The sequence below is a fragment of the Drosophila santomea genome, chromosome 2R (assembly GCF_016746245.2).
Source record: "Drosophila santomea strain STO CAGO 1482 chromosome 2R, Prin_Dsan_1.1, whole genome shotgun sequence".
NCBI classification, from domain to species: Eukaryota; Metazoa; Arthropoda; class Insecta; order Diptera; family Drosophilidae; genus Drosophila; species Drosophila santomea.
The window spans coordinates 2,762,485-2,814,072 of NC_053017.2; the positions used below are offsets into that span (position 1 = coordinate 2,762,485).

Sequence of the window (51,588 nt, forward strand, 5' to 3'; positions counted from 1 at the left end):
CGCCGAAGGGTTTGCCTTATCTTGGTTTGAATATCCTTCTGACCAAAGTTTTGTAACAGAGTTTATACGAGAAAAAAAAACCCGATATCTTTCAGAGCCCTATCTCATTGATTCACTTTTCCCATCCGCTATATGTTTAGACTCAAAATTCACATTGCTTGAATTAGAAAATTTAGTAGCAAAAGCAATAGAAAAAAGACTTGGGCCGACAGAGTATCATACCTTGTGCTCAAAAACCCATCTCCCCTCCTAAAAACAAAACATTTAAATATATTTTTTTAAATACTAAACACTGGAAATTACAAACATACATGAAGATCGGCTAACATTATCCCTATCTCAAAACCTAACCTCCTCCTTCTCAATTTAACAGCTCACGTCCTATTTTCCTGTTATCCTGTCTAGGAAAAATAAGAATACAATGACTTCTCTGGCTCATAAAACGCCACAATCTAATTTCCCATAATCAAGTTGCATTCAAAAGAAATCGCAGCACGATGGACACTTCGCGTTGAACGCTCTTTCGACCAAAAATTACATCTCTATCTTGGCGAAGGATTTTGAAAGAGCTTTCGATCGCGTGGGGACTCATGCCGTACTTTGCAGACTCGAGCGCTGGGGCTAATTAAAGCCTTTATGTCCAATCGGTCCTTCAGGGGTCGAATAAACAATGGCAGATCGAACTCCCACATTTTACACAATGGAATTCCGCAAGACTCGCCAATTGAATAAAAAAATAGCATTGTAACTCGGCATAAAGATATTTACATCTCACTATATGCAGACGACGCCATTATCTCTACAAAAATTAAAAATATTACTTAAGTCAGAAAAAAATTTTGGGAAATACTGCAAGAAAATAACATTTGGGGAACAACCTCTGGGGCCTCTCTTGCCATTGAGAAATGCCAACTATAACATATTTCCAATAGCACTGTCAGATTCTAAGAAAACCACTTGAAACTATATTTAACATTATTACATTTCTATCATCTAAATATTCTTGCATACAAGTTTACGTAGCCGAACAGTGGACGAAAGAGAAGGGGATTGTTCTCTCACGAGATAGCACAAGCGAGTATAAAGAATAAGAAACTAAATATGTACTCAGTTCGAAGCGCAGACTCAAACGAGTTAGTCGTATAATAAAGAGCTCAGTAACTAAATTGTTAATTTACACATTAAGACTCTCATAGATATTACGCGCGCTTTAATGCTCGCTAAAATTGACTATGGTCTTTCAATCTACGGTTGGTATGCTAAATTGCAGTTAAAAAAGCTACAAGCCCCATATCCCGCAGCGGTTCGTCACGCCATTCACGCATTTCCCACATCTCCAATAGCATGTACATTGGCAGAATCCGATCTACCGAGTATCCAATCACGCGTAGAAGAAACTACAATGATGCTTATCCCGAAGCTGAACACCACGTCGAACTGCCAAAGACTTCGAAGCATATCCACTCTAAGACGTTGCGCCAACTACATATATCAATCAACTTGACCTCCCATGCTTAAGCCCAGCAGGTTCTTGAAATCGCCAGCACATTCGGGTTCCAAACAGCCAAACATAAACCTTCAAATCTACAATGCTGCTAAAGGGCATACATGCCGCCTAGAATACCAAAAACATTTTTGAGTGAACAAGATCTTGGTAAGAAAACCTGGATTTACACCGATGGTTCTAAAGTCACCGACTCAACCACGTTTGCGGTCCTTAGCTGCAACCGTAAAATAATTGCAGGAGATAGGCTCCATATTTACAACTGAAGCTTTCGCCATTCTCAAAGTTTGCCTCCAAAAACGCTGGTAAAATTGTTATCTGCACAGACAGCCTCTCCTCTCTCTCCGCTATACGCAACTGGAATCACAATGACCCCACATCACAAAAAAATAGGCGCATTCTAAGTTATCATCCAACAAAAATCACCTTACTCTGGGTTCCCAGTCATTAAGGAATCCATAGAAATAAACTCGCTAACAAAGTCACCCAAAAGAGACTTACACCATCAATCTTTTTCACTATGTTTAACTGCAAGGATATACAAAGTCCAATTCAGCTATACCTTAAAGAAAATAAACTGTGCGAATAGGCACTCTTCATGCACAGGTAGGTACCAGTTTATAAACCCAAATTGCATCATGTCAAGTCACCACCAAACGTAGATAAATGGGAATGCGCGACCTTCATTCGCCTACGCATCGGGCACTGACGATCCACACATCAACACATATTGACGGGAACGGCGCGACCAACATGCCAACTTTGCGGGGACGAGCTCACCGTTGACCATATTCCGGACTGCACTCATTTAGATCTCTACTATTTGGTACACACTCTTTTAAGTTTTTTAAGTATCCCCTCTTTTGAACATATCATAAAAACAAGAGAGAACGCTATAGTCGAGTTCCCCGACTATCTGATACCCGTTACTCAGCTAGTGGAAGGGAGAAGGAGAGTCTTAAACACAGTTTTTGGCGGTTTGTAGGCGTTATACGGGGCGTGGCAGAAAGTTTTTTGGCAAATCGATAGAAATTTACAAGACCAATACGAAAATGAAAAAATATCAAAACATTTTTCAAAAGTGTGGGCGTAGCAGCTTTGGGCGGTTTGTGGGCGTTACAGTGGGCGTGGCAAAATGTTTTTTGGTAAATCGATAGAAAATTACAAGACTAATACAAAAATGAAAAAATATCAAAACATTTTTCAAAAGTGTGGGCGTGGCGGTTTGTGGGCGTTAGAGTGCGCGTGGCAACATGAATCGACAAACCTGCGCTGCGTCTATGTCTCTGGAGTCTGTATGCTTAATCTGAACTTTCTAGCTTTTGTAGTTCCTGAGATCACAGCGTTCATACGGACGGACAGACAGACGGACAGACGGACATTGTCATATCGACTCGGCTATTGGTCCTGATCAAGAATATATATACTTTATATGGTCGGAGACGCTTCCTTTTGCCTGTTACATACTTTTCAACGAATCTAGTATACCCGTTACTCGTAGAGTAAAATTTGCCCTGAAAGCTCATTTTATTATATAAAGTAATGTCACACAAGATTCGAGTCGAAGGTCCCCGTAGCTAGTATTCATTAAATTTATTAGGTTTAGTATTGTATACTAGATTTGTTAAATAAATAAATAAAATTGGTAATTTGCGCCCTCTGTGTCGGGGCGGGGTTTGCTATAGTGGGAAGGATTGGGTCTCGTTGTCTTGGGCTGACCAAACAATTTAGTGTATCGTGCCGTAATTTTCTTTGACACTTCTATTAGGGGACAAATCATGCTCAAAATTATAGGAAGGATGCCCAGACAAATGGATGGATCTATGTATGAAGTCCTCGACGGGCGGATTATACACTTCCAGGGCTGATTTGCATAAAGCCAAACGCCAGAATGAAGAATCGCAATTGACAAACGTCGACCATTTGCTGGCAGAGCCGTCAATAGATTCGTCCACCGCATCTTATTCTCTTTGGTTTTTTTTGTGGTTTGTGAATGATCCAATTTAATTTTCTAAATGACAGCCACAAACCTCCACCACTCCAGTCCGGTGGCAGAGATTTGTAGCACAATAGTGGCCCGCAAGTAACTAAACATGTTTTGTGTAAATCTTCCCTGTGTAAATCTTTGACTGAATGAATATGTATATTATATACTCGCGTATTAAACACGTGTGTACCCATCTGCGCGAATGTGTTATACATATGTGAATTGACCGCTCACTGTCAATAAAAGTATATCCATTTATTCAAAGATTTTTTTTCCAACACCAACAAATAAAATTTACAAGACTAACAGAATTATGAAAAACAAGAGAGAACGCTATAGTCGAGTTCCCCGACTATCTGATACCCGTTACTCAGCTAGTGGAAGGGAGAAGGAGAGTCTTAAACACAGTTTTTGGCGGTTTGTAGGCGTTATAGTGGGCGTGGCAGAAAGTTTTTTGGCAAATCGATAGAAATTTACAAGACTAATACAAAAATGAAAAAATATCAAAACATTTTTCAAAAGTGTGGGCGTGGCAGCTTTGGGCGGCTTGTGGGCCTTACAGTGGGCGTGGCAACATGGGTAAAAAACTTGAACTGCGTCTATGTCTCTAGAATCTGATCAGGAATACATACATATATGTACTTTATATGGTCGGAAAAGCATCCTTCTGCCTGTTACATATTTTTCATGGCATCTATTATACTCTTTTACTCTACGAGTAACGGGTCCTAAAAACGCACCTGCTACATTTCAGCGTTGTATGTTGCCATTGTTTAGTATATTTGGACGACATTTTTATATTACAAGATCACATTAAATATCTTTAAAAATATATCTTCGAAAGTCTTCAGAGATCAAATATTAAATTACAGTTAGATAAATTTTCATTTATGTATGGAGAAATTGATTTCCAAATATAGTATATCCAAAGGAAAATAAAAGGAAAAGCAATTAACGGAATTTCATAGACAATGCTATATTTGAGTTCCCCGACTATTTAATACCCGTTACTAGCTAGTAAAACTGCAAAGGAGAAATTTCAGCACTGACAGTTTTTGACGGTTTGTGGGCGTTAGAGTGGGCGTGGCAAAAAGACTTTTGTCAATCGAGAGAAATTAACAAGACTAAGAAAAATATGAAAAAATATCAAATCATTGTTCAAAAGTGTGGGCGTTGCAGTTTTGGACGGTTTGTGGGCGCGGCAACATGAATCGATTAACTTTTGCTGCGTCTGTCACTGGAGTCTGCATGCTGATTCTACCTTTTATAGTTCCTGAGATGTCGACGTTCATACGGACGGACAGACAGACAGGCAGACGGACGGACATGGCCAGATCGACTCGGCTATTGATCCTAATCAAGAATATTTTTACTTTATATGGTTGGAAACGCTTTCTTCTACCTGTTACATACTTTTTAACGAATCTACCCTTTTACTCTACGAGTAACGTTTTTAAACGGATTATGTACTGAAAATAAAAGTTAAAAAAGTATAATATCTTGAAACATAAAAGAATTATGTTCCGTTTAAATTTTGTTGATACAATTTTTAGTTCAGCTTTTACAGACCGTTGAAGTTTCAGATAGACGCTGGTTGAAATAAGCTGTGAGCCACTGTATATAAGCATTTGAAGATGGCTCTGCCAAAAGACTGCTTTCAGATTAAGAACATTAATGAATTTGCTTCCTTATTTCAGCATAAAATAGTTATAAGTCGTTTCTAAACTGGAAACATTCTGAAAACAATTTGTTTTCAAATTAAACCATTTATGTTACTGATCCAGTACAGAAATGGACACATTTTGACTACACTATGTTGCAGAAGCGTTTAACATTCATTCACAATCTTAATTTGTTTTCAAAACATCCCATATATGTTACTAATTTAGTACATAAATGTTGTTAAAATAAAATCCATTCCTGCCTAATTTATCTTAAAAAATAGCAACGTTTTCTCTTTTTTATTTATATGAGAACTATTTATATGTTTTAAAATCTTAACACTAGTTTATTTTGTCAACAGTTTATTTAAACTGTCCTTTGATGAGACGTTCCTAAAAAGTTTGTTCGCTGGGCAGGTAGTGCTTTGCGGCGGAGACGGGATTGACTGCTAAAATGCGTGTCCTCTCGCTAGGTGGTTCGGGTGCGATATAAGCTTGACGTAGTATTTCTTCTTGATTTCGGCTATTGCTTTTGTGACTGGAGGGATGTTCAAGTCTTGTTGAATGTTTACGTTTCGAACATACCACAACGCCCCGGTGATAGTTCTGAGAATCTTTGATTGAACTCGTTGGATGAGGTTGGACCTCAGTACAGAGTTGTAGAGTACTACTACCTTGTGGGCCCACTTAGCCGGGAGTGTGCGTTTATCAGCCTGTGCAGGGTGTTGGCTTCGAGTTTTAAGTGGGTTTTTATGGCTGCAATATGCAATTGAGACGTCTGTCGAGGTGTATTCCCAGTTATGTTACCTCTTGTGCTTTCGGTATCATTGTTTAGCGAAAGTGATGGAAATTCCTGCCTGTTTAAAGTAAAGGTGAAGTAATTGTTTTTTTGATCATTTAAATTTATTCTCCAATTTGAGAGCCAGGCGAAGAGCTAGTTGGGCTGATGCTTGGATCGGGCATCTGGAACGGCTAAGAATGGCTTGTTGGTAGGTCAGCTGTGTATAAGAGGTATAGAGTTGGCCAAGAACGCTGCCTTGGTGGACCCCTGCTCCAATTTGATGGTCATTGGATGTAGCAGTATTGCTTCTCAATGCAAACTTCCTTTCGCAGAGGTATGACTTAAGTAGTTTGGGCGTGTATTTGGGTAGTTATACCCGTTACTCGTAGAGTAAAAGGGTATACTAGATTCGTTGAAAAGTATGTAACAGGCAGAAGGAAGCGTTTCCGACCATATAAAGTATATATATTCTTGATCAGGATCAATAGCCAAGTCGATCTGGCCATGTCCGTCTGTCCGTCCGTCTGTCCGTCCGTATGAACGCTGAGATCTCAGGAACTACAAAAGCTAGAAAGATAAGGCATACAGACTCCAGAGACATAGAAGCAGCGCAAGTTTGTCGATTCATGTTGCCACGCCCACTCTAACGCCCACAAACCGCCCAAAACTGCCACGCCCACACTTTTGAAAAATGTTTTGATATTTTTTCATTTTTGTATTAGTCTTGTAAATTTTTATCGATTTGCTAAAAAACTTTTTGCCACGCCCACTCTAACGCCCACAAACCGCCCATAGCTGCCACGCCCACACTTTTGAAAAATGTTTTGATATTTTTTCATTTTTGTATTAGTCTTGTAAATTTCGATCAATTTGCAAAAAAACTTTTTGCCACGCCCACTCTAACGCCCACAAACCGCCAAAAACTGTCAGTGTTGAAATTTCTTCTTCGCACATCCACTAGCTGAGTAACGGGTATCAGATAGTCGGGGAACTCGACTATAGCGTTCTCTCTTGTTTTAGCTTGATCTTGTGCATAAGTCCGTCTAGCCAAACTCTGACCCAGTGAGTGTGGCTGCTGCTGTTGACGAAATTAGGTGACCTGTCGTTACCTTTCCCGTTGTTGTTGTAACTGCCGTTGCGGAAGTTATTGAGGTCACTGAACTTGTTACTGTCGGTAAGCGAAGTGCAATTTGGGGAATGTTTAGAGAAGTTGTTGTAGTAGATTTGAGTTGCTGTGAATGGTAATGTTGGTGGAAGTGCATTTGTTGGGTTTAGGTTCAATGACCGCTCGCTTACTGCATTTGTAATAGTTGCAGGCTGTATTGATATACATAAATGTGAAGTAAGCGTTATTCTATTGAAGAGATGGCCGACGTTCGTCTTGCTCTCGCTGGCTGTGAGAGCGAATATCGCTTCGACTCATTGTTATTTTAAGTGTTTTTTTATTTATATTTTCATGTAATGAACGGACAGTTCTTGAAGTAATAATATCTGTGCTTACGCACTTATTGTTAACAAATGTGATTGCTTTGATACTGAAAAATCCCGATTTTTCCATTTTTTCTGGGTGTAACAGCATATCACTTGCGCATGGTGGAGAACGTGGGGTAAAAGCAACACAGTTTAATACCTGCTTATTGCCGATAAGTTTTGCGAATCGAATCGAATGAAGATTTTCCACGTCGATGCCACCAGGGTGACTAGAGGCCACTCTTCAATTATCTGCCACAGTTAATCGCGAAAAAATTATTTGTAGTAGCTTGAAAATTGTTCATGCTTGCTGCTGTCAACGTCAACTGTCAGACGTCTTGGACTTGTAGCGGCAACTGATTGCTATTTAGTTTGGCTCGATGTATAAGTTAAAGCCGAACTTTTTAACTATATTAGATATTATAAATTCTAAAAGGTCAGAAATATCGAAATCAGCTGTACCTTTTGCCGATGTATGTACATGCAAATATTTTTCTTCCCCATTCACAAAATTTTAATTAGTAATGGTGTTTGGAAAAAGATAAGATAAGGCACAAGTATTTTGGTTTTTGACGGGTGCTAAATCCTTACTCTCCATATCTCAGGAGGGGAAAGCTAAACTCATAAGCTTATTTCGAAAAATATTGATTTTTGTTAGCCTAAATATTCTTGCGAAGTGTAAAGTATAAAACTACTATGCTCCAAATCGATTAGTTAGGCCCATACAGGCTCGACCGCTGCAGCCTCCTTGCATTAATGCTAGCAATGAATTATGAACGTGTGTTTCACCTCTACGTGGAAAGAATATTGAACACACCTGCAAGTGAATTCCAATCGAGATATTATTGGGAAGAGCGCTCGCCAACTCCTAAAGTGTCTATTTGTAACAATTATACTTCCCAGTTGAAAAACCGGGATCCATGTGGTTACGTTATTTCGATCAGGCGCATTACCTCTGCATACACTCTCGCGACTTTTACCTCAGCAATCGTCTTTTATCGGCTAACCACAACCAAAATATGGGAACATAGAGTGAAATAAATTTTTAAGTTATGAATCCTAAAATAAAATGAAGGTTTTGTATCAATTTTTCGGAGTGTTTAGCGGGAATAATTAATTACTTAGTCGGAGCAGCTGATAAATATCTATTCGGCTCATTAATTGAATATGACAAAAAAATAGTTAGAAGATAAACTACAAAACTTAGAGGATTTAAACATAGAATTAAATGAAATATTTAAAATAATAAATAAACGAGAGAGAACGCTTTAGTCGAGTTCCCCAATTATCTGATACCCGTTACTCAGCTAGTGGAAACGCGAAGAAATTTCAGCACTAATATCTTTTGGTTTGTGAGCGTTAGGTTGGGCGTGGCAAAACGATCTGGCTAATCGAGAGAAATTTACGAGACTAACAAATATGTGAAAACATATATCAAAACATTTTTCAAAAGTGTTGGCGTGGCACTTTAATGCGAAGATAAAAACAGACTCGTATGAAGAAGTATAATATGCTTTGAACATTTTGAGATATTTATTAAACATTTTTCTTTAATATATTGAAGATTTACACATAATCATACAATTAACCAGAGTAGGAATATTTAATCTCAAAATATTAAAACACGTAGTTGGAAAACATAAAAGAAGAAAAGTAATTATCAATCAAAACTTTAGTTAACTTGGTTAAGCAGCCAGACTAAAGACACTTTTTTTCTAACATATACACACTTCATTTAAGAAAACACAAAAATATAGAATTATAAAAGACCCAGATAACATAGGCTGTCCAATTGACACAAACCATAAATAAAAATAAAAAATATAAATAATGAAAAGAACTTCTGACCAAAGTCATTTATTGCTGCCCGCGTCGCTGTCACTGATAAAAGACATTTTTTCAAATTTTTTATTGATAAAAAAGCACTTTTTCAATAAAACTACTTTCAAAAATCCTTGTTTTTATCTTAATGTATTAAGATATTAAAATCTTTTTTTTTGACTCTGGAGACTAAGCTGGCCATCACATAGTATTTTTTCCTTGCTTTCTAAGCAATTCCTTGATGTAGCATTTTATTTCCCCAGAATACTAAGAAAGACGGTGTGATCCGAGAGTTTCCCATGCCTTTTATGTTACAACTTGGTGCAGTGCAACGTCATAATGTTAATATATAACCGGTCATTCAAACTAAACACGTTTCAGTTGGAATAAACGCGTGTCTGTATCAGAATACGGGCATTGCCTACTTTAGATGGGCATTTTTAATCAGGGAATGACTTATGGGGTTTTTTCTACTTCCGCTCTAATAACGTTTAATTAAGTTTATACATATGTGTTTGTGTGTGAAACTTTTCAACTGTTTACATTTTTTTGTGTAACCGTTGTCATCTAAACTTTACACTTAATTTGCCTTCATGAAATTTTACAAATTTGGATGAATCGGGTCGGGTGCAGAAAATATTTGCTAAACCTTTTTTTTTTGCTTCTCTTTGCTACCCACTGAATTAAAAGTCTAAAGCAACTTCTCTGTTCGAGCGCGCTACCGATCTAAGTTAGTTGAGCATTTCAATTACTTGGCATTTGCCAACTTTGACGTACTAAGGCTTTCTGGGAAGCTAATGTATCAAAACCCAGAATGCAGCGCGCTATAATTAATGTTGTTCTGACGGAAGCATATAAAGCCTTCGACTGATCGAACAGAAGCACAGAGTGCAAATGGTATTTGGATTGAAAGTTTCTATAGCTGCAGCTGATTAAATAACTTAACTAATAATGCGGACACATCTGCTTTCGTTTTGGCTGTCTGTGGCTACAATATGTAAGTTTATTAATATTGGCAAAGAATTATAGTGCCTCTTTATAAAGCTTTAATAGCATTAGGTAAAGGTATACACAAAGCAAATGCAGTCAGGGTCGATTACGATGCTGAGATGAGAGAGTTCATGAACGCTCTACCGAACCTCGATGATACTCCCTATGGCTTAGGACAGCGATCGGATATCTCTACGGAACCGGAGGAGGATGATATTTTGGCAAGCCTGGATGATGAGTATGAGGAGGCTAAGCATTACGCCTGGAACACTTGTGACAAGGATCTCAGCGAATCGCGGGGAATCGGGAAGTTTCTGGACCTACCATTTATAAAAAAGATAGCGAGTAACCTGAATCCATTTGGCAGCAAGAATCTTCGCATGCACTTCTACCTCTTTAAGAGGGAGTTCCCAGAGTGTGGCAGGGAGGTGAATTTCTCAATCGAGCGGAAGTGGAAGCACTGTGGCTTTAATGCTTCTCTGCCCACAAGGTTGATGATACATGGTTGGATGAGCCAGTCGCGTGGCTCTTTCAATCGGGATGTGAAAAATGCATACCTGAAAAAAGGGGAGTACAATGTGATCGTTGCCGATTGGAGTTCAAGTTCAGCTAATATAAACTACTTTTCGGTGGTAAAGCTTATAGAGACCCTTGGAGCTCAGTTGGCCCAATTTATAAGGGACCTTAATCGTCAGTTTGGAGGTGACTTTGACAACATGTATCTTATTGGTCATTCCTTGGGAGCACAGATCGCTGGTTCTGCCGGGAAACGTTTGAAACCGAATCAGGTAAATACCATATTTGCTTTGGATCCCGCAGGTCCAAAGTTTCGTCATCGCGGAACCGAATTTCGGATAGATCCCAGCGATGCAATGTTTGTGGAGTCTATGCATACGAGTGCTAACTTTGGATTTCGTCGGCCTACAGGCAATGCGACCTTTTATCCAAACTATGGAGCCTTTCAGCTTAGTTGCTACTACCTAGGCTGCTCCCATATTCGATCATATCAGATGTTCGCCGAGTCCATTAATTCGGCTTTGGGATTCTGGGGGACGCCTTGCACCCGAGATAATAGTAGGTGGCAGTGCGACCAGAGCCAGCGACAATCCATCCAGATGGGAGGTGAGCCTTCGATTCATAAAGAAGGAATCTTCTACGTGAAGACCTCCGCCAGTGATCCATTCGCCCTTGGAAAGCAATAAGTCGCATATTTAAATCAAATAATTAAATCAAACTTTGATTACAATTATTTCAAAAGAAGAGAGAACGCTATAGTCGACTGTCCCGACTATCTGATACCCGTTACTCAGCTATTAGAAGTGCGAAGGAGAGTCTTCAACACTGAAAGTTTTTGGTGGTTTGTGGGCGTAAAAGTAGGCGTGGCAAAAATCGATAGAATTTTACAAGACTAATACAAAAATGAAAAAATATCAAAACATGTTTTAAAAGTTTGGGCGTGGCATCTTAGGCGTTTTATGGGCGTTAGAGTGGGCGTGGCAACATGAATCGACAAACTTGCGCTGCGTCTATGTCTCTGGAGTCTGTATCTCAACTTTCTGGCTTTTGTAGTTCCTGAGATCTCAGCGTTCATACGGACGGACAGACAGGCGGACGGACAGACAGACGGACAGACAGACAGACGGACGGACAGACAGTCATGGCCAGATCGACTTGGCAATTGATCCTGATCAAGAATATATGCTTTATATGGTCGGAAACGCTTCCTGCTGCCTGTTACATACTTTTCAACAAATCTAGTATACCCTTTTACTCTACGAGTAACGGGTATAATTATGTTTAAACGAATATGGATCTTTTACCAGAGGGTAAATTGATATCATGCAAGTTATCCAGCCCGCAAACATAGCACTCTTTCCCATTTTATAAACAAATTTTAAAAATCAATCAATCCTTTGTCTTTGCTTTTGTCATTGCCTTTGCCAGCGCTTAGCTACCCGCCAAAATAAATAATCAAACTCTCAGAAACACAGCATCCGCTTGGAGACCAATCCATGGTCAACTTATTGCGCTTCAATCAAACTGCATCGGCCAGCATAATTGAATTTCACAACGCAGAGAAATAATTTCGGCATCAAGCTTTTATTCTAAACATAAAGTTCAAGAAGTTTCAAAAGAAAAGCTTCTGGTCGAGGTTGATTGGATCACGAACTAGAACCGAGGAGTCAGTCTGTTTCGAGATCGGATCGAGAACGATCTAAGAAAAAGTTTAAAAAGTTTATCACCAATAAATTTACTAAAATATTAAAATAAAATATTTTTTAAATAAATTTTTAATAACAATTATAATTTGCTTATATTTGTTTTTTGTGTACAATTGTTTTTTTTTCAAAATGATTTGACTTAAATAAACTTTGACTAATTGCAAATTTTAGCCACAGCAATATTTCAAATATATTTAAATTTTAAGAAATTAATTTAATACTTTCAAAATATATATATTTCCTTGAGTTTAAAAAAGAGAATTCTTCTTGCCCTAACCTATACATATACTAACATACATTAACGGACTCGCCATAGATAGTGTTTCAGTTTCATAAAGAAGCATACGAAGTTTGTGGATTCCGGTAATGTTTTCTCAGGAACTATTTAAAGTATTTAAATCGGACCAAAGAGGACGTTAAATAAACCCAGTTGATTACGGCACAATATTTATAAAAATATAAATGTATACCCGTTTCTAGAATAAACAAGAGAGAACGCTATAGTCGAGTTCCCCGACTATCTGATACCCGTTACTAAGCTAGTAGAAGTGCGAAGGAGAGTCTTCCACACTGACTGTTTTTGGCGGTTTGGGGGCGTTAGAGTGGGCGTGGCAAAAAGTTTTTTGGCAAATCGATAGAAATTTAAAATACCAACATAAAAATGAAAAAATATCAAAACATTTTTCAAAAGTGTGGGCGTGGCAACTTTGGGCGGTTTGTGGGCGTTAGAGTGGGCGTGCCAAAAAGTTTTTTTGCAAATCGATAGAAATTTAGAAGATCAATAAAAAATTAAAAAATATTAAAACATTTTTCAAAAGTGTGGGCGTGGCAGTTTTGGGCGGTTTGTGGGCGTTAGAGTGGGCGTGGCAACATGAATCGACAAACTTGCGCTGCTTCTATGTCTTGGGAGTCTGTATGCTTAATCTCAACTTTCTTGCTTTTGTAGTTCCTGAGATCTCGACGTTCATACGGACAGACAGACGGACAGACGGACGGACAGACGGATATGGCCAGATCGACTCGGCTATTGATCCTGATCAAGAATATATATACTTTATATGGTCGGAAACGCTTCCTTCTGCCTGTTACATACTTTTCAACGAATCTAGTATACCCTTTTACTCTACGAGTAACGGGTATAAATAGTCATTTAAACAAGTGTAAAGTGCGTGTCATCATATTATCTCCCCAATTTTGTTTATATCCCTTGTTATACCCCTTGCCCGCGACCACTTCTCCGAATTCTAGCACTTCAACGAAGAAAGCGCTTTCGTCGGTGGATGTGGATAGTGCGGTGAGTGCCAAATTGATAATATCACGAGATTTTATGTAACAAAAGAAAGGGAAAAAGTTATATTCAAAAAATAGAAACATACATTTTATCCCAAAAGAAATGGAGAAGTAACGACGATAAAACAGTATAAGTATGCTCATTTAATCCTCACACCCGTCGTCGACGAGCCAAGCCGGACAATTTTCTTGCGTGCGCTCAGATCTCGAGTTAGAATATGGCCTGTTGTATTTTTTATCAGTGTAGCGGTTCGTTGTGTATACTCTACACTTGTGTATACTCTACACAGTTCTGCCCGAGTCAGTGCATATCAAACGCATAGGACTAGGAGGTGCAATTGCTTTTAGAAGCATGCAGCTGACCACGGATGATTGGCATATACAAAGGGGCACAACAAATCTCATTGGGAATTAATAATTATACCCGTTACTCGTAGAGTAAAAGGGTATACTAGATTCGCGTTTCCGACCATATAAAGTATATATATTCTTGATCAGGACCAATAGCCGAGTCGATATGACCATGTCCGTCTGTCCGTCCGTATGAACGCTGAGATCTCAGGAACAACAAAAGCTAGAAAGTTGAGATTAAACATACAGACTTCAGAGACATAGAAGCAGCGCAAGTTTGTCGATTCAGGTTGCCACGCCCACTCTAACGCCCACAAACCGCCCAAAACTGCCACGCCCACACTTTTGAAAAATGTTTTAATATTTTTTTATTTTTTTATTTGTCTTGTAAGCTTCTATTGATTTGCAAAAAAAACTCTGTCCGTCCGTATGAACGTCGAGATCTCAGAAACTATAAAAGCTAGAAAGTTGAGATTCAGCATGCAGATTCCAGAGACATAGACGCAGCGCAAGTTTATCGATTCATACTATAACGCCCACAAACCGCAAAAAACTGCCACGCCCACAATTTTGGAAAATGTGTTGATAGGGTTACGCCTTTTTCGCCTAATTGGCGGTTGCATTTAAATTACGGCGGTAACAATTAAGTATATCTATCCCTAGTTTAAAAGGAAAACAACCACTGGAGCATTTGTTATATTATTTCCTTACTATTAAGATAGAGTTAAGTTATAAAATCACCCGCGTCCCAAAAACCATCGATAAGCCTCAGAAGGCACCACTGACTAAGCACAGCCATCGATCAGAGGAGGGACGATCAATACCAATCGATAAGCCTCAGAAGGCACCTCTGGCAAAGCAGACGATCGATAACGGTTCGCACGGAAGCGAGGGAGGAGAAAAGAGAATCGATCGTCACTTTCGTATCGTCTGCCAACAGAGACGGACGGATCGCTCAGCAACCAATGGTACATAACCAATTTAAAAGAAGCGTGGTCCGTGATAAAGCTAAATTCTTGACCCTCCAGATATGTCCTAAATTTTTGTACTACCAACACGGCTGCCAAACACTCCTCTTTAGTCACCATATCAATTGATTGACACTTGTTCAGCTTCCGAGATATAAAGGATACCGAACCTCGTTTCCTTCTGCGTCTCGCTGCATAAGAACAAATTCCTGTATTGCGTGCATCACAATGACTAGAGAAAGGTGCGAAAAAATTTGGACTGTGTAAGACTGGGGCGGTGCACATATGTTGCTTTAGACCCTCAAAAGCTTCCTGAGCCTCCTTGGTCCAAATAAATTTGCGTCTGTTATTAAGGGTATTGGTGATTGCGGAGGCAAGAGCTGCGAAGTTCTTTATGAACTGTGAGGTAGTTTCTTAGGCTGGGAGTCCCGCCAGGGTCCTCTACAGAGAATTTATAGATTTGGGGACCAGCGAGCTTGGATGAGCCGGTGAGCTGACAATGAATCCGTTAGCCACCGGATAACACCAAAAGAAATTGGCGTTAAGAGTCAAAGAATTCGAGGCGGATGGCGCAAATTGGGCCGTATGGCCAAAAGAGGGTAAAAATAATATTTTGTGGACCTAACTCCTTTTCCAAGTCAATTGTCCAAACTCTCACTTCCTCACACTCTCGTTTCGATCTCCGCGTTACAAGTTTTCGCGTCCGCCCGGTCTCAATACTTCGCTTCCCCTCATTTTTTTCAAGTCAGCGTCAAACGACCTCTGATTTGAAAACTCCACTAATAAGTGATCATCAAACGGGCTCTCATTCCAAACTGACTTTCGCTTTTGTCCACGAAACTTCTCCAGAACTTCTTGTCGAGTTTTTGCATTCCTTCTCGAAGTTTCTGATCTCGAGTCCTCTCGCTCTCCTTATCTCTGCATCGATTGCCTTAGGACATGTGATCATGGTGGATTTCGCTGCGTGTGCCTGTGTGTGTGCGTGTGCGTTAGCCTTCCAGGCTAACGGAGCGAGCTCGGATAGAGATGATAGTTTTGTAACTTATCGTAGGTGGCGGCCGTAGCCTTATTCTAATTAACATAATTATTTATCTTACTTAGCTAATACGGGGGAATATATATATATACTGTTACTTATTATTATTTGTTTTTTTATCTGTTTTTTTATTATTAGTTACACGGCCTCTATTTACATATTATTTACTTTGTTTAATTTGTGGGGGGCCGGTTGGCTCCTCACATTCCCCTCCTTCTTCGGGGAATGAAAAGAGATCCTGATCTCGTTCCGTCTATTAATAAGGACTCGGAACTCTGCTCCTCCGGCATAGTTCAGGAATCTCTGGTCCGCTCTTTGCTCGGATACCTCCTCCATAATCCACTCCTCGTCTGGTTTCAGGGTCGGCCTCGGCTCCGGTGTGACCGGCTTTGAAGCTGGCGTCGGCTCCGATGCGACCTCCTCACTCGCACACACGACTGGGGTTTCCTGTGGCTCTCTCTCGCGTGCGGCGACGGATAGCGGTGGCCGTAGTCTGGCCGTCGTCCTCCTTTCCATAGGGGGACTCCTATAAGTTTCCGTTGAAATCTCGTCCATCCAGGGTGGTGATGGGACCGCCTGGACACGGCCCAATCGCCTCCTCGATGCATCGCACCAGATGCATCCAGTCGGTTAAGTCGCCCGACTCCATATCTGTTAGAAAACAAACTTTCATTAGTCTTGTTGCCTCACTAAGGCTTCCTAGCATTCTTTGTTAGTGTTGTTAATGTTAGTTGTTAGTTGGGGGGTGTGTTGATTGTGGGCCCTGGGAGCATGGAGTTTCCCCATCCGGGGAGTGAGGACGTTGGGACGGCGTGCCGACCAGCAAGTGACCCCCACTGACTCCGGCTTAGCTCCTGTCAAAGGACCCTAATTCATCAGTGGCTCTTGCCTATTACTTTCTTAGCCAAATATTTGGCGTTTTCTGGGCCGCAACCCTTTCCGGTGGCAGGACCTCTGGTTCCTGTACCGCCGCTGCGGTCTTCCTCTGCGAAGCTTAGGGTCACACGCCGCTAACTTCTTCCTCGTTCAACGGCTTCGCCGGTTCCAGATCGTTGACTGTCTCTTTTAAGTCTCCTAGTGATGCCGTCCTTGCTTACTCTGGACATGCTGCAGACGCCCGATCGTGGGCGCCAGGAACTTGATGACCTTGTAGGGAGCCAGCTTTGCAGCAAAGTTATCCGCCGCCTTGGATAAGAAATGCTGCTTCACAAATACTAGATTGGTACGATTGGCCCTCTCCATCGGGCTCTGCTGCGGTATATAGGGTGCCGTATACTGGATCTCCATTCCCGCTTGTTTGCAGAAAGCTTTAAAGGACCGACTTGTAAATTGGGTTCCGTTGTCACAAACGAACCTGCGTGGAATTCCAAAGTGATTTAAGATCCTCTCCAAAAAGGATTTCTCCAGATGCGCCGAAGTGGCCTTTCTAAACTCCACCCACTTCGAGAAAGCGTCGAAAAACACCAGGAGCATGCTGTTTCCGCTTTTCGACCGCGGAAGGGGACCGATGAAATCAGCGCAGACAGTGTCAAAAGGCTCACTGACCTGTCTAGTGAACATTTTACCTGCTGGTTTATTCTGACTGACCTTAAACCGCTGGCAAATGTCACCTTTGCGTACATACCTGGCCACATCACAGAAAAGTCCCGGCCAGTAATGGTTTTCCTAATTCCGAGATGTCCTGCCGTGGGCTGGTCATGACATTCCGAAAGCACCCTCTGCCGGTGTTCCTTGGCCACACACAGTTTCCATGAAACAGAGTCTTCGTCGTCGGGTCTTGCTCCAATGTGCCGATACAACTGCTGATTCTCGTATACATAGTCCGGAAATTCTCCAGGCTTGTCCTGGACGAGTTTCAGCATTCGCTGGTACCACGTGCATGTGGGCTTGACCTCCTGGATCATCTGTATCCGCTCAAAGGGCTGTCTTGACAGCGCATCCGCTACAACGTTGTGACTCCCGCGCCGATATGTGATGTCAAACTGGTACTGCTTCAACTCCAACGCCCAGCGCGCGACTCGCCCCGTGGGATTATCGATCTAGTTGAGCCACTTCAAGGCGAGATGGTCTGTTATCACCTCAAATTGATATCCTTCCAAATAGCACCTGAGTTTCCGGATGGCCCATATAATGGCCAGACACTCTTCTCTGTGCTCGAGTAATTCTCCTCCGCGGCTATGAGACGTCTGCTAGCGAACGCGATGAATCTCTCTTCTCCCTGGATCTTCTGGGTTAAAACGGCTCCTAGTCCTATGTCGCTAGCATCTGTTTGGAGGACAAACTTCTCGTTAAAATCTGGACACGCGAGGACGGGTGCCTCCGTGAGCTTCTTCTTAAGTTCCTCGAATGCATCCTGTTGCTCCTGCTGCCATTGCCATTTCTTTCCTTTCTTCAGTAGCAGCGACATCGGTTGTACTACACTGGCGAAGTTTGGCACAAATCTTCTGTACCATGACGCGATACCCAGACATCTCCTCAGCTCATTGCATGTGGTGGGCGGACACAGCTGACGCACTGCCGAGATCTTGTCGGGATCGGTGTGAATTCCTTCCTCGCTGACAACATGTCCCAAATATACAAGGCTGCGCTTAAAGAAACTACATTTCTTTGCATTGAGGCGAAGTTTCGCCTTTCGTAGCCGTCGGAATACTTCCTTTAAGTTCTCCATGTGCTCCTCCAACGTACGTCCGATAATAATGATATCATCCAAGTATGCAAACGCATTTGGCTCCATATCGGGCCCAATAACACTATCCAGCGCCCGTTGAAATGTGGCTGGTGCGGAGTAAAGGACTCCTCCAACGTCGGGTTGGGGAGTGAATTCCTGGTGAGTCACCTCGGGCGTGGCTAACGTCGTTTCTTGGTGCTGGTACTTCCTGTCGAGGTCGATTTCCTCTTGTCTCCGGGGTTCGTCGAAACGGGTTGTTTTGCACGGCTATCTCGTTCCGAGGTCCTAAAAGATTGCTGGTGGAGACGGCTTGAATACCTCGATCTGCCTCGCGGGCTTGGGGTTCTGGTGCTTTGGATTCAGTGCTGGAATTCGGCGGTGAGGGAGTTTCATATACTAAGAGCAAAGACAAAACTAAAGTATTCCTAAGATCACCTAGCAGAGAGGGGCTTAGTTGCAGGGACACGCGACCACACTGCAGGTTGGCGGACACGCTGCAGAGAAAGGGAAAGTTTGAAATATGATTTCTAGGTGGGCACACTTGGCATAAAAGACCAATAGATCAGAAAAAGCTCTATGCCGGTATAAAAAAACCGTGGCCCACAGATAAAATAGTCAGTACCCGGGAAAACACCAGTAGTCAAAACCCCGGGTAACCATCCGAAATGTATGGCCAGTAGTTGTCTCTCATTTATGCGTTGCCTCCGGATATAAATGACCATTATAATTATGATAATCGCTGTCAACGCTAGAGCCGAGTGTCCGCTTGCCGTGTGGAAAATAAAGTCATCAATGTGTACTTTGTTATTTTTCAGAGTCTTGATGCGCATTTGAAGATTTTGTAGTTCATTAGTGTTGTTGACAATTAAGTGCTTCAGCGGGACCACGTTCCATCTCTCCTTGTCATCTATAATTCGTAAACTGGGAAAGATAGACATTTCAGACGCTTTCGAAATTACTTTTTGAGGAGTAATTATTGTTGTATCCCCTAATATTGCTGTGCATCCTGCAGGTAGTTGTATAATGCCTTGATTGGGCAGTCTTATAATTTGATGCTGTTCGTTGCATCTTATATTAGCTGTTGTATTCCGAAATAGCCAACGGTTGGATCCACTTATCTCTTTGATGAACGAATTGCCTTGGAATTCTATCATTTCGCATGAGTGTGCCTTGCTTGGTTTCTATGGAGATATTTCGCAAGAGTTATCATCCGCGTTTTTCCATGCCCAATTATTTTCGCAAAGCCATTTCCATTTCAGACATTAGGTGATATGCGTTTATGTCTGTATTGAACGCAAAATATTTAGAATTCAATTTCGGAATAAGCTTTGTTCCGTTTGTCCACAGTGGTATTGGGATTACTTCAAAGAGATCCGTTTCCTGATTGTTGTATATCGGCAATTTTGCTTCAATGAATAGGACATTATCCTTCAACATAGCTTGTGCCTTCATCAGTTTATAGATCAGTGGTAATTGTATAACTGAATTTCCACCCGGTAGCATTTGTTTTCGTCCTAATTTTTGCTTAACTTTTTCGAGCTCCTCCAGCATTTTGTTAGGCGCAATACACTAGTAGGATGAATTCTTCCTTCACTAATGTCCGTTACCATTGAGATCGCTGTTGCTTGTAGGCTTTCTGCCTCTTCAATCCAGTTTCGCACTTGATTTGATAACATAAGGAATTTAATTGACTCCTTATATACCATAAAGTGCTCCTTCATGGTTTCTGCAATAATATTGACTTGTTGGGTCAGTTTTCCCAAATTCCGGTTTGCTTCTATCGTAGTTGCTCTTACTAATTCTTCCGTGGCATTGATGACCGAGGTCTGATTGTCAACATATTCCATTAGATGTTTTTCGTTTTTTATGATCGTTTGCATATTTTCCTGTATTCTATTTGCATTTCCGATATCAAAGAACAGTATAAACCTTTTCTTTCGGTTGGTACGGTGCCGTAGTATTTTGTCTTTTTCTTTTATGTTGTCAATTTTTGTCCTTATTGTCGTGCCGAAGAAATCGCAGTAGTCCTTGAAGTCTCCCATTTTTTCGCAAACCAGGCGGGATTTTTCCAGGAAGTCCTCTGATTGTTTTATGACATCAAAATAGGCTTGCATGTCATAATAAAACAATAATTGCCAACTGGATGTAGCGACTTCAATTTTACCAATTTTGTTTACCATAACTGCAGCTTTTGCGTCGATGTCGTAAATTTTCCCAAGTTCTTTGGGAATTTCTTCCGAATTTTTTGTCGCAGTTGTAGCTTGCAACATCAATAAACAGCATAGCACAGTAGCTATGCTTCCAGTGCCATTCCTTTTGCCTTTTGGAACTCGCTGCCTAAGCTTCTTGTCCTTGCGTAGCTGCATTGACTCCGTTCTAGATGGCGTTGCAGCTCCAGCTGGTTTTGCTTCGCTAACAGGAAGTTGACAGATCTTGTTTAGCGATCTTTTTACTTCCCCATCGCTTGTTTTAACCGTGACTACCCGGACTTTATCATATTGTCCTTTAGTCGTACTAATGATTCTTCCCATTGGCTATCTTGCAGGGTGAGTGTTCTCATGTTTTATAAGAACCAACTGTCGATCCTTCAGATTTGGCTTTACCTGGCGCCATTTGGTTCGCTGTTGCAATGACACCAGATACTCCTCTTTCCATTTCTTCCAAAAATCACCTCTGATGCGTTGAATAAGCTTCCATCTATCCAAAGAGCTGATTGTCTTACTTTCGTCAAAATGTTCAGGAGCTCCAATTAGAGGTCTTCCCACCAGAAAATGACCCGGCGTTAATATTTCCTCACCATCGTTTTCGCTCCTTACAGTGACTAATGGGCGCGAGTTTAGTACTGCTTCGATTTGACATAGCAGCGATGCAAATTCTTCATATGTAAAGCTGTTTTCACCAATAACTCGTTTAAAGTGATACTTCACTGATTTTACACCGGCTTCCCATAAACCTCCCATGTGGGGACTTCCCGGGGGGATAAAGTGCCACTTGCGCCATTTAATTAGAATATCGAATATATCCTTTTGAATCTTAGGACCATCTATAATAACGTCATTTAGGCTTAGTCCATTTGTCGTTTTGCGGATGCGTCAAAAACTACTCGTAGCTTCGTAGTTAAGCTTCCAGGCCTGATGATTGCTTGATGGGGTAAATAGTATTTACCTTGACCCGTTGTCTTTACAGATTCCATATGTCCCATCTTAAGGTATTCTTTCATGAATTCGGTGTATGCAGCCCAGTTCTTTGGGTTTCTTTGAAACTTCTTTTCCATTTGCATAAGCCTTGCCATTGCCTGTTTGCGAGAATCCCCCAGCTTTGCCTCTTGGTGGAATGGAATTGAAACCACAAATCTGCCTTCCTCGTTGATGACAGTTGTTTCTTGGAATTTTTTTTCGCATTCTGCATTGTCTGTAATCGTCTCATCGGCTTCATCTTCTAATTCCCAAAAATTCCAGGTCCTTTAGATTTATTGTTGTAGTGGCACTTATCATTTTGTGCTTTGCTGCTCGAGTTATATTTCCGGACACAATCCATCCAAATTTGGTTTTTTGTCCCAAGATTCCATTCACGGTTTTTATTTTCTCCATCATAATCAGGGGAAATAGATCCACACCTATCACCATGTCAATTCTGCTTGGCTCGTTGAATCGTGGATCTGCTAGCCTGTAGCCCTTCCACTCTTTGTTGATATCAATATCTAACTTTTTGCTGGGAAGGGCTCTATGGAGTGTTGGTAAAACCAATGCTTCCGTTGATGCTTTGAAGCTGCTTGGAATTTTTGGTTTGATCGTCAGGTGGACACTATTTTTTGATAATTGAGTAGTCTGGGAGATACCTTCGACCTCTATAGTACTTCTTACTCTGGGAATCCTTAATATTTGTGCTGCTTGCTCTGAAATCAGCGTCTTCTGGGATCCACCGTCAATAAGCGCCCTCAACTCGTTGTAACCTCCAGCTTTGTCTTGGCCTTGCTTAAGGCTATTGCTGTTGATACTGCGTTTTGTGTCTTCATGAGGAAGGCTGTTGTGTCTTTTGGAGCATCGATTGCATGTAATTTCCTTTCTGCAGTCGATAGCATTATGCTTTCCAAAGCATCTAAAGCACATTGTGTTCTTTTGAACGAATTCTTTTCTTTTTTCGATTGATTGTGCTCTGAATTTGAGACACTTTATCATATCGTGGCCATCCTTAGAGCAAAAGGCACACGATCTAACTTGCACTTTTTTGGTAGCAAGCTGAGCGGTATTTTTGGTAATGGCATTTACTGAGTTGTATTGTTGCTCAATAAACTCTAGTACATCTTGTAAGGACTGTATAGCTCTTGCCTTTTTTACATGCTGTTCATACAGATGCAAGGCTTCTGGCGAAAATTTCCGCAGCAGAATTTCAGCTAAAATTACGTCAGCAGAGCTTCCTATTTTTCCTTTTTGCTTTATGATGAATATGCTCTCGGTCGCTATTCTCATAGCGTTTGCAGATAAGCTCCCACGCTGCTGGATAGCTAGCCGCTGATCCCGTTATCAAATGGCTAACCAACATTTGAGCTTCTCCTTTTAAGCAGGCTCTTAAATATCCCAGCTTCCTTGTGTTGCTGAGATCCTTCCTGCTGTCTATTAGTTCAGAGAACAGCTCGTAAAATGTTGGCCATTCCTTCGCATTTCCATTGAACGTTGGAAGGTCCACTTTTGGGAGTTCTGGCACGTCGTAGTTGGAGCTTTTGCACTGTTCCAACTTCCTCTGAAGTACCATTTCTAGTGCGGCAACATCAGATTGCAGAATGTCTGCCTCATCTTGACAGTTCTGTCTGACAGCAGTTCTGTCATACTTGTTTTCAAGCAGTTTCAGTGTGTCCGTCACGTTGGACCAATGACTTTTCATCATTGCCAGCTGCTTGACAAGTTCAATCTCACTTGAACTATCCAGGGTTTCGTATATTAGGCTTATCTATTGCCTCACCCTGTCCGCTCTTCTGTCCACCAGTTGAACCAGATTATCAACTGGACTGGAGCTCCGAGCTGATGCGGAATCAGATAATTTTGATCCACTTGGTACATTTACCTCTTCAAGTGTTTCTACCTTTAATTGCGACTCCTTGTAGGCCTTGACAGCATTCATAGTTTTAATGAATATTTTGTCATTAAAATATTGATGATCGCCAACTCCCAATTTTACCAGCGCATTGTTGTTAGTAGTTAATTGGTCTACCAATGCTTCTATTGCTGGTATAGATGCCTTGTCCTTGATGGCTTGCAGTATTTTGTTGTGCAGCACTCCTTGGTCTTGCATCAATTTCACAGATCTTTCCGACAACATCTTGGGAAAACAATCACTGTGACTTGTACTTTCTGCTTGTATTCTTTGGCGTGATCCGTTGGAGGATTTTTTGATTAATCGCCCAGTTGACCTAGCTGTGCCTCGACTCACAGCTGATTGATCAGCCAAAGAAAAGCAAGAACACAATGTTTCACCTTATAGTCCTAGTACTTTAAGGCGTGGTCTTTTATTCTGTGTTTCTTACTACTGGTGGGGGAAACAACAGAATCACTCGAATAACCTTGCTCTTTTTACTTTAAGGCGCTGGTTTCTTCTTCTGTGTTTCTTACCACTGGTGGGGGAAAACAACAGAATTTCTCGAAGGACCTTGCCCTTTTTACTTTAAGGCGCTTTAAGCCGACGCCAGCTTCAAAGCCGGTCATACCGGAGCCGAGGCCGACCCTGAAACCAGACGAGGAGTGGATTATGGAGGAGGTATCCGAGCAAAGAGCGGACCAGAGATTCCTGAACTATGCCGGAGGAGCAGAGTTCCGAGTCCTTATTAATAGACGGAACGAGATCAGGATCTCTTTTCATTCCCCGAAGAAGGAGGGGAATGTGAGGAGCCAACCGGCCCCCCACAAATTAAACAAAGTAAATAATATGTAAATAGAGGCCGTGTAACTAATAATAAAAAAACAGATAAAAAAACAAATAATAATAAGTAACAGTATATATATATATTCCCCCGTATTAGCTAAGTAAGATAAATAATTATGTTAATTAGAATAAGGCTACGGCCGCCACCTACGATAAGTTACAAAACTATCATCTCTAGCCGAGCTCGCTCCGTTAGCCTGGAAGGCTAACGCACACGCACACACACAGGCACACGCAGCGAAATCCACCATGATCACATGTCCTAAGGCAATCGATGCAGAGATAAGAAGAGCGAGAGGACTCGAGATCAGAAACTTCGAGAAGGAATGCAAAAACTCGACAAGAAGTTCTGGAGAAGTTTCGTGGACAAAAGCGAAAGTCAGTTTGGAATGAGAGCCCGTTTGATGATCACTTATTAGTGGAGTTTTCAAATCAGAGGTCGTTTGACGCTGACTTGAAAAAAAGGAGGGGAAGCGAAGTATTGAGACCGGGCGGACGCGAAAACTTGTAACGCGGAGATCGAAACGAGAGTGTGAGGAAGTGAGAGTTTGGACAATTGACTTGGAAAAGGAGTTAGGTCCACAAAATATTATTTTTACCCTCTTTTGGCCATACGGCCCAATTTGCGCCATCCGCCTCGAATTCTTTGACTCTTAACGCCAATTTCTTTTGGTGTAATCCGGTGGCTAACGAATTCATTGTCAGCTCACCGGCTCATCCAAGCTCGCTGGTCCCCAAATCTATAAATTCTCTGTAGAGGACCCTGGCGGGACTCCCAGCCTAAGAAACTACCTCACAGTTCATAAAGAACTTCGCAGCTCTTGCCTCCGCAATCACCAATACCCTTAATAACAGACGCAAATTTATTTGGACCAAGGAGGCTCAGGAAGCTTTTGAGGGTCTAAAGCAACATATGTGCACCGCCCCAGTCTTACACAGTCCAAATTTTTACGCACCTTTCTCTAGTCATTGTGATGCACGCAATACAGGAATTTGTTCTTATGCAGCGAGACGCAGAAGGAAACGAGGTTCGGTATCCTTTATATCTCGGAAGCTGAACAAGTGTCAATCAATTGATATGGTGACTAAAGAGGAGTGTTTGGCAGCCGTGTTGGTAGTACAAAAATTTAGGACATATCTGGAGGGTCAAGAATTTAGCTTTATCACGGACCACGCTTCTTTTAAATTGGTTATGTACCATTGGTTGCTGAGCGATCCGTCCGTCTCTGTTGGCAGACGATACGAAAGTGACGATCGATTCTCTTTTCTCCTCCCTCGCTTCCGTGCGAACCGTTATCGATCGTCTGCTTTGCCAGAGGTGCCTTCTGAGGCTTATCGATTGGTATTGATCGTCCCTCCTCTGATCGATGGCTGTGCTTAGTCAGTGGTGCCTTCTGAGGCTTATCGATGGTTTTTGGGACGCGGGTGATTTCATAACTTAACTCTATCTTAATAGTAAGGAAATAATATAACAAATGCTCCAGTGGTTGTTTTCCTTTTAAACTAGGGATAGATATACTTAATTGTTACCGCCGTAATTTAAATGCAACCGCCAATTAGGCGAAAAAGGCGTAACCCTGAAAACCTTTGGAAAAAGTGTTACCCATGGTTTCCCGTAAATATATAGGGTAACACTTGTACGATACTTGAGGAAACACTGTCGAAAGCTGCTTCTTTAAAGCTGCTCGCTTTTCTACAAAAAAACAAGAGAGAACGCTATAGTCGAGTTTCCCGACTATCTGATACCCGTTACTCAGCTAGTGTAAGTGCGAAGGCCAGTTTTTGGCGGTTTGTAGGCGTAATAGTGGGCGTGGCAAAAAGTTTTTTGGCAAATCGATAGAAATTTACAAGACCAACACAAAAATGAAAAAATATCAAAACATTTTTCAAAAGTGTGGGCGTGGCAGCTTTGGGCGGTTTGTGGGCGTTAGAGTGGGCGTGGCAAAAAGTTTTCTAACAAATCAATAGAAATTTACAAGACCAATACAAAAATGAAAAAATATCAAAACATTTTTAAAAAGTGTGGGCGTAGCAGCTTTGGGCGGTTTGTGGGCGTTAGAGTGGGCGTGGCACAAAGAGTTTTTTGGTAAATCGATAGAAAATAACATAACTAATACAAAAATGGAAAAATATCAAATTATTTGTCAAAAGTGTGGGCGTGGCAGTTTTGGGCTGTTTGTGGGCGTTAGAGGGGGCGTGGCAACATAAACATGCGCTGCGTCTACGTCTCTGGAGTCTGTATGCTTTATCTCAACTTTCTAGCTTTAGTAGTTCCTGAGATCTCGACGTTCATACGGACAGAAGGATATGGCCAGATCGACTCGGCTATTGATCCTGATCAAGAACATATTTACTTTATATGGTCGGAAACGGTTCCTTCTGCCTGTTACATACTTTTCAACGAATCTAGTATACCCATTTACTCTACGAGTAACAGGTATAATTATGCAATCGCTGCCTTATTGATCTTTCTGGCTCTAATTTTTTTTTCTACGTCTGAGTCCCACGGCCACAACTCCCGCCCAACCGACCGAGGGGCGCTGCCGTGTATCGTAAGGCTCGAATCTCGGGAAGATATACGCGATATAGAAGACAGTAAAGAACGAGGAAATATTAGATAATAGATAGAATCTATTATAGTCAGAACATAATACTCTGTAGGGATCATGAAACTCATAATTATATCTACATTGACTTAAATTTAACGGTACGTAATTTCTAGTAAATCTGCTTTGAACAGTGAAGTTTAGCCGACTAACCAAGTCGAGACTATCAACTTCACCGCGAATAAGGTTAAAAATAAAGACTTCCAAGCATCGTTCTACGGTTAGCTAAGGAGAGTAAACTAATTGACATTAGTCTACTGGAATAAGGAGGTTCTCTAAGGTTTGCATCCCAATTAATGCGTAAGGCAAAAAGTAAGAAGTTCTTTTGAACCGATTCAATGCGGTCCGAGTATACTTCGTATTGTGGACTGCAAACAGGTGATCCATACTCGAGGATCGGACGGACTAGAGATATAAATCAGGTTTTGGTCCTGTAAGGATCATCAAATTCCTTTGACCACCGTTTTATCACCACCACCAAGCACACCCCTGGCCTTATTGACAATAGACGAAATAAAGTCTGAAAATTTAAGGCTAGGGTCCAGATGAACACCAAGATCATCAACATGTAAGTAAGTCGCGTGCATTAAGTTGGCACGTAAAAGGTCATAACTTTACACTTAGAGCCATTTAAGTTTAATACGTTATCACGGCACAAGGTTTGAAAGCTAGCTAGATCGGATTGTAAGTCCAATGGCGAGAAATGTCCTTATACTGGAGACATAATTTAACATCATCAGCTTACATAAGTACACGCGAATGCTTTATTATTAAGGGAAGGTCGTTAATAAATAAGGTAAAAAGGAGCGGACCTAGGTGGCTCCCTTGTGGGACACCGGATGTGACTCGGAGAATACAAGAAAGAGAATTTTTAAAGAGGACCCGTTGCGTCCTGCCATTCAGATAACTTAGAATCCAATTTAGATCAGCAGGGAAACCTAATAAATCAAGTTTTTTTTAATAAAAGTGAATGATTAACAGAGTCGTTTGAAGATTATTTTTGAAGCCCTGTACTACGAAGCAGGTTAGCTCCAGAAGGTCAGTAGTTGTTGACATGGTGATATAATTTACCTACACCTTCTGCGTCTGCTTCGACTGTCCGGCCACACGCCTGTGTCCTGACTGCGCGACTCGCGCCCGCACTCTGCGCTTGCTCGTCTGCCCTACGCGTGTTTCCTTGACTGACTGCCTTGAGTCGCTCCTGCTCGTTCAATGTCGGGGTCCAAGGTCCATTATTTACCGTTTGACCTGACCGCCCTTGACTCCTCCCGCATTCCAGCCGTGTTCGCTGTTGCTAGGCCGCTCCCCTGCACCCGGATTTGTGGAGAGTTTTAAGACTCCTCACAAGCCTCTCTTTTATTACGGTACCTTTGTCGATTGTCACCTCGAAAGTTGGACGGCATGGATCGTCTGGTTAACTAAGAGGTGCTACTCTAGTCAGAAACACACTTTCAGGACTTGTAACAAAGCATAGATCCAATAATCGACCAAGAGAATTTCGAATATAATTAACTTGCGACAACGATATGTCGAACAAGCCGTCAATAAAGTCATGCTGTGGTATAGGCAGTAGAATATTCGACTGTTCTTCTGTAGACCACTTAGTGCCTGGTATATTAAAGTCACCTTAAACAACCAGTTGGTCCCTATTGGAAAGTCTATTTTAAATTGGAAAGCGGACAAATGATTTATATATTCAGGAAATTCAGAAGACGGCGGAATGTAAGAGCACGTAATATAAACATAGCTATAAGAAAATGACAGCTTTACGCATAAAAATTCTAAGTTACGAAACTCGTCAAAAAGTACCTCCTTTGACTTAAGGGTAGACCTAACAGCAATTAGGACTCCGCCCCTCCTGCCTGTATACTGTGGACATACCTAGAAAAACTTCAGAGTTATGTATCTCCGGTTTTAACCACGTCTCTGTAAACAAAATAATATGGGATGCAAAGGAAAGGCTATCTAAATAAAAATTAGTTAAGTAAGTTTAGTTCAGTTTTTGGAAGATCAAAAACTAGAAGTTGAAGAGGAGGATGGGCAGAGATCAGGCCACGTGTGGGAAGTTTAATACCCACGGGCCCTTTTTTTCTATTTTTAGTCTTAGCTTCGAACTCTTTCACCACCATACTATTTGGCCAAAAATATGGTCGAGAATAGCTCATTAGGGACAGTTATCTTGAAGGATGAGATGTCCCTAGCGTAAAAAGAATTAAATTTTCCACTTTTATGTTGTCGGCTATTGTTTTGTATGTTATATAAGACAATACATCAGATGATGTTTGATCAGGGGAAAGCCGAGAAACGAAAATTTGTTTCTTTAGTGGAACCACCGAGAGGGGTTTTGGCACTGCAGGCTGTATTTCTGAAGTGCCAACTTGTACCGGTAGTCCGGACTCAGTATTCCTTTGTGGTGTTAAGCTATTCGGGAATCTGTGGTGGAATCTCCGGTTGAGAAACCAGTGCGGACAAAACGGAATCTGTTCGCGTCCTCTGATCCAGTTTTCAAGTGATGGTGTGATTCAGAAGTCTATCCAAAATTTGTTGCATAGTGGCCAGGGGTCGAATTGCCTGCAGATGCGAATTCATAATTCACTGAGCTCCCAAAAGACCTATTAATGAGCCCTTCTTAAATATTGCCTGAAGTATAGAACTTTATTATCAAGTCGATTAATCAGCAAATTCTTAGTCCTTTTATAATTGGCAATCGAGGGTTCGAGCGACCGTATGGTTTCCAGTTCCACGCCGCCTAAACTCGACCGTAGATATTGTAATTTTTATACTTGTTACTCGTAGAGTAAAAGTATGTAACAGGCAAAAGAAAGCGTTTCCGACCATAAAAAGTATATATATTCTTGATCAGGATCAATAGCCTAGTGGATCTGTCCGTCCGTCTCTCCGTATGAACGTCAAGATCTCAGGAACTATAAAAGCTAAATTGAAATTAAGCATACAGATTCTAGACATACATAGACGCAGCGCAAGTTTGTCGATTCAGGCTGCCACGCCCACTTTAACGCCCACAAACCGACTAAAACTGCCACGCCCACAATTTTAAAAAATGTTGTGATATTTTTTTATTTTTGTATTAGTCTTGTAAACTTCTATCGGTTTGCAAAAAAACTTTTTGCACGCCCACTCTAACGCCCACAATCTGCCCAAAACTGGCACGCCCACACTTTTGAAAAATGTTTTGATATTTTTTCATTTTTGTATTGGTCTTGTAAATTTCTATTGATTTGCTAAAAAACTTTTTGCCACGCCCACTCTAACGTCCACAAACCGCCCAAAGGTGCCACGCCCACACTTTTGAAAAATGTTTTGATATTTTTTCATTTTTGTATTACCATTTGCGCTCAAAAGAGGTATCTTTCGATGAAGGCCAGGAAGTCTGCCGCAGAAATTTCAAGCAGAGCAATTTCGCAGCTGGTTACAATGCAAAGATGGGGACATCCTTCGTAAAAGCAAGGGTGAGAAAGAAGATTGGTCAAGTGTATTATGATCTGGAGGATTTGACGGGACGTTATGTTGGCAGGTTCCATGCTAAGGACATAAAGCAACCTCGCAAGCTGTTTTATCAGTCTTGGAGTGTTGACCCCAACTCTGATCTTACTGAGGGGGTATTTTTGTAGCGCTTGCTCGTTAGATAAAAGATACTTTCTATCGCCATTTGTTGGTCAGATTTAGTTTTAGGAACTGTGTCGCCGCTAAGGTGAGTTAGGGTAAGAAAAAGGGCATAGACGAAGTTTGCCGATAAACCTAAATCCGACTTCGAATTGCCATTCCCTTCGATTTCATTCAGCAATTGAATTGTCAAAAAAAATTATTTCAATAATTTAAAAACATTTTGATAACTTCTTATACTCTATTATAATTACCCATTCTATCGTATACCATTTATATCTACATTTACATTATGTGTTTATTGTTTAGTCTTAGTTATTTATTTCCTTTTAGCGTGTAAAAAAATTTTATAATGTTTTGAAGAAATTTTGAAGTGGCCGCAGCTAGCTTTGCTTGGCGATATAGGGTAGCACATGCACAAGGGGTCGCTCAAGCTATTTAGAGCTGAGGTTATGAGCGACCATGGTAGGGTGGGCAAGAAAGTGCCTCCATAACATCCGAGGAAGTAGGGTTCAGCCGAAGTGAAAGTATTTGTCTTTTGGCAGCACTTATTTATTAGTGTGTGGGTATCTCTATCCCGGTTGTAGTTAACATCTCGAGTTTACATCTGGCCTGTTGTATTTTTTATCAGTGTAGCGGTTCTTCGCTTAATTTCAATGACCAGCACCCAACGATATGTACTGCCAAGATCCCATCCAGAAACGTTAGCAATTATTTCGCATTACCATGAGTCTAATCTTCATACCGGCCCTCAAACTATACTTGGTATAATGCGTTCCAAATATTGACCTATTGGTGAGAAAAAGACTGTTACCAAGTCTTTAAATAGATGGGTACGATGTTTATTCCCGTTACTCGTAGAGTAAAACGATATACTAGATTTTTTGAAAAGTATGTAACAGGCAGAAGGAAGCGTTTCCGACCATATAAAGTATATATATTCTTGATCAAGATCAATAGTCGAGTCGATCTGACCATGTCCGTCTGTCCGTCCGTCTGTCTGTCCGTCCGTATGAACGTCGAGATCTCAGGAACTATATAAGCTAGAAAGTTGAGAATAAGCATACAGACTCCAGAGACATAGACGCAGCGCAAGTTTGTCGATTCATGTTGCCACGCCCACTATAGCGCTCACAAACCGCCCAAAACTGGTTATATATTTTTTTATTTGCTTATAAGTATTGTAAATTTCTATCGTTCTGCAGAAAAACTTTTTGCCCCGCCCACATACCGCCCAAAACTGTCACGCCCATACTTTTGAAAAATTGGTCTTGTAAATTTAACTCTATATACAAACCGCCAAAAACGGTCAGTGTTGTAATTTCTCTTCGCACTTTCACCAGCTGAGTAACGTGTATAAATGAGAGGATGGCTGGTTTTCCGAATGGTGGAGTGTTTTTATTGGCTTAGAGGGTAACAGTCGCTAAATGAGATTCGCTTCCTTACGCGTGCCTTTTTAATCTCCTCTTCTTAGTCTTCTATCGATCTCGATCATCATAATACTTAGCTATCGATTACACTATAGGATTTTGCTTTAACTAATCATGGACAACAACTCGCTCGTTACAAACGGGTATCAGATAGTCGGGGCACCCGTATTTATTTGCATTGCATCCAAGTCTGTGCATCTGGAGCTAATCAAGGATCTCTCCACAGTAGCATTTTCCATGGTCTTAAGCGCTTTATATGCACCAGGCGAAAGCCTAAACAATTTTTCTTTAGACAACGCCACTAATTTTGTCGGCGCCAGAAACGAGCTACTGTAACTAAAGCGGCCGTTCCTTAGCAGTGATCACCAGAAGTCGGTGGTCGATTTTTGTCTATATGAAACTATCGATTGGCATTTCATCCCCCCAAGTTCGCCCAGTAAGTCCAGACTTTATATAAAATTTAAAAATACCGGTTCTAAATCTATATTCTCTAAATATGTAAGTGCTCGGTTAAATTTTACCGTGCTTAACGCTCAGTGTTATAAGAATTATTTAAACCGTTGTAAGTTCCAGTTCGCACAGGATCCCAAAAAGTTTTATAATTTCGTTAACACTAAGCGCAAAACAACCAGTTACCCTTCCTCGCTATTTTTTGAAAATACTTCGGTAACATCGGATCAGGCAATAGCCGATCTATTTGCCAAGTTTTTTCAAACTACATATTCTACGTTACCTCATTCTGAACGGCCTTTCTCTTACGCGGTATCAAAGTCAAATTTAATATTCTGCCCCCTTTAAACGAAAGCTCACTGCTTTATGATCTTCAGCGAGTTAAGCCTGTCTATTCGCCAGGTCCCGACGGAATTCCTGGCTGAGTGCTTAGATTCTGTGCGGAAGCCTTGTGCAAGCCTCTACTAAAACTGTTTAACTTATCTCTGGAATCTACAAAGTTCCCCCAAATATGGAAGGAGTCCTTTGAGATCCCTCTCCATAAAAAAGGTAGCAAATCCGATGCAAGCAATTACAGAGGAATCTCCAAATTGTCTGCTATCCCTAAGCTTTTTGAAAACGTTATCACTCCTCATTTGCAGCACCTTTGTAGGTCAATTATATCACCATGTCAGCATGTGTTCATGAAACGCAGATCAACAACTACCAAAGACATTAGAATAACAAGATGCGTAACGCCATACGAATTTTTTGCACACGACTTTTTCGTGGTGGCTTTTCAAGTGGCTCCAGGCTCTCTCGAAATTTTGTTCAAAAGCCAGAGAGCGGAGAGCTCTAGAGCCAGCAGCTCTCTTGTACGCATACAGCGACAGCTGACCACTGTATTGGTGCACACGTATGCACATGCATTGTAAAAATGACAAAATATGCCCTTCATTTTAGAAGTTCTTAGACTTTAAATCTATATTATTTTTTATAAATTGCCACCACTTAAAAACTTTAGTTTTGCATTGCCTTAATATAACAATTTATATTTAAATTCAACATAGAAATAATAATAGCACAATCTATGTACCTAATAATGCATAATAATTTTCAAATATGATTTTATATTAGAATAGTTTTTATTAGAGTATTCAGCGTGCGACGTGTGAAAAATATAAGACGTCAATGATTCTTCGGTGCTTATGTCCGCACTTCGTGCATCAATGAAATCAATTTTGCAATAAAGAGTTCCATATTTTTATTTATTTTATAAATAATATTTTAGTTTTAAATTATTTTTATGAAATATTTTAAATGTAATTTCTTTTTGTTTGTTGTTTATTATTGTTAATTATTTACTATAGTTATTTAGTCAAATTACTAGTATAAAAATTACCAATTTTCAGTATTTAAAATGCAAATAAGATTCACTTAAATTATTTTTTTATATTTTATTTTGATATTTTTAAAAAAGCGCGCAATTATGGTTGGTAAAAAATGCTCTACGAGTAACGTGTATAAAAAACTTCTTTCAAACCATAAGAGTTACGAATTACGAAATTGACCAAAACATTAATCAAATTTGTTTCTTTGATCAAAATTGATTTCGGCCCTAAAATCGTCTTCTAGAATAAGCACGCACACATGCACACGATCTCCTTTATTGTTTTTACTCATACAAGCGAGACAATTCTATTTTTAGATTTTAACGCTCTCGATTTTAGGCGAGCAAAAAGAGAGCAATTTTGGTCGTCACCAAAAAAGTGGCTGCATAGTGCAAAACCAATGTATGGCCGTTACGCATCTTGTTATTATAATGTCTTTGCAACTACTAACCTTCTGGAGCTAACCTTCTTCGTAGTACAGGGCTTCAAAAATAATCTTCAAACAGATGTCAATTATACGGATTTTAGTAAAGCATTCGACTCTGTTAATCATTCACTTTTAATAAGAAAACTTGATTTATTAGGTTTCCCTGTTGATCTCCTAAATTGGATTCTAAGTTATCTGAATGGCAGGACGCAACGGGTCCTCTTTAAAAATTCTCTTTCTTGTATTCTCCGAGTCACATCCGGCGTCCCAAAAGGGAGCCACCTAGGTCCGCTCCTTTTTACCTTATTTATTAACGACCTTCCCTTAATAATAAATCATTCGCGTGTACTAATGTACGCTGATGATGTAAAATTATGCTTGCAATATAAGGACACTTCTCGCCATTTGGACTTACAATCCGATCTAGATTGCTTTCAAACCTGGTGCCGTGATAACGTATTAAACTTAAATGGCTTAAAGTGTAAAGTTATGACCTTTTGTCGTGCCAACTCAATGCACGCAACTTTCACTTTAAGTGGGTGCTCTTTGGACAGAATAACACATGTTGATGATCTTGGTGTTCTTCTGGACCCTAAACTTAAATTTTCAGACCATATTTCGTCTATTGTCAATAAGGCCAGAGGTGTGCTTGGTTTTATAAAACGGTGGTCAAAGGAATTTGATGATCCTTACATGACCAAAACCTTATTTATTTCTCTAGTCCGTCCGATCTTCGAGTATGGATCACCTGTTTGGAGTCCACAATATGAAGTTTACTCGGACCGCACCGAATCGGTTCAAAAGAACTAATTACTTTTTGCCTTACGGCGCCTTAATTGGGATGCAAACCTTAGATTACCTCCTTATTCAAGTAGATTAATGTTAATTAACTTACCCTCCTTAGCTAACCGTAAAACGATGCTTGGAACAGTCTTTATTTTTAACCTTATTCGTGGTGAAGTGGATAGTCCCGACTTGGTTAGTCGGCTAAACTTCACTGTTCCGAGCAGATTTACTAGAAATTACGTACCTCTAATTTTAAATCATTGTAGATCTAATTATGAGTTGCATGATCCCTACAGAGTATTATGTTCTGACTATAATAGATTGTATCCTATTATCTCTTATTCTGACTCTCTGCCGTTTTTAAAGCGATCAATACTAACATACTTAACGAATTCTTAGATCTTACTTCTATATACATATATTTCCTCGTCCTTTACTGTCTTCTATATCGCTTCTATCTTCCCGCGATTCGAGCCGTACGATACACGGCAGCGCCCCTCGGTCGGTTGGGCGGGAGGTGTGTAAAAAAAAAAAAAAAAAAAAAAAAATACCCTGTATCAAGTTACCTAACTTTTACAACACTCATATGAAATGTTTTGTGAATTTGATTCTGGTAATAGAAGGCATGAATAGGTAATGAAAAACCTCTGAAAAATTAGAATACATTTATTTTTATAATTTAAGTAAAGTTAGTAAAAATCTAAGAAAATTTCTCTTGTTGCGAAGTGAAACGAATTGTGTAGAAGAATGCCTTTTTGACTCTTTTGTTAAAACCCCAAAGTGGCCTGCCAAAGCCATACAATTTTCAGCACACCTTCGAGGGAGATCGATCTTTCGCCGATGGATAAGATGCGTGAGTTGATATAACCTTGTTTTAAGTGCTAACCCAAAACTTAAGAGGAATTTATTAAATGGCAATGATATAAAAGAAGTTGAGAAACGAATTAAATGCCGCAACAACTGAAATTTGTCTATCGCTGAAATAAATTAAATATTTTTTTTAAATTTTGTCGTGAATTATAATGAAGTTTAATTGAATTTAATTAAAAGAAATTTCACAATGGAGTTAAACGAGAAGTTGTCTACCAATGAATTAAATAAGATAATCGAAACTATTTCTTATTAATTTAATTCTTATCACAATTAACATTTATATCTAAATCCCCACATTTTTACTACATATTATTAAATCATGCGATACATAAATATTCTTATAACTATCTAAGCTTATTGTTCACGCCAGAAGGGCGCAAACCACTGAGCGGCAGCGTAAGCAGTGTAAAGCTCCTCCACGGCTCGCAAGCACCGCTGCTCGCGCTCTCCTTCTCTCCTCGCGCTCTCCTTCTCTCCTCGCGCTCTCCCTCCCTCCTCTCGCTCTATTCACCACTCCGCGGTCCCGCGGTACTCAAAATGTTAGTTTTAAGTTAGTCTTAATTTACAAGTGCGATAATAAAGTGCAAAACTGAAGTCGAGCCCGTGACTTTTTCTTTTTTGGAGGGACTGATCAGCAGCAGCCACCACAACAACAACAACCATTCAGAAGTCAACTTATCTTGGACGTCAATCCGCCCACTCCTTTTGATGGTCCTTCGAGTCCGCGACACATCGTGATCCTGCCAGCGCTCCTTGCGGAAAAAATCAAGATAAGTACGGCTTTATATCCTATTCCGTCCGTGGTCGCCATTTTCGTTTTTTTTTCCAACGGCGTTATTCTTTCCGTTCATCCGAATCAAGTGAAAAGTGAAAATTAAGTGAAAATATATAAGTACATGCGCCCAGCCACCGTGATTACTTCTTTTTTAAGTGCATAAAAAAGCACTTTGCCAATACCGGCCCCCTACTTCCTTTCACGGTGATCCGCTGGTATCCAAGCGCATATACATATATATATATACATTTTTTTAAAACACTGTCCAAAATTCACTATTATCGTCCGCTGCTAAACTGCTGTTTTTTTTTGCCTCAATATAAAATACAAACCACAAATTCAAATAAATTAAATCAAATATACATATACGTATTTAGCAAAATTTTACATACACATAAAATTATATATCCATATAAATATACATATACATATTCCAATAAAATTTACATCTACATACATATATAAAAATCACTCCATATATTTAACCAGTTTAATATACAAATAAAACATATTTCCAAAAATAATAAATAATATCGAAGCCGAACTGAGAACAAATTTTATTTCTTGGCTCAAAATAAAACACAAATTTCGACATACAGAATAAAATAAAATCTGATCTTCCGTTATTACATTACATATATATGTTTAAATTCCAAATAATACATACATACATACACACAGTCGCGACTTACATAGGCTTGCCAAGTGCAAGTTCTTTCGTCTCCTCTTTGTTCTTTATTGCCCTGACAAAAACCGGCGCATAGCGACGAAAGATACCCTATAATCGAAACATAAAATAAAATAAATAAGTCCGACGACAAAATTTAAGAAAAAACTGACCCGATTATTTAATAATTATTTAAGCCAAATAATAATTTTTTACAACCTATTTCTGGCTCCTATTTCTGGTTCCTAAATTAAAATAATTATTTATCAGTTCCACCCAAATTTATCAGCCTCCCTACTTGGCTTTTTGGCGTGTTTTTTCGTTGTGGTCCTAAATCCGGTAGCTATTTTTATAAATTATTAGCTATCATCCGAACTCTATTCGGTAGCTATTATTTAGCTATTTTTTCCACAAATTCGAATTTATAGCTATTTTCTATATATTAGCTATTTTTTTCGGGATTTCAAGTCGGTAGCGATTTTTTATAAATTATTGGCTATTACCCAGACTCCATCTGTTAGCTATTTTTTAGCTATTTTTTTTTTCTATAAATTCAAATTTATAGCTATTTTCTATATATTAGCTATTTTTTTCGGGATCTCAAGTCAGTAGCGATTTTTTATAAATTATTGGCTATTACCCAGACTGCATCTGGTAGCTATTATTTAGCTATTTTTTCCATAAATTCCAATTTATAGCTATTTTCTATATATTAGCTATTTTGTTTTTTTTCGGTTTCCAGTCGGTAGCGATTTTTTATAAATCATTGGCTATTATCCAGACTCCAGCTGGTAGCTTTTTTAGCTATTTTTTCTAGAAATTGCAATTCATAGTTTTTTTTATAAATTTGAGCTATTGTTTCCAGATCCCAATTGCTACTTTCTCCCGAATTCCGACGGGATTCTTTGTCCATCCAGATTTGGGTGCTCTCTGTGTCTGGTTCTTTTTCGATTCCACATTTTTTGCGGCGGGCAGGCCTTCTTGACTTCCTTCTCCTAGGGCACAGCTGAGCATGCCCCTAGAGGGAGACAAGAAAAAGACACCCGCACCTGGAAAAGAACAAAAGTTCAACCCGCAATCTCCGCTATCCACTCGCGGTAAGCCAGCACCCAAGTCCGTTAGTCCCAGGGTCAAAACCGCGACTCCCACTCCGAAAGCAAAGGTTTTGTCATCGACTAGTTCGAAGACAACTCCTAGGATTGTCATATTCCGACCTGTGCCGCGAGCGTCTAGTGAGTCTTCTCTATCGAGAAAATCCGAGAGTCCCTCCGCTGTCGGGACTGATTTCCTCCGCGTCACACGCTCTACCACAAAGAAAATGGCATCCTCTGAGCAGCCAACGCCCGCAACCGCAGCGTTGCATAAATTCATCGCCGTCAGCGATCGCGTAAGCCTTTTCGAAGCGAAGATCAACACTCCTGATCAAGCCTCTCCGTCCCTACACACGTTACAAGTCCGTCTGCAACAGGTGCGAGCCTTATGGGACAAAGTGGAAAGAGAGTACGAAACATGCTCTGACCTAATGGCCCAAGAAGGATCCCTCGACACAGTGTCTATTCTCCAGGCCAAATATGACTACTGCTACTCAGTATACGAGTCATGTGCAGCACAAATTGGCGAAACAATCGACAGAGCAACGCCTCAAGTCGCGCAAGCACCCTCTCAGCCGCTAATTTCGTCCGGCTGCCGCTTACCTCCATGCGACACGGAAGTCTTCGATGGCGACTACCTCCGATGGCCCACTTTCCGGGACCTATTCACGGCAATTTACGTAAACAACCCCAGGCTGACTCCGGTCGAGAAGCTATTCCATCTCCTAACGAAAACAAGTGGCGAAGCAAAAGCCATCGTGGCGAAATCTCCTCTCACGAATTATGGTTTTGCTTCCGCGTGGGAGGCGCTTCGAGATCGGTTCCAAAACAAGCGACTTTTAGTCAACAGCCAGCTCAAGCTCCTTTTTAACTTGAGTTCAATTTCGCAAGAATCTGGCCATGCTCTGAAAGAGCTACAATCCACGATTCAGGGGTGTTTAAAAGCACTAGCGCATTCCCAGGTATCCACAGAAAACTGGGATTGTCTCTTGGTTTTCCTTTGCGCGAGCAAACTGCCCAAGCAGACCCTGTCCTTATGGGAACAGTCGCTAACTGCCAAATCCGAGATCCCAGCTTGGGAAGAAATGAATGCCTTCCTGAGCGAAAGGTATCGGACATTGGAAGCCATCGAAGATATGAAACCGACTCAGGCAGTTCCAAAAAGGCTTCAATCCTTCGAGACAAAGGTCAGCACCAAACAGAAAGGGTGTGACTTATGTTCTAAGGAGAACCATCCGGTCAGATTGTGCCCGCGTTTTCTTCAAATGTCTGTTGACTCGCGCTCCGGCTATATAAAAAAGAAGCAGCTATGTCTGAATTGTTTTGCCAGAGGTCACCAGCTACGCGACTGCACAAGCACACACAGCTGCTTTACATGTAAGGGCAGGCACCATACGCTGCTGCATCGCAGCCCCCCAAATTCCGAAAATGCGAGTTCCTCAACCTCGCCCCCTACACAGCAACCTCCGAGACCCTCCAGCAGAAATGCATCGGCAAGCACCTCAGCGGTGCAAACTTTTTTCGCGTCCGGCACTTCAGCCGTCCTACTGAGCACAGCGATCATTGACGTGTGCCATTTGGGGACGAACTACCGAGCCCGAGCCTTAATCGACTCGGGATCCGAGGCGACGTTCATTTCAGAGCGCCTGTTCAACCTCATCAAGTTGCCATTCCGCAACACCCAGACCCAAGTCTCCGGGTTAAATCATTCGGTCTCCGCGAAATCCTCGAAGCTGTGTCACTTCGGGATTCGCTCTCCTACTAAGCCAGGTCTACAGTTAGACACTGAAGCGTACGTCCTTCCGGAGCTCTCAGGCAAACTGCCCTCCTATCCGATCCCTCGGAATTCTTTGAAGGACCTGCCCGCACTCCGCTGGGCAGATCCTACCTTTTTTGAGAGCTCTCAAATTGATGTACTGATCGGGGCTGACATTCTACCATCCATAATGATGGATGGCACCCGACAAAATATTTGCGGCTCGCTCCTGGGCCAAGAAACTATTTTCGGGTGGGTGTTAACGGGGCCGATTTCCAAGGGTAAGCCGAAACGGGTCGCATCCTTCACGACCCAGGTGCACCAAATAGGCGACCCTGATTCGCTCGACACGCTTCTCAGCAAGTTCTGGGAGGTGGAGGATCTACCAGTAAAGATGGTAAAAGAGTCGTATTGTGAAAGGAACTTCCTCCAAACAACAACAAAAGACGCAAGCGGGAGGTACGTGGTGACGCTCCCGTTCCGGGACCCCGAGAATACCGGTTCCGATTTAGGATATTCAAGGTCCATTGCGTTAGCTCAGTTTCTTAGAAACGAAAATCGTTTAAAAAGAGACTTCCCCTTAAAAGAGCAATATGACAGCATGATCCAGGAGTACCTGGATCTGGGTCATATGAAAGAAGTTCCGCCGACTCACAATTCTCCCTCGTATCATCTTCCTCATCACGCGGTAGTTAAGCCCGAAAGCACCACTACAAAGCTTCGCGTTGTATTCAACGCTTCAAGTCCGTCGGCAAATGGGACCAGCTTAAATGATATCCTTCATGCTGGTCCAGTCTTTCAATCCGATCTAACGATCCAGGTCCTGAAATGGCGTTATTTTCAATACGTCTTCAGTGCAGACATTACGAAAATGTATCGTCAGATCTGGGTCGATCCAAAACATACCCCGTTTCAAAGAATTCTGTTCCGAAACAAGGAAGGAGATATCCGAGACTTTGAACTAAAAACAGTTACCTTCGGGGTCAACTGCGCCCCCTTCCTCGCCATTCGAGTCTTGCAACAGCTGGCAGAGGATATCCAAGCGCCATTTCCAAATGCCAGCCGCATCATCCAGCAGCACATGTACGTCGACGACGTTCTGGCAGGGGCGAATTCCGTAAACGAAGCCCAAAGTTCGATTCGAGAGTTGCAAGCAGCCCTAAGTGCCTCCGGGTTTCCGCTAAGAAAGTGGACCTCGAACAACAAAAGCGTCCTTAAAGACGTCCCGGCCGAACACCTCCTTCATAGCGAGTTCCTCGACATCGATGCCGAAAGCACGGCCAAGACGCTCGGTATTCGGTGGAGGGCAAAGTCCGACGAATTCTATTTCGTTCCCCCCGAAATAGTTGTGGAACCCTCCTATACAAAGCGAGAAGTTTTGTCCCAAATCGCTAGGTTGTTCGATCCTGCCGGGTGGCTCGCGCCGTTCATAATCCGTTCAAAAATGTTCATGCAGGAGATTTGGTTGCAGAACTTAGGCTGGGACGATAAGCTTCCCACTGAAATGAGTCAGCGGTGGCAATCGTTTTTAGACGAGTATTCCGACCTCAACCAGATCCGCGTTCGAGATGGATCTGGTACCAGCCTGAGGTAATCATAGAGCACCACGGTTTCTGTGACGCGTCTCAGAGAGCCTATGGAGCGGCTATATACATCCGCGTCGAGATGGGGCAAAGGATCCTGACTCGCCTGCTTACAGCCAAAACACGAGTGGCCCCGGTAAAAACCGTCTCCCTTCCTCGGCTAGAGCTCTGTGGTGCCGTGCTGTTTACCGAAATGGTGACAGCAATCCTTCCGCACATGCCCTCCGCCAATTCAGATATCCGCTGCTGGACAGATTCCACAATCGTCTTAGCCTGGCTACGAAAGCCTGCGTGCAACTGGACCACATTTGTGGCCAACAGAGTTGCCAAGATCACGCAGGCGACGCCAGTCGACTGTTGGGCACACGTTCGCTCAGAACAAAATTCCGCCGATCTAGCCAGTCGAGGCGTATCCCTACATGAATTGGCAGAAAACCATCTCTGGTGGCACGGACCAGAGTGGCTGCAAGGGCCACGAGAGCTATGGCCAGCACAAAGCGACACTCTTCCAGTGACAGAACTAGAACAGCGCGCGGTCAAAGTGCATTTTGTCAAGGCCCCGTCCATCGACTTTCTCGAACGTTTCTCCAAATCGGACAAGGCCCTGCGAGTTCTGGTCTATGTTCAACGCTTCCTTAAACGCTGCCGCAAAGGTTCGTTCTTGCCCAATTCACGCCCTACAAGTGAAGAGATCCGGGAGGCAGAACGAACTCTGACCTCCATTGCGCAGCGCAGAGCATATGGCCAAGAGCTTCAGCATTTGACCGAGAAAAGGCCTCTTCCAGTGTCAAGTCCTTTGGTGAATTTGTTCCCGTTCATTGACCAACACGGAATTTTAAGGGCGTGCGGCCGTCTCACTGCCTCCAAAACCCTGCAATATGATGAACGTCATCCGATTATTCTCCCCTATGACTGTAGACTGTCGCGCCTCATCGTCCAATTTACCCACCAGATTACTCTTCATGGCGGTAGTCAATTGATCGTACGCCTGATCCGATCGAAGTATTGGATTCCTAAAATCAAGAATCTGGTGAAGGCTGTGGTCAATCCGTGTAAGATTTGCACGATTTACAAGAAGAGACTCCAAACACAGCTGATGGGCGATTTCCCGACAAATAGAGTCTCCTTCTCGAGGGCGTTCACCTACACGGGGGTCGACTATGCCGGCCCTTTCGAAATAAAAAATTATACAGGGAGAGCGTGTCTCATAACGAAGGGATACGTTTGTGTGTTTGTGTGTTTTTCCACGAAGGCTATCCATTTGGAACCCACTTCCGATCTAACAACCGAGAAATTTCTAGCGGCCTTTGCTCGTTTCGTAGCAAGGCGCGGTTGTCCTCAGCGGGTCCATTCGGATAATGGTAAGACCTTTGTGGGGGCGGCAACTTTGATTTCCAGGGACTTTCTCCAAGCTACCAAAGAGTCCGTGACTGATGCATATAGCCATCAGGGACTCGTATGGCGGTTCATCCCACCAGGTGCTCCACATATGGGGGGTTTGTGGGAAGCAGGGGTGAAAAGCTTCAAAACCCTGTTCCTTAAATCGACGTCAGCCCGCAAATACACATTTGAGGAGCTGGCGACGCTTCTCGCTAAGATTGAGGCTTGCCTCAACTCTAGACCCCTCTCCCCTATGTCCGAAGATCCCTCAGATTTGCTGGCCCTCACACCAGGCCATTTCCTCATTGGAGGGCCGTTGCTTTCCACGGCGGAACCCGAGATAAAGGGCGAAGCCAAGTCGATAATAAATCGATGGCAACACCTCAAGGCACAACATCAGCAGTTTAGTGCACGGTGGAAAGAGGAGTATCTTAAAGAACTCCATAAACGTAACAAATGGCAATTTCCGACCAGGAACCTCCAAGCCGACGATATGGTAGTTGTCAAGGAGGACAATCTACCACCGAACGAATGGCGGCTCGGCAGAATCGTTTCTGCCTTTCCAGGAGCCGACGACCGCATTCGAGTCGTTGAGATCCGTACGTCTCGCGGCACCATAAAACGCCCTGTCCACAAGGTTATTCTTCTACCGATGGAGGACAAAGAGTCCTCCGTTCCTAGGGATTAGGGCACTTCCCCCAGTCCGGGGCCCAGATAGTAGTCGGCTCATACTAAGCTTTTTATTTCTTTTATTGGCAGACTTACTACTCACTTCCTAAAAATAATGGCTCCTCGTCCTCGTGCCACGCAGTCGTTGGAGAGCAGACGTACTCGAGGTATTAAATCCTACCGCTGCCGAGTCTGCTCTGGAATCCATCCTCTTCGGAAGTGCAAGAGGTTCCACAAACTGAGCGCTGAAAAGCGCCTTCGGGCAGTACTTATTAATAAGTACTGCTCGAACTGCCTTGCCCATCAGCACTCAGGAGGAGACTGCCGCAGCCAAGACGGATGCAAGAAGTGTGGAGGCGACCACCACACCCTACTCCACATGCACGAGGTCCTCCCCGCTCCGACCCCGGCAGCGCTACCAGCTCCGACGCGCAGAGAGCGCCATCCCGCTGCACCTCGTCCGGTCCGGATTTCCGGCACTCCGCCACCAGCCCCAGTCGCCAACAATCGCCCGCGTCCGAAGGTCTCCGTCGCGTCTCCGTCGGTGGCAACGGTGCAGCAGAAGGCTGTCCCCATCCTGCCTACAGCCGTCGTCGTGCTGGACACGGGCTCGAAGACTTTCGAGACCGGCGCCATGATCGACCCATGCATGCCGGTGAGCAGCATCGACCGGTCGTTGGCGGCTGCGTTCCGGTTGCCCATCACACGGCTGGGAGACGACGAGGTCTGCTCGGTGACACTCCGGTCCCGAACAAGCACCTTCCGACTCAACGTCGTCCTGAAGATCGAACCCAGTCTAAGGATCCGGACACCCATCCGAGCTCTGAGCGACGCCGCAAGGGCCAAATTTGACGGTGTTCGTCTCGCGAACGAGCGCTTCCACCGGCCGGCCAGTATCTCCCTCGTGTTGGGATCAGATGTATATGCCAATCTGATCCAACCGGGGTTCCTAAAGATTGAGGATGGGTTGCCCGTCGCGCAGAACACGGTGTTCGGATGGACCGTTTCTGGAGCGTGCACGGAATGAAGAGGCCGATCCTGCTGTCTAGCCGGCCAGGGATACCTTTGCCTACGCAAGGGGGGGGGAGAATGTTCACGCCAGAAGGGCGCAAACCACTGAGCGGCAGCGTAAGCAGTGTAAAGCTCCTCCTAGGCTCGCAAGCACCGCTGCTCGCGCTCTCCTTCTCTCCTCGCGCTCTCCTTCTCTCCTCGCGCTCTCCCTCTCTCCTCTCGCTCTATTCACCACTCCGCGGTCCCGCGGTACTCAAAATGTTAGTTTTAAGTTAGTCTTAATTTACAAGTGCGATAATAAAGTGCAAAACTGAAGTCGAGCCCGTGACTTTTTCTTTTTTGGAGGGACTGATCAGCAGCAGCCACCACAACAACAACAACCATTCAGAAGTCAACTTATCTTGGACGTCAATCCGCCCACTCCTTTTGATGTGGTCCTTCGATGTTAGTCTTAATTACTTTATGTTTATTTAATTCAATGTTTAACGAAATCATGAGCAACTAAACATTTCCTTTACAGTGCTATTGAAAAAAAATTGCGAACTTGGAAGCGCTGTCGGTTCCCTACAGGCTTAGCTTTACGCGTTAAGCGGTGCCGGTGCTGGTTGTTGCACAGGCCTCCTTCAGCTGGTTGGTGTCCTTACAATGTTTGCAAGTGTATTTGCAATAAGGGCTCCATGGTCCTTCGCAGTCCAACGGGCATTGTTCCTTGTAGACTGGTATGGTGGCTCTGAGTGGTGGTGTTAAAGATTTAGTTTTTATATTATTTATAGTTTTAATGAGTGTGAAAGTTTGGCTTTGGTTCTTTACTTGCGCTTTTGTTAATTCTTGTTGTAAAAAGTAAAGCTCTGCTTGTAACTTGCGAGAAGTTGACGTTTGAAAATGTAATAGCCACCTTAGGTGAGCTATTCTCTTTTTTAATTTTTGCCGCACACCGCCGCGCTTTTTTCCCATTGCCTTACTCTACTCACTCAGAATTTTGTCTTCCATCCGCCTTTTTAGTCCAATCCAAAAATTTTGCGTTCATCGTGGCGTGTTCTCCTATGTCCTTAGTCCTTATGTCCTGTCACTCGCCATGTCCAAGGTAGGATCCGCCAGAAATCTTTTCACAATTTATTTTTGCTTTTTGTGGAGCATAGCTCCGTTTATTTTATTTGCAACTTTGTTTCACTTCTCCAACTTGATTGATTCTTTTTGCTAATAACATATTCCACTTAGGCTATGAAGCCGGCAGAGAAGCGGCTGCACTATGTATTGCTTATGTTAAGAGAGTTGGGAGAGAATGCTATGTGCGCACTTTATGTACACAGCGGCTTTCGGTTAGCCTGGGAATGCTGACCATGCGCTTATGCAGTGTGCTCCATAAGTCGGCGATCATATAACACTTCCACTTGAACATTATTATTTATGCTAGCAATGCACTAAGCCGCGCTGAGTTGAAAGTATCTTTTTGCTGGGAAATTCTGGGTCGGGGTGGGGGGACCCGATCTCTTTTGGTTATGATAAAGAACATATTCAAGAACAACACCTCATACTCCAAACCCAGGGAATGGTAGGGAATCGCTTTATTTTCTCCATCAAATTTGAAAAATATGTTAAAATTAGTACTTTGGTAAAACAGGTATTCCTGCACTTGCAAAGAATATTATACATTTATTCTACCTTGGTTTTACCGTGATTTGATGACCCTTTCCTTAGAGACCATAACCATTACCTAAAAATCGATCACAAAGTCCGAATTTTCTACAAAAAAGACCTGCTTTTTTGTAACCCAAAAAAGGTTCAATTTTGAACACGTGTAACTTCTAAAATACTGAATTTGAAATCATTTGGAATCATTTTTTGGATTCAACGATCCGTTGTCATCAAAAATTTGATTTTTGTATAGCGTTCTAGGTTATGTTCCTGCTTCGCTTACAAATATTTATATGCGGAATTTACCCCGCCGATTTTCTTTTGCATATATATTTAAATGCGGAATTCGTCCACCCGATTTTCCTTGTAGATTTATCTCATTTCCTTGGGTATATTTATGCAATGTTCTCCCGCTTGTGCCTTGCTTAAATGTCTGAGTGTTCTCGTTATATAAGTTAACGACTTGCTCTCACCCGGAGCCAATGACCCGTTCTGGTTAAGGTAAGCAACCTGCCTTAGCCGAGCCCCGCAGACGCCCCTCGCCCTTGCGATTAACATGACCGCAACCGCAGCACAAACAACGGAAGCGGCAAGTGGAGCACAGTGCCAGCGACCATATGCTGCGTAAGCGTTCTCACGCTGGCACATCGACGGCGAGTTTGTGCGACGTAAGCGTTCTCACGCAGAAATGCAACGCGAGCGCTCTTGCGAAAACGCTCCGACGACCGGAATGAGCGCGTGTGCAGCGTAAGCACTTTTACGCCAGCACCGGCGGTTACCCAGGCGGGTTGGCCACTCGATGGAGGCAGAACCGATTTGGCGACGACGACAAGCAGAAGTCCAACCCTAATAAGAATTCAATAAATAAAATTATAACAATCGACCAACCCACTTGTGTTCTCCTTGTGAAAGGATCAAGATCTTAGGTTCTCCTGCATTGTGGATAGCAACTTGCGTTCTCTTATTGTCAACGGACGAGAGCAACATGAAAAACTGCGACAGGTAAATGTATACGTTCAACGATGACCGCCAGTAAAGTTACTGGCGTTCACTGGCGCCCCAACAGTCGGCAAGCCCGGCTTTACCAGTGCATGTGTGTGAAAATGAAAAACGAAACAAAAAATCAAAAAGATTAAAGATTCGAATGTGCAATATAAAATAATAAAACAATTACCCGCTGCGGTGGAGATGCGCGACAATATCCGAACATCTTCCAGGAGCGCATACAAGTTGTAGTGATTCCGCGTAATGAAAAACGACTACGCACTGCGGCGGTATAACTTTTCGCTGATTCGCGAGTGTTAAAATGTCGTAGCTAAACACCAATATAAAACAGTAAAAACGAAAACCGCGGCGGCTATTTATTTGCAAGCGGCCCCATTTCATAACAAACATTTTATATTTAGGTATAAAGTGGTGAGTGGCCGTCTACTGGAAAGGCTAAGAGGCGCGCAGTGCGTCCGAGAAAGCTGGTCAGTAGTCTGTAAGGCAACCGTACCTTAGTAGGCTATGGGCCAAAAAGGATATCTACGGACCTTCGCGCCCGGTGCCCCAATAAGTATACGAGAATCCAATCAATAATCCTAAACAAACAGCACCTCTATCACGGCATAATGCACTGTAAAAAATTATATTGAACGATTTAACGATAACATTATCAAACAAGTGAAAGAATTATAAGAAGAAACAAGAGAGAACGCTATAGTCGAGTTCCCCGACTATCTGATACCCGTTACTCAGCTAGTGAAAGAGCGAAGGAGGGTCTTCAGCACTGACAGTTTTCGGCGGTTTGTGGGCGTTAGAGTGGGCGTGGCCAAAAGTTTTTTTGCAAATCGATAGAAAATTACAAGACTAATACAAAAATAAAAAAATATCAAAACATTTTTCAAAAGTGTGGGCGTGGCAGTTTTGGGCGGTTTGTGGGCGTTAGAGTGGGCGTGGCAACATGAATCGACAAACTTGCGCTGCGTCTATGTCTCTGGAGTCTGTATGCTTAATCTCAACTTTCTAGCTTTTGTAGTTCCTAAGATCACAGCGTTCATACGGACGGACAGACAGACGGACAGGAATACAGACGGACATGGTCATATCGACTCGGCTATTGGACCTGATCAAGAATATATATACTTTATATGGTCGGAAACGCTTCCTTCTGCCTGTTACATATTTTTCAACTAATCTAGTATACCCTTTTACTCTACGAGTAACGGTTATAAAAATATGCAATTTATGCGACCTTACTAATAAATTTTCCTTTCATTAACAGATCAATTCAAACGTAAGAGTACAAGTTCGAAGAGCAAACAAGAAAGGAAATCATATACAACGGAAAAACTTTCCCAATAGGTCGCAAATAATAAAAACGAAATATAAACTCGAGTATTGAGGAAGATCATTTAGACTCTTAAGCTAAAAACTCTTTGCTACTTCCCTGTTTTCAAACATTGGTGACAACTTGACCACCTTTCAAAAAAGTCCCGCGTTAGCTTTTACTTATCCGGGTTTCACGTCCTTGCTTACCTTTTGTATCACCTCCCTACGAATTTATAGAATGGAAGAGATTAAAGAAACCCTTCTCCAAATTCAACGATACGTTGAACAATTTGATCACCGCTTTTAACTCAGTTACAGAAGACAATAAGAAGTTGAGCGCTAGGTTAGTTACCCGAGAGGGGGATTTCGAGAACAGGAATCCTGTTGATACTCAGGCGGTACCATAAACTAGGGCCCGCAACGAGTACGAATTGAGGGAAACTTCAACCTTACCCGATTGCGTTAAAGAGTTACAAATATTCGAGGGCCAACCGAAGGTTTATATTTCGTGGATTAATAGAGCGCAGTCCGTTCTAGGTGACCATAAAAAATAAGCCCCTGTATAGGTCAATCGTTTTACACATCAGATATAAGATTACAGGTAACGCCGACACGGCGTTATTAGCTTGTGGCATAGAGGACGATGATTGGGAAGAAATCAAACGCGTCCTTTCCCTCAACTACGCTGATAAGAGGAACCTTCGTACACCAATTATGCCAACTAAATCAGGGTACCCAGACTTTAAAAAAGTTCTATATGGCAGTAAATAGCCATATTTCTTTGATTTTGAATAACTTGAGGAGTGGCATAGAGAGCCTGAGTGCTCTTATCGAAACTTATAGGGACAAGGCGCTGGACGTCTTCATGAGAGGCGTCAGCGGCGATTGTTCAAGGTGGTTGTTGGTCCGTAATTCAAGGACTTTACCAGAAGCCTATTCTTTCTGCCTTGAATTACAAAATGTTGGTTCAAGGGCCGGCACCGGTCCCTCACATTGGATTAATAGATTTGCACAACATTCGCAACACTACCAGCCTAGATTCACCGGTGCCTATCAGGGCTATAAGACAGTCCCTACGTTCACTGGAACCAGCATGGACCTAGAGGTACTCAGCCTTTACCAAGGTGGACACGGCAACCCGCTGCCATAAAAATGGAGTCTAACCGATCCGGCCAATAGCATCAGTCTGGATACGGTACCCCTCACAATGATTCCACCGGCCATAAAAGATTATCAACTGGCTACGCTAACCCCTTCCATAGGGGTCTTTATCATATAGAGGCAACACCAACTCTATACGCTGAAACTGAAGAAAGGAACGGCCAATACGTTCCTCCATCTTCCTATTTTGAGCAAGGTCTTAACCATGAGGAAACCGGGCATCAACCAAACGAATTAGACAACGGGAACTCAAATGTAGAGTCGGAGGACGTTATCCAAGGGGGTTAGAATTTTATGACGAACGCCTCTCCAGCGTCCCATACCTAGAGTATGGAACCAAGGATGAGGCTAAGTTACACTTCCTTATAGACACCGGCCCGAATAAGAATTTCATCAAAAATTCAGCTGGGAGTACCCCCATTCCTTCCCCTTTCCAAGTCCAATCCGCTGCAGGTAATGTGAAAATCACACATCACCTAGTAAGCAAATTCTTTGAACCAATCGGCAATAGCACCCCAACTACCTTTTTTGTTCTTCCTTGACGAAATTATCGAGGACGACTCTTTAAAGGAAATTAAAGCCTTGGTTGATAGGAAGAACGACTGTCTTATTGTATCCCCGGGTATTACAATTCCTCTCCTCACGAAAAAATCCCTAAATGTCCATTCCCTGTTAGGCTAAGAACATCCAGAAGATATAAAACCCTTAACGCTCTGTTAAGCTCATACTCGACTCTATTTGACCCACTTTCACCGGGCGAAGCAGTCCACACGAGTGTAAGAGCCGAAATTCGTACTATTACTGACGACCCTGTGTATACTAAAAGTTACCCCTATCCTGCAAACATGCGAAACGAGGTTGACAGGCAAATCACGGAATTTTTAGCTGATGGCATAATTCGAATTTCAAAAAGTCCGTATAATTCTCCAATTTGGATGGTTCCCAAAAAACCAAAACCAACCGGAGAAAAGCAATATCGCCTCGTGATAGATTTTAAACGCCTGAACTTGGTGACAATATCAGACACTTATCCAATTCAGGAGATTAATTCCACTTTAGCCAGCTTGGATGAGGCTAAATACTTCACTACACTTGACTTAACGTCAGGATTTTACCAGATTCACATTAAAGAAAGATATGCCGAAAACTGCGTTTTCCACTTTGAATGGAAAATACGAATTCCTGCGCCGTCCTATTGGGCTGAAGAATGCCCCTTCTATTTTTTAACGCATGATTGACGATGTGTTAAGAGAACACATTGGTAAGATTTGCTATGTCTATATAGACGACATCATCGTCTTTAGCAAAGATTACGA

General features: G+C 42.1%; 4 protein-coding genes across 6 annotated transcripts; all 4 read left to right on the forward strand.

Moving 5' to 3' along the window:
* Positions 1–1,169: 1,169 nt before the first annotated feature.
* On the forward strand, positions 1,170–45,575 carry LOC120445537. The gene is made up of 3 exons (XM_039626006.2): positions 1,170–1,250; positions 36,867–37,005; positions 44,243–45,575. Exon 3 carries the CDS (start codon positions 44,268–44,270, stop codon positions 45,177–45,179), a length of 912 nt encoding a protein of 303 aa, XP_039481940.1. The 5' UTR covers positions 1,170–1,250; positions 36,867–37,005; positions 44,243–44,267; the 3' UTR covers positions 45,180–45,575.
* Positions 10,097–11,592, forward strand: LOC120445536 (phospholipase A1). 3 transcript variants are annotated; one of them, XM_039626005.2, is made up of 3 exons: positions 10,097–10,221; positions 10,278–11,002; positions 11,142–11,343. In XM_039626005.2, the coding sequence occupies exons 1-3, from the start codon at positions 10,176–10,178 to the stop codon at positions 11,196–11,198; spliced, it is 828 nt and encodes a 275-aa protein (XP_039481939.1). In that variant the 5' UTR covers positions 10,097–10,175; the 3' UTR covers positions 11,199–11,343. The 3 variants fall into 3 exon arrangements, with proteins under 3 accessions (XP_039481939.1, XP_039481937.1, XP_039481938.1); XM_039626003.1 differs by having other exon boundaries at positions 10,278–11,592; XM_039626004.1 differs by having other exon boundaries at positions 10,110–10,221; positions 10,284–11,592.
* LOC122756427 lies at positions 38,686–41,056 on the forward strand. Its single transcript, XM_044005881.1, has 2 exons — positions 38,686–40,908; positions 41,033–41,056. Exons 1-2 carry the CDS (start codon positions 38,686–38,688, stop codon positions 41,054–41,056), a joined length of 2,247 nt encoding a protein of 748 aa, XP_043861816.1.
* LOC122756428 lies at positions 42,186–44,171 on the forward strand. The gene has a single exon (XM_044005882.1). The coding sequence runs from the start codon at positions 42,186–42,188 to the stop codon at positions 44,169–44,171; it is 1,986 nt and encodes a 661-aa protein (XP_043861817.1).
* Positions 45,576–51,588: the final 6,013 nt, after the last annotated feature.

Coding starts and splice junctions, on each gene's coding strand:
- LOC122756428 (XM_044005882.1), top strand. CDS start 42,186: ATGGGGCAAAGGATCCTGACTCGCCTGCTTACAGCCAAAACACGAGTG.
- LOC120445536 (XM_039626003.1), top strand. CDS start 10,176: ATGCGGACACATCTGCTTTCGTTTTGGCTGTCTGTGGCTACAATAT. Junction 10,222..10,277: donor GCTGTCTGTGGCTACAATAT/GTAAGTTTATTA, acceptor AAGCTTTAATAG/CATTAGGTAAAGGTATACAC.
- LOC120445537 (XM_039626006.2), top strand. CDS start 44,268: ATGGCTCCTCGTCCTCGTGCCACGCAGTCGTTGGAGAGCAGACGTACT.
- LOC122756427 (XM_044005881.1), top strand. CDS start 38,686: ATGCCCCTAGAGGGAGACAAGAAAAAGACACCCGCACCTGGAAAAGAA. Junction 40,909..41,032: donor GGGAGGTGGAGGATCTACCA/GTAAAGATGGTA, acceptor GTTCCGATTTAG/GATATTCAAGGTCCATTGCG.